The sequence below is a fragment of the Amblyomma mixtum genome, chromosome 4, assembly GCF_055824585.1.
Source record: "Amblyomma mixtum isolate Tamu chromosome 4, ASM5582458v1, whole genome shotgun sequence".
NCBI lineage: Eukaryota > Metazoa > Arthropoda > Arachnida > Ixodida > Ixodidae > Amblyomma > Amblyomma mixtum.
This window is the reverse complement of record NC_143015.1, coordinates 157,122,395-157,184,284: the sequence shown is the minus strand read 5'-3', so window position 1 is coordinate 157,184,284 and position 61,890 is coordinate 157,122,395. Positions and strand designations below refer to the sequence as shown.

The window sequence follows — 61,890 nt, the reverse complement described above, 5'->3', positions numbered from 1 at the left end:
CGGCAGCTTAGGCCCACTCGACCCGTGAAAGCTGATCACCGGGTTCCCATCTGGACAGTGCTACCTCCCACTGTTTAGGCATGGCATTGTATATGACTGGGACTACAGGGTGGTGTTGGCATCCCCATGTGGTGTGGTACAGTGTGGCTGTCTCTACGCACCATGGGCAAGCGAGCCTGTGTGTAGTGGGGCGTACCTTGTTTACAATAAGTAAGCATGGATATGTGTTTGTTTGGAGCTGTCTCCAACTTAGTCTGCTCTTTAGAGAGTTCGCAATGTGGTGGGGGATAGATCCTCCTTAGTCCCCTGAGTTGCTCTAGTATGTCGCCGTACGTCTGGTAATAATAATAATAATAATAATAATAATAATAATAATAATAATAATAATAATAATAATAATAATAATAATAATAATTATTATTATTATTATTATTATTATTATTATTATTATTTATTTGAAAAACGACATTGTACAAATACGAGCCTGCCCAAGCCAACAATGGGCTTTTGGGGCAGTGCTCGGCAGAATGGAGGAAGCCAGAGAACGGCACAGTCAATCAATACTGCACAAGAATCAGAATAAAACTAAGGAAGGGCAGTAAGAAAGGACAGGAAAATAAAGGAAAAAAAAGAAAAGAAACAAAATTACACATACAAATCAAAGATAGCAGATTTCACTTCTTTCCGAGTGCTGAAAGATAAAACATTATCTGGCAGGTCGTTCAACACGTCTGGTTAATAAAAGGCACGGACACGTTTATCATATCTTGTCCTTACTCTTGGCAAGGTAAAGCGGTCGCGTGGACGTAATGCTTTGGTGGGGACATACGGGAGGCAGAACTCATTGTTCCATATATACATAAGGATTACAGTTTCTTTGAATAATAGCCTGAACGACGGCATGTGCGAGTATGAAAAAAGACTGGAATTGTTAGTAAATGCACACCATACATCACAGCCCGAATTATAGATTTTAGTAAAGAATTAACTTTGTTGCGCCAAAACACTGAACAGAAATAAAAAGAACAGATTCCATATCGCAGCACACTGTACGCCGATGCATGTGCTATTGTTTTCCTTATGTAAATTGGGCATAGTGCTTTAATAGAATATAGCAGGCCGGCTATTTTGCGCAGCCTTTCACAAACGTTTTGAGTGTTCCAGGACATGTTAGAATCGAAATGGACACCGGGATGATTGACACTTGAGAGGTATGGCCGTCCCATCGGCCGTCGCTCGGTTACTATGTCGTCGAGCGATGGCGTCCGCTGCGTGGTTCCCGGCCAGGCCGGCGTGTCCCTGTGCCCCCATGATAGAATGTTCTTCTTCGCTTGAGCCACCATGGCTTAGAACGCGGAGGGCATTCCTGGCTATTCCGCTTCGCAGGAAATTCCGACAGGCAGTATGCGAGTCCAAGATGAATTCGCCTCTTCTGTGGGACTGCGAGAGCAATCGCAGTCTTCCTCTCTTTCAGCAAAGGTACGACCCCTCATGGTGACGCTGTCTAGCTCCTCGTGAGCGTAGCCGACTGCCGCTGCCACAATGGCTCCGTGTCTTGGGTAGCTGACTGCGTCTACAAAGATTATTCTTTTTCACCAGCGATGCGCTGTTCTATCGCCTGAGGCCTTCCTTCTCTTCTACCTGGGCGCAGTGGTTGTGGATGTATGTGACTATATAGATTGGGTAGGACTATGTGTGACGTCACGCGGTTGTGACGTCAGGGCCCTTTTGACCAATCCCGATTTTCTCGACACGCTGACGCCAACTACGACGGCTTTTTTCGTTCAATGGTACCCTTAACGCTGCTACGTTAAAAGGACTGAGCGAGAAATTGGCAGCGGCGATGATAAATCGAACAGGGGCACAACGAGCACCTTTCAGACTATCCTGCGGTAATAAGTAGAGGTGGTCTTAGTTTGCATGCACAATGGGTTACTGCCATTGCGAGGTGCAGAAGTTGTCGTATGAAAACGGAAACGGACATGAGATTTCACAGGTGAGTGCGTCAGGCAAAATATCGATATTTACAAAATTTGATGACATTCACGATTAGCAGACCAACAGGTGCAACTTGACCGGTTCAGCATCAGGTTTTTGAGTGCGACTACAGTCGAGGTTTTTGTTTCGGTCTCAATTGCAGAAGCGATTGTTCACTGTACCCGAATTCTTTCAGTTGTGTCGCGCTTGACTCGAAGTGAGCACATGGTGATGGTTAACGCATTACGCTACAATATTACAATGTGGGTAAAAAATAAGTGTGAAAACTTCCTTTAGTGCTTTATTTCAAACGTTTTTCCTTTTGTTATACGCCCGCTGTTCTCAGGGTTTGTCCCCAAATACACAGGGCGCAGTTAATTGGAGAGATATAAGAAAGGACTCATTTCAGCAATACGCACAGATAGGCTGACGACGGCGATGATGATGCGCTCGTCTACCTCGCATCGTGCACAGTTGCGCGACCAAATGTGATGCAGCTTTTTTCAAATCTGAATTCACTCAGAATGAACATTGTACTGATTTGTAATGCAAGGAAAGTGAGAATGGACATATATGCCACTATATATTTGTCTAATAACTTAATTTTTTTTATTATACCGGGAAGTACACGAAATAGCAGAATTCTATTACGGGTTGGAGAACGTATATTTCAGCTGAAAAAGTTTTATTTAAATGCGTATTCATGCACACTCCTGGTACTGTCTTCTGTGCTGGCACAAGCTGGAACATACTCACGCATTTGTCTGAGAACATGCCCTGATTTCCGGCTTCAGGGTTATAACTTTATTAAAATGGTCTATAGACAGTCTATAGACTTCTTATTGACTCCGTTGACTTGCTATAGATATTGCTTTTTGTCTATTTATATTCTATAGACTGTCTCTAGACAAAAATCTACTAAAAATGTATGGTCATAAATCTGTAGATTGTCTAGAGACTGTCTATGGCATTTGTATTGCCTGTAGACTGTTCTCTAGGATTTGTCTATAGACTTTATCGACAGAAGTCTATAGACACTCTATGAACTGTTTAAAACTCTTTTTGTAAAACAGCTATGAACGAGTTAAATTAAAACTGTCAGTCATTTCCACCGAGTCCACTCGTAGGGCCACAGTTCCTCCTCAAATGCCTATGGACGGCTTCTCTGCTATCCGGGACGCCAGTGCCCTCGCGTAGTCTGTCTGCAGGATCTTCCACAGGATGCGTTCGCAGTTCTCGGTCGTCTTCTGCACGAACACCTTGTCCACATCTTCGTTGACGAGCACTTGGGAAGGAGGACGCATGGTCATCTTGAGGCTCTCTATCGTGAACGCCTCCAACTTGCTCTTCCCTCCTGCGTTAGAAAAAAGTTAGCAGTGGCTTAGATCTGCTATGGCAGGATATACGTAGCGTGAGCAGTGACGTCACGTGGCTCTGCGCCGGCGGCAGCAGCGGCGAGCGCGCGCGGCGAAGCGATGGCGAGCGCCCGCGGCAAGGCGCGCCAGCTGTGCGCAGTGACGTCACTCGCTCCTCGCGCATGCGCAGTATGGTCGACGGAGGGAGCACGCGAAACGGCGAGACTGTGGCCAGTGTAGCTCACGCTACAAAAACGTCGAGGACGAGTTCTATGCTGCGCTTATGAGTGGACGCGAGAGCGTATGCTGTTTGGTGCGCCATCTGATGTTGATGTGACTTTTTAGGTTCTTTGACTGGTCATCTGCTTTCCATTCTGAGCAGACTGACGCCATTGAACGCATTTTTCATTTTTTTTTTCAATTGTTTAAAGTAATTATTTTATCAATTACACATCCTAAATTTCATTAATTGGCATAATCAAGCACTGTTTTTTTCATTCTGAGCATTTTGACACCTTTGAACCCCGCTTTGCTCTTTTTACTTTTTATTGTTTAATAAATTAAATATTTACAATGATTTCATTAACTAGTCATCGCCTATCACAAACCAGCCAATCAACAATCACTAAGATCACAAATTGCCTTGATATGATTTTTTCTAAGCGGCCTCGATTATTTGCGACGCGCGGTGCCGACTGCTACTACGCCGATGGCTTTTGGACCGAACGAGCTGCATACGCTATCGCATAAAAGTCCAGTTGTCAGACTGTTTTCCGCGCCCGGGGACAATAAGTGGGAGCAACTGCTCCAACATCCGATGCAGTCAAAAGCACACATCATAGCCAAAAATTGCGGTCAAAGGCATCTTTTAACGGAAAAGTGTTTATGAACTCAACTTCTTAAAACATTGTAAGATTTCACTATAACAATCGATACATCCGCAGATCCCCCGTCGGCAGCCTTGCATTTTTTGTTATTAACGTTTTTGCTGTCGTCAGAACCGTTCCCTATTGTTTTTCTATGGCAGTCTTAACTGCTCGATGCGAGCGATGGAAACACTACAAAAGAAAGATTTTGCTACATATCGGAAGTATGGACTATTACCTTCAATATTTCCTTATCAGCACCTTACAGTTTTTCATTATTCAAAATTTTTTTCCCCAAGAATGTTGAACATGGGTCACTACCCCTTGAGTAAGCATTCACGAGAAAGCATTTAGGAGCTTCGACTTGACTCCCGATATCTTGGAAATTTACATGCGGCCACACCAGCAATCCCGTGATGATTGCATTTTATATAGCTGCTTTTATTTAAACAAGAAGGGGTTAGAAGGTTTTTATACATATTTGGGCCAGTCAACCCTTTTACAAATTGTCTATAGATAGTCTATAGACTTCTTCTAGTCTCTGTTGCCTTTCTATGGATATTTCTTCATGTCTATTCATAGTATATGGACTGTCTCTAGAAAAAAGTCTATTAAAAGTGTATGGCCATAACTCTATATATTGTCTATAGACCGTTTATACCATTTGCATTGCCTACAGACTGTTTTCTAGGATTTGTCTATAGAGGGTTTGTAGGCTTTATATACAGAAGTCTATCGACAATCTATAGACTGTCTAAAAAATTTATGTAAGGGAAGGACGCCGCTACAACTTCATGCCGCACATTACTGTTTTTCTGATGACGGTGGAAATTAAATTGCGCACATAGGAAACAAAACAAGCAGATTCGTGGCCGACTCACCCCGCGGAAAGCTCATCTCTACGGTCGCGTAGCCAGCGTTGACAAACAGATCAGCCGTGGTTATCTTCTCACCACTGGGCCTGGAGGTCTTGACGAAACCGTAGCGGACCGTGAGCCCTGCGAAGCTTACTCTGCAGGCCATCCGTTGTCCGTAAGGGCTGTGGCAATCTCCTTGGCGCTGAACACGCCTTTGGAAGCGGTTCGCTGTGCCGTTGGAGAATTCGAACTGGACGTATTCCAGAAAGTCGTCAACCTGGAGCGGGAGAAGGCAGTAAAATATTTGATTTAGGTAAACGAAGTATGCTGGAATTTGTTCAAACTAGTCCTGACGGTGCGTACACAGCAGTGGTTACAGAGCAGGGTAGAATAAGGCCCTAGCACCAGGTGATGCATATTCTCATATATGCAGAAGGTCATTCTCTACTTTACATTCATAGATCCCTGGGAGTCCTCATGCCCCTCCTGGCGCAGTGGTGCAGCGGTTAAGCGATGCGCCACTGCCCTGCGATGGCAGGTGCTCCCTGCGGAGGTCCTTGTGCGAACCAGGTTGCTCTTCCTGAGCGTCTAAACATTAGTTTAATTAGTTTAACTGCCACCTGCCACGGTGGGCAGTTTGCTCACTATCCGGTGGGCAGGTTGTGATGACGCCGCAAGGTCACATGACCTAGGTGGCCCACCTGCCCCTTAGGTTGCTCTCTGGGGACAACCTGCCGCAGTCATCCTCGGGATTTTTCGCGCACAACGCCGACGCCTTTTTCTGGAGACCGGGGCCTTTTGCGCTATCGCGTTGTAACTGGGATGGTTCCGGAGCTTTATTAGGGTGTAAAGTCCGCTATCAGCGTTTTTGTAGCGAAAGCTACATTGGCCACGCACTTGCGATTTCGCTGTGGCGGTGCTCCGACGAGGCACAGAGGCCGACCTTGAGCCGTTGCCTAGCAACCGCCGCAGCTGGCGGACGCCGCGCGCTCGCCGCGCCATCTGGCTTGACGTCACACCGCGCGCCTCGCCACGGAGCCGCCGCCACCGTTTGGTATGACGTCACACCGCTTGCCTCGTCGCTGCGCTCGCCTCCGCTCGCTTTATGAGCTGTGTCGCAAGCTTTCCCTACGTATGTCCTGGCATAGCCGAGCTAAGCCAGTGCCAATTTTTTAGAAGTAGTTCACAAATATACCATTCATAATTCGTTACCACTTTGAACTTCGGCATTCGTAGGCCTGTTTAATATGTTTTGTGAAGGCACACACTCTCTCACAAATGGTTCCGATGCTATAAATTTTTTTGATATACCAGAGCACAGAACATAACGAACTAGACGAAAGAAGGAAGACTTGGGCGGCAGTGTTGAACTTGCAATTTTTATTTGATAACAAAAACCGAGGACAACAGACTAATAGAGAAAATTCAGCGGGCACTTTGGCTCTCTAAAGTGCTGCAAGGCGAAAGCGTTTCCTGGTGCACTGTTTTTTTTTTTATTTTCATATTTCACCTCTCTTATTTTATTTTTTATTCTTGTTTCTTTTATTTTTATGTTGTATTTCTCTTAATTTTTATTTATTTGTTTTATTTAATTTATGAAAGCCATGCATTCACTTGGTGTGCCTATATCAATACTCAAATCCTGAGCCTTCGTGGCGGAGTGGTAGCGTCTGCGCTTCAAATGCCAATGACCCTGGTTCGGTTCCCAGCCTCGACACAGCTTTTTTAAGTAGTAACGCCGAAACGCGGACATACTTGTTAACATCCCTTGGTCACGACAGTATGAGGCATTAAAGGCTTTCGCCTTAATATACTGACTCACGCAATCTTAGAAGTAGCCGTGGTACTATCGTTGAAAGACCGGTGAATAAGAAAAACCTTTAGTTTCATCGTCAGAAAAAACCTTACCCCTCTGTCGCAAGATTCCAGATTTTAGTCGTGCAATACAAGCTTTCTTACTGCCATGTTTCCTGGTTCATGAGACGCTCGTATTTTTTTTATGTTCTACAACTTTTTCTTTTTACATTACACTTCTCTTTTAACATAGTTTTCTCTTTTAGCTTTCTTGCGTAGTTTTCTTTGTCTTTGATCTTTTTGTAGCTTTTAGTTTTCAATATCATGACTTTTTGTGCATCGTTGCTTTTTTTACCGTGTTTTATTTCCTTCATCACGAGGTTTGGCTTTTTCTGCCTGTTGTGTCGTCAAAAGCGGCATTGGAGATTCTTTCAGGCTGGTGCCTTTTTCGTGCCTAGGCTTAACGTCCTTCTTACGATGTCTTAGTTTCAGTGCCTCTTGAAGCAATATTTTCATGCCAAATTGATCTTGGCTCACTTTCTTGGTCATGTGCCCTGATAGGAAACCATATAGTAATTATGTGGTCTTTATTTTTGTCAGAAAAGCCGCCGCGGTGGCTCAGTGGTTATGGTGCGTGGCTGCTGACCCGAAAGACGCGGGTTCGATCCCGGCCCCGGCGGTCGAATTTCGACGGAGACGAAATTCTAGAGGCCCGTGTACTGTGCGATGTCAGTGCACGTTAAAGAACCGCAGGTGGTCGAAATTTCCGGAGCCCTTCACTACGGCGTTCCTCATAGCCTGAATCGGTTTGGGACGTTAAACTCCTATAAACCATACACCATTTTTTTAGAAAAAAAAGTGGGAGTATCAGTGCTTCCGTCCGTGTCCTACCTCTTGTCTAGTCGAGGATGTACTTAGCTCCTGTTCATCAAAACAAAACTAGCCCAATAGCAAGTAATACATAAATGTTTTTTTTTATGGTTGTAGTAGCTTTATCTAGGTTACTCTGAGGCCCTACTGCGTCATTAAAGGCTAGTGTCATAACACCAGGTAACGACTTCGAGACGAGATGATATAAATTATCGCTTTCCACATGACTGAAGTCTAATGAATGTGACGTACCATTTCAAGTCTAGGAGCCTGTCAAAGAGAATGCGAATTCAAGCGTGCCAACAGAAATCTGCGATCTTTGTGTGCTTTTTGGAAGTTTACAGTTTACACTGTGATATCTATAAATAGCTAATCAATCACTAAGACAGTCGAACACTCACCAAGACGTCGACGTCGAGTCCAAAGTCCGGAATCGGGAGCGAGTCGTGAGGGTAACTTAGCAGTTGGTCATCCAAAAAGTAATTCGCTTGTGACTGTGCCGCCGACACTGCCTCTGCTCCTGAATATGCTGTGTAAAGTTAGGAATTAAGCGTTAGCGAAACCTGTCATCATCATCATCAGCCAGACTACACCCATTGCAGGACAAAGGCCTCTCCCATGTCATTAACCCTGTCTTTCGCCAATTGCAGCCACCGTATTCCTGCAAACTTCTTAATCTCATCCGCCCACCTAATTTTCTGCCGCCCCCAGCTACGCCTGCCTTCTCTTGCAATCCACTCCGTTACCCTTGAGGACCAGCGGTTATCTTGCTTTCGCATTGCACATGCCCTGCCCAAGCCCATTTCTTGCTCTTGATTTCTATTAATATGTCATTAACCCGCCTTTGTTCCCTCACCCACTCCTGTGCACTAAACTTATTTAACACCGGTCTTATTGTGATTTCTTTGTCATTCGCAAAAGATTTCTTTTTTTTTCTACACATCAGCATACATGGTCTGTTCTGAAAGTAGTAGGACTCAATTTTTTTAACAAAATTGATTCAAGAGAATAGTACAAACGATTACAATTTTTCAATGTAGCACCTTCCGCACTTACACGCTGCTGCAAATGAGTTTTACAGTTTTCGTTCGCCTCCAGGAAAGCCTGGACCGGAATGCTGTTTAGCTCCCTCGTCACGGCCTGTTGAACCACCTCTACCGATCCGTGATGTTTCCCCTCGAGCGTCGATTTTATTCTCGGGAATAGAAAAAAGTCTGGCGGGGCCAAGTCGAGGCTGTAGGGGGCTGAGGCAGCGTTGCCGCCTTGTGCTGGGCAAAAAAGCGGGGTCCTCATTCACATGATGAAGAAAATCCTACCGGTTGGCCTTTTCCTCCTCTGACAACACTCCCGGCACCAGCTTCGCGCGCGCTTTCCTCATGGATAAGTTTTCGGTCACGATCTCAAAAACTTGGGTTTCAGGAATGCTCATGTCATCAGCAATCATTCTGATACTCATTCTACGATCACTGTTAAGTAAATGTTTCACTCGCTACACATTTTCGTTGGTCTTGCTGGTCGAACGGCGTCTGGAGCGGTCGTCTTCCTCCACTCTTTCCTTACCTTCTCGGAAAAGATTGTGCCACTCAAAAAACACCTGACCTACCCATGGAAGCGTCACCGTAGGCCTCCTTAATCATGTTGTGAGTCTCTTTGCCCGTTTTACCAAGATTTACGCAAAATTTGATCGCGTATCGCTGATCCAGTAAACGCTCGACGATTCTGCGTGACGAGACGTTTCGACAGGGGTTCACAGTACAAGCGACCTCCTCTCTTCTACGGCCGAGAACCGACTGCCGATTTTCCCCAGCATTCCCAATATCCCCCTTCAACGATCCTGCACGCGCAGACCACCTCTCGTCCGCCCGTTCGCCCATGAAAAAACCAGTCCTACTACTTTCAGAACAGACCCTGTAAAATCAATGCTTGAGAACCGGGCCCGAAGGTAATGAAGAGGCACTGTATTGAAAGGCGTTTGTTCGTTTTTCGTTAATTATACAAAGGAGGCAGTTGCAACACCGCAGAGAAACAGGCTGAAACGAAGAGCATGAGCTAGAAAAGCGAACAGTGCTAGTCAGTGCTTCCTTGATTACAAATGTCTTTAGACCTTCTATAGACTTATAGATTATATTGCCTGCCTATGGATATTTACTTTTGTCTGTTTACAGATTACAGACTGTCTATAGGCAAAAGTCTACTAAAAGTGTATGGTCATAAATGTATAGACTGTCTATATGATTTTTATTGTATATAGTCTACAGGATTTGTCTATAGAAAGTCTATAGACTTTATTGGTAAAACTTTATTGATAGTACAGCCTTTGTCAAAAGTTTGGAGCCCAGTGGGTTTTCTTTTGAGCTACACTGTGTCGTTCCTAATGGATCTCTAGCGCTCCAAATTTCCTGGACATGAGAAGATTTCTGGTACTGCCTGCTGCAATAGGTAGGACTTCCATGAATGCTCCTGGAGTCCCAATATAAAGCTTGGAAGTGAACCCCCTGGGCTCTAAACTTTTGACATACACTGTACATAGATTGTCTAAATAAATCTCTTTACTCGTGTACTATGTGTTGTTTGTTTTGTCCTAATTGCTCAAATCACTGCATTAAAAAATAATTACTGTGTCATGTCCAATGAACGCTACAAGCAAAAAATTACTGGGAGAAGTAGAAATAAAACAAGAATTTTAAAAACACCCTGAATAAAGGAGCAGACACTGCCAAATGTCACTTACTTAGATATTGCACAGCTTTAGAAAAACAAACTCTTACGTACATTTTCAATTCCGATGGCTAAAAAAAATTTGCAGATCTTTTTTGTTTTTAATTGCACAAGAGAGTTCTTGCGGACACAAATTTTCAGCATTACGTGGCATTCCGCAGTGCACTGGCGAAGTGAAGTGCGTCGATTTTGGCGTGGACTGCACATCGGAAAGTTATGTGCTCTAGGGAAAGAGCGCGCTACAATCTTTCGTTTCAGTCTAACATCATCAAATTCCATAATTTAGTAAGCAAATTCTAACACAGGAGGCGCGACTTATATAGCACCCTTCGTATTACCAGCACACGTCTGTAGCTTGCCTTCTGATGGCCAGTGAAAAAAATTTGGCGAAATAACTTGCTCTGCATGAGTACATATCACAACTGGTAGAATGTTATATATAATACACTTTTTGTCGCTCACCGGACGTAGGCACAAACACTGCGCTATCCCTGGAATCTCTAATACCGACTTTTTGTACGAAATGCTCACTGCAACACGTCTGGGCATTGAATAAAATAAAAATAACTCACCTGCAAGGAGAAGGCAGAGCACAATAAATGTGCCACCCATGATTTCTGTTGAAGCAAGAGACAGGTGGAGATGCCAAGCTCAGAGAAATAAAGACTACACTCAGCTTCACGAGAGCCTCCTCGCTTTTTGAGAGAACAAAGCGTTAGTCTCACTCTCTTATTTCTGGCTTGCACGAGCTGCGGACGAGGTGGGACATAGACGGGCAGTGCAATACGTGGATAAGATATCGGGTCGTAAATACGCGTGCCCCCGACGTCTGGTTTTCCGGACACGTGTCGGGTGGGGTTTCCGAGCCAGGGTCACGTCGTATCTCTTCGAAAGCGTTTGCATGATGTGTTCGGAGAAAAATGGGTGAGGGGGGAGGAGGGGAGGAATGCTTGCCAGCAGCACGTGATGACAGGCCTTTGGCTTTTCCGCACGCGCGTAAGCAGAAACGTGATAGCGGTAACTGCAGAACACTGCAGTATGTAGTTAGAGCGCATGGAAGTATGTGTAAGCGTTTCAACGTTGGAATTACAGTACCGTTGCCAGCAGTCCGCTTCAACAAAGGAACCTGGTCGCAATAGTTGCCACTGCAAAACACGAAAAGAAAAGAACAAGAACATTTTAATCAGAGACAAGAATGCTCAGGTAAATCTCACGCGATCATGTTTTCATAAAGAGCTCTTGACATATGCATTCAGACAAAATACACCAAAAACATTTTTTCGCGAAACCAACGCATCTCAATTAGTGGTAAGCGACTTCATTGGATTCAGTGTTTTTAGCGGATGTAAAATATTTGAGTGTTTAGTAGAAATGTTGATTTCCTCCTCAATCGATCTGTACTTCGTCGTCATCATTCTCCGCACCATCAGCATCATCACTAAGCGCTCATCATTCATCATGAGCATGTTCAAATGACGTCATCGACCAGTGATAACGCTGAGTCCTGCCATTATTTCTCTCTCCTCGCCACCGTTTATGTTTTGTCTCTTAAAAGACGCATGTTCGGGCTGTTATTTTAACTTTGCACTTGGGGGTGCAATGCTCAATGCGAATTATGGTGAATAAAATGATTTTTTTTAAATGTTTCTTGAATAAACAGCGCGAACGAAGACGAGCACAAAAGACAAGAAAGTGGACGACACAGCGCTGTGCACAAAAGACAAGAAAATGGACGACACAGCGCTGTTCTTGTCTTTTGTGCTCGTCTTCGTTCGCGCTGTTTATTCAAGATGTTTAACCAACTAGCCCGCCAAAACGTGTTAACGCAACTTATTTTAAATGTTGGTGACAAACTAGACAAAGCGACCAACAACCTTACAGAACCTTCACTTTATACGCTAATAAATCGCTTCAACGAAGATTTAGGTCATGGCTTTGCGACATTCTTCACAAATAATGCCACGCCAACGACCCGCACACTGAGCTACAAAATTAAGGGGAAACATTATTTCGGTCATGTTCGTTTGTTCAAGTGCTGTCGCCGGTTCTTAGGGTGCTACTGATTGCGCTTCGCTTAGGAAAGTGCACCTGATCTAAAGCTTTATGATTACTTCGTCTTACGGTTGTTTTTCTCGGTTACTGTTCTCGCCGCTATCTTTTTTCTGAGTTAGGACTGGCGGTAGTTCTAGTTTTTGGCCTTTTGTGATTGCTATAGACTGTGTGAATGGAGAAAGGCAAGAAAATTTTCTGCGCACCCGCAATGATTACAATTCACAAAGAAGAAACAAACTGGAATTTGTGGACCCTATGAAAGGTGCATGCTGTGTGCATGTCTCACACGCATACAAAATGGCAAGATTGCACTCAGAATTACTAGGAATTTAATTACATCACTTTCACGCCGTTTAGACTACTACTTTTTTAGAAAATAGGAGTACAGAGTTGTACCAATGTCTTCTCAAAAAGGTCTAAAATATAATCAGTACACTTACCTCGGTATTTTGGAAGTATTAGATAACTTGTATTAGACCTGAAAGTTGCTTCAATAAGCATTATTGTGGCAGTTGACTGATAGAAAATACTGAGAAGCTCAACAATTTTTCACTTTGTTTTCCCCGCCGAGATGGATCTCGTCGAACTCTACAACAGCGCTTGCAAAAACTCAGAACACCAAGGAAGTCTATTAAAGAAGTGGAAAAACACACTGAATGGCTTGTTTGATTGTTCGGCAGTATTCCGCATACGAATATATGATGCTCTGGTGCATCGTTTTTTGTTTGCCGGCCACATGAAGCAAATTCGTTAGTGACTGCGACATTGCAACTAGCGTGGAATGCACAAGGACAGCGACAAAAGGAACCGACGGGACAGCACGCTAGCTGTCCCGTCGGTTCCTTTTGTCGCTGTCCTTGTGCTTTCCACGCTAGTTGCAATCTCGCAGTCACTAACGAATACACACCAACTAGCCCAGCTGTCTTCCATGATCATGAAGCAAATGGGCAAGGTGTCCCACTGCACTGCAAAGAGTTAAAAGCGTGCAACTGCACATCCATATTCTACTAGCCGTAGAGAATAAATTCACCAAGGTATTTCAGAGCACCTGTTGAAATACATCAAGTAAAGCTCCAGCTTTTGTCTTGTCATGAGCCTTATCTCTGGCACTAGGATATATTGCAGCATGCCGACTTTGCAACAGATGAAGGTTTGTGTCTCGGTAAATATCCTTAAAGGGTGTTCTCAACCCCAGCCGCACACTTAAATGGCCCAATATTGAAACTGTATTGGCAAATGTCGGTCCTGCAAAGGGCCACAGTCAAACCATCCATTTCCAATGTTGGGCTGTTTACTTGTACTGCTTGGGAAAGTGCACTCTGGAGGGCACTACCATCGTTCGTGACCGGTTTAGAGCTTGAATCAATATCTCGCTGAGGGCGAGATTTTACGTGAATCCGTGAATTTATTTTCAGTCAATTCAATTCTTGTACTGGGCTTATGGCCACTATCAATATTCATTCACTTGAAGGGCGAAGACGGAAATGCCACTTTTATTTCCTCTATTCCCTATTCAATCATTAATTAGAATTAGACCCACCTCTTAACTTATCTCGGATGCTCTGTTCATCTGACATACGTGACATTCACGGACGCACTAACACAAGACTTTGAGGAAAGTGACTGCTGTAAATTTTCGTTTTTTTTTTTCTGCGTAGAATATTGGATTGGAACCACCTTATAGCTTTTTCACAGTTGGCAATCTGTAGGTTAACATGTGTTTTGTTATTCTGTTCTGGATTCTAATTGTGTGCTTTTACTAAAACGCGTATATCCTGTTTGGACCCCGTTATGGTCTGTGGCATATATGTACGCAGTAAATAAATTAGATTACATAACACCTTATTGCTCTTATTAATGTACACTTTTTCCTTTATCTAACCTTGAGTCTCGATGTTTTTCAGTTGTATTGTTCAATTTATATCACTTGATGCCCATAACACAATTCTAAGTTACGTCTAATACTTCAGTACACTCTACCATCTACGTTGTATTTGCCTTTATGAATTCAGTTCAGCTGAAATGAGTTTTACTTTTTGTCTGTAACTACACGCCTAGACATGATGTAAACACACGAGCCGTGACATCGATCGTGCTTTATCTTTCATGACTCAGTAAGCCACATAAAGATCCAGTAGTAACGTAAGATGTTCGGCACACAGCGCACGAGAATGCACTCCTCGAACTCTCTTCACAAATGGCCGGCGCACTCAGTTAGAAAACAGAAAAAAAACTTAACGACGTCAGTATTGTCTCTATCGCGTATGACAGCATGTCAAGTATACAGCACTGTCGAAAAACAAGGGAGGAGCTTATCAATGAAAACACTGAAATCACTGCGGCGGCCCGCATTGGAGCAATGCGAAAGCAAAATTTCCACATACTATATCAACGTCCGTCGCTATTCTGACGTCCATGCACTGTATTGATGTCCATGGTTATTTTGACGTGCGAGTGTAATTTTTTCGCGTGTAATTAATTACAAGTTACAACTCATGAACCAAATTTTTACCACAGCAAAATCTCATCACGCACTATCCAACACAATCAAACGTTTGCACATATACCTTTATTGGAGGACACAATAGTGCGGAGAAGTTTTGATGACGCGACAAGCCATCCAATGCTTGCACATTAGTAACGATGGTCGATGAGGCTAGCAGGAACTGAGGTGACCATTGAGCTATCCGCCGATGGCAGACCCTGGGCTTATACTAGCCAGCATCTCGCGTATCAAGCCTGCGTACGAAATCGCGAGCGCTTCCCAGAGCGTCATCTCTACATTCTCGGTTGCCTTGGACGTGAAAACAACGTCGACGTCGGGATGAACAAGAACGTTGTCCATTTCTTTCATCGCCATCTTCAGCGAGTAGAGACGGAACGCAGTCAGTTGGGTCGGCCTGCCTGTTTGAGAAAAGCAGTTAAGGTGACAATTAAGCTCCTTCTTTAGGATACGACGCGTCAGCTTTAATGGTTGTTTGCTACCTTCATTTTTAATTAGTTCCTCTTTCTATTGTGTGGGGTTGCGTTGAATAGCACATAGTTAGCTAAGGCCATCATGCGCCAAGATATAGGAAAAGTTGGAGAATCTTTAGAGATATGAAAAATCACCGGTGGTGTAGAGGGCATAAAACGTTTGTACTACCTAGTAATAACAGAGGAAAAGAAATTTAGAAATGGCTAATGCTAAAGTAGGTCGGGTAGCCTCAGCGGCCATCCTTGGCTGTTCAGGGATCTCGAGGCTTCCAACCAATGAAATAGAGACCTCAGCTTTCTTCTCAGTTTCACTTATCAGCACATTCATTAGCATTCATCAGTAGGTATACTGGATCACGTGATACACCACAGGAAACGAAAGGTATCCCTTTAACCAACTGCCTCAATGGCTTAAGTGTGTCTTACTCGCAATCCAACGGTCATGGGTTCGGGTCCCAACTAACTATCCTAATTTACTTCTGACCACAGTTAACTTGAATTCTTTACTTGACATTTGACATTACACGACAATTACATAACATTTACATGACGTTTGAGTTATGCTACGACCTCGTAATCAAAATTTAACTCTGTGTCTAATCATATTCATTCCACAGTTCAATGTGTGACTACACGACACTCTCGACCAATAGGAATTGACAGACATGTCAACGCTAACAACTATGGCGGTTTGTATATTCTGATCGCAAACTTGACGCGGTCGCTTAAGAAATAAAAGAGGCAGCATCGCTATTGTCGACCTTAGTGCTTGTATGGTATCTTCCACTTCTGTTTGCCAGCAATTCTTCCCTCTATATGAGCTTAGCGATATTTCTAATTTCAGTAACTCGGCGTGTTTCCTAACTTGTACGCTGAAGTGTGCGAGAGTCGTGAAATATATTAATCCTGAGAACGAGCACACGAAACAAGCTTCAAAGATGTACAGACTAATTGTTGAGAAGTCTGACATGCTAGATGCATGCGCGCGTGCTTACATGTATACATTAATGCAAAGTAGGTCTTGCCTCGTGTAGCGGAGATCTCCATCTCTCCGAGACCTTCTCGAACAAAGAACTGCAGGGGACGGCCTTCGCCGCCAGGCACCATGGTCTCGAGGTCGTACCTCGCCATCAGACCGGCGAACGAGAGATTGCAGGTGATGGTGACGGTGCCGGCGGACCACTCCTTACGGCAGTCGCCCTGTCGTTGCACGCGTCGACGAAACCGCCAGGCCGTGCCGTTCACCAGCCCGAAAGGGAAGACATGAAGCACCGTGTCGTTGAGGACGTCCACCTCAAAGCCCACGTCTTGCAGAGGGAATGAGTCGCGTGGAACGAAATCCAGAAGGTTGTCGACAAAGAAGTTCTGCGATGGGTTCGTACACTCCCCGCCATCTGTTGACAAGAAAGCAAACGAGAATTTCTGTTGTTGGTTCTGCGGCGTCGACATTGGTGTAACCATGCTGATGAGCATGAAATGAAGTCACCAAGACGTCACTGCAACACGCAACGCGTGGCTTCAAGAGTTACTACAGAGTGACGTCTCGCGGCCTCTGCCTGAGAAGACCAATATAATAAGAAGCCGTGTTGTATATTACCACCACGAAAGCTGTCGCTGAATATCGCTTTACGCAGTGGTAACCGTCGTCTGAGTTTTTCTCATGATCAAATCATACGTTATGTTCAAAGTTAACGAAGCTTTACATGCATATGATCATTACACAGAAACCCGTTTAAACGTAAATTGCGTAGAACACAAGTGCGGCTCCCGGCTATTAGCGGGCATTGGGCTAATTTTAACTTCAGATATCAATAACATGCATCGATAGTTTCTGTATAGTTGATGGCAAAAAGTATCGAAGTGCCTCCTTTTAACCCAACTATGTAGATTAATGTAAGCGGCAGTAAATCAGTGCCAATTCTATAAGTACCTCCTTCTACGCAGCTCTGTCACAAAAGAACATTGTCGCTGTCCTCCTAGTAATCAGAGTGGCGAACGTAACGACAGTACCTACAGAAAACACTTTTCTTTGAGGCCGCCTGCTTTCGATTTTTCTGTTATGTGAAATCCTATGACGGATCATTTTCTATTCGGCGAGCATAAGCTGAATTGAAATTAACCGCACTGTTTAGCCTTTTACTCTTGAAACTATACGGAAGTTTTTCGCACTAACGAACAAAGGCCGTACTTACAAAACATCACAACCAGCGTTGAAACTATGAGCAGCATCTTGTTGAGCCTGCAAAAACAAGAGAAAAAGCTCAGGCAGCCCGCACTTTGTGGTAACTCGTCTTTTAAACCAATTTCGTTAGCTTAAGCGTCTGTAGATCCTGACAAAGCCTCTGCAAAACGTGCTCATGCGCTTAAGTAGTGTACAGGTGCGGCCAGAATAATACGGAGCACAGGAAGGGTCGCGGAGCAGCGGAAACGTGCTTATGCGCGCTGCCTAGCAGTGGCGACAGGAACTATCTTATTTTGGACGCGGCGAGATGGCGCCGGTAGCACGGACCCACTTTTTCCGCAGGCCTGTCAACATCACAGCATATAGCATGCAATCCCTTGCTCTATAAGCGACTGCTACTCTGCTGACAGCGCCATGCGCTTCGTTGCCCCTTTTCTCGCATCGAGGAGCGGCGCCCGCAGTAAACGGGCGCAAGACGGCCGTTTTGGCACTGCGTGTTATCTCGGCCCTTCAGTCCGCGCGGCCACCGCTTTGCAGTTTAGTCGATGCGCGACACCGAGGCTGAAGTGAGCACGCCTGGATGAAGGCAGCACCTGGCGGTGTTGCCCGAACCAGCTCAGCATCTTTCGAACAGTGATAACGGCAGGGTTGCAGCAAAGAGGGGGGCTCGGCAGCAGGCACTCTCGCTGCGCGCGGATAGCCAGGGGTGTCTTTGTTGTGCTGATAGGTGGCGCTTAGATGCAGTTTCTACTAGCTTGGCCGCCTTTCGCGTGCTCCGTATTATTCTGGCCGCACCTGTACAATGCAGTGCTTAAAGTTAGAAGGGTCGGCGCGGTACCTCAGAACCCCCACCAGTATTAACAAGTGATTTCAGATCCCCCGTGCAACAATGTAGAGACTGCATGAATGCAGATCAGGCAATCATTGTTTATTGTTGTTGTCAGTGGTGGTCGGAATATTTCTTCTCTATCGTTTTGAAAATTTCACTGTGATTTTTAACGAGAATCCTTAGCATGTTTTCTTAATTTTTCTGAAACCAGAAGCGGTGAAAAATAAAAAGTCGCCAACACTACACAAATGCTGGAAGAAAAAAAAAGGGGGGGGGGGGGGGGGAGGGGGGACTCGTGCCCTCACATCACGACTCAGTCCATAGGTGGCCACTCAGTTCCAAGGCAACGCAACAACGCCCCACTGGCATACGGGCAGAGGCACCACACTGGCTCACTGGCACCACACAACAAGCTCACTGGAAGAGCACAGTGACTGTTGTGCTCTAACTACCTTAACCTAGAAGATAAGCGTTCTGTACTTGTCTTCTTGGCCGCTTTCTTTGGCATTCACTACTTCCTTAATATGCCAAAAACGCTATAACGAGAATCGCGATTCGTCGTGCTGTCACGCGAATAGCCCAATAAGACAAATTTCTCGCACTCACCTTCCTGTTCCACGACTGTGAAACAAACACTCAGTGCCTATATCGCTGACATCCGCCATCGTTTTGGCTCAGAACGTGGGAGCAGATAAAGCAGGGTGGTTTGTAGATAACGGATCTGGCCCCGTTATCATCCGCGAGCCCAATGAAGCCGCCAACAAGAGCTGTCTGTCTGAAAGTGGCTGACGCTAACGGTCTGGGGTTTCCCTACGGAGTAGAACTGTTTGATAAGGAGTCCGAGCACTGTTTACTGATATGTAAATGAAAGCTGGCGGTATATGATTAAAGATACAGTTGCTGTGAACGCACGTGGCGGGACACAGGGTGCGTACTTGTCAGCAGTGACGCGCGTAGCACCCTTTGGACATGAGTAAAAACAAGATCCCGTTCTTTACGACTGTTTCATTGTTCACTGGAAAGAGCACGTGCGGGATACGGCCAGGTCACGGAAGGCAGCGCGATTATCTGCTAAATAACACTCCAACCAATTATGAATCGTGATTCGCTGCCGACTACAAGCGGTGGATTGTGATTTCATATCACAGCAGCCTTTCCAGCCACACTGTTGGGCGAACCAGTACGACTGGTTGCAAATACCGTCCTTCGTTTATATTTTCTTACTCAAACCCTGTGCGGCCTCCTCCTGCCCCGCACCCCCCACCCCCCAGAAGCTCCTTGCTTTTAATAAATGTTCAAACACATTCATCATGTAATTAAAGATGGAAAAGATAGAAAGAAGAGAAAAAAGGTAGACAGAAGATAGAAAGAAGGTCGTAAGGAATAGAAAGAACAAACGAAAGTTACAAAAACATAAAAACGTGTGCATCCATGGCGTAAATTGGCTGTCTCTATTATTTGTATTTGGTATGCTCTGCATATACCACGAAATCTCCTTTACTCTTGCTCGCTTAATTCAAACTTCCGGTTTACTCAAACTGAATCTTTGGTTCCGTCAACAACGCGTGCGTCAAGGGGAGCCGGGATGGGATCTTTTTAATTTTAACTGCACGTAATTCGAACAAATTTTCGGTCTCCTTCGAATTCCAGTTATCGAGATTCGTCTCTACGTAGATATCACAATTATATATGTCTAGTGTGCGACATGTCTCGACATTAATGCTTGTAGAGTTATCATGAATTCTCTCACCTGTTTGTAAGTATTTTCCGCGCAGGGACAATATTCATATGAAAAGACTGCACGCAACTGATTCTACTCTTTATAATCATGGTAACGCCGCCCTTTGGTGACGAGCCTTCGTTACAAGACGAAAGAACGAGCATACTAGCTTGCACTCGGACATTTACACTCACACCCACGTGTGGATCGTAGTCATTATATATACTTGCAGTTTGTGCGGCTCTTTGCAGAGGACTGCCTTATATGCCGACTGCCCAGGTGGCCCAGGTAATCGGCCCAATATTAGAAACCTATTGGCAAATGCTGGCCCTACAAAGGACAAGTGTGAAGCCATACATTTTCAGTACTGGGCTGACTATCTGTGCTGCTGCGGATTAGTCAGTAGTCAACTTCTGCTGTGACAATCTGCAGCCCAGATCCGAGTAGACGAACTTTAAAAGAAGGCGAGAAGCCTATTTTTTACCTGACTGATTTGCGCGCTGGCGGAAAATTTCCTCTCTATCCCATTACGATTCCTTTTCAGATTCCCTTCTTCTTATTTCTACTTCGCATTTTAATGCTATAGTGTTAGGTGTGCCATGACGGTGAGAACTGTTCGGCGTAGGCGTCGATGTGTGAAGCCTCCACCAGATGGCAGATGGAAGGTGGCGTTTAGAGGCACTTCCCGCTCTTCACCTGTCACCTGCTATAACAGCGGCTAGAACACAACACTGACTCTAATGACATAGCAGCGATAGCATCTTGGTAAGGACACTTCAGTGCTATGTGAGGGTTGTTGGGTTCTAGTGATGATAGTGGCTTCGTGAAGTTACAAGTAGCTGTAATACAACTCGTGCCCCAGGCTGCATAACGACAGCACAAATTAGGGGATAGTATAGAGAAGAATTTCTCCGCATCAATCTAATTGATCGGCCATCAGTTTTTTTTTCATGGCGTGTGGAGTTCACTACGAAGAAAAATAAGAAAAAGGAGGGTTGGCTTGTTCCGAAAAATAACGTCAATATCACATCGACTAATATTTAAACGAAAAAAAAACAGGCATAAATAAGGAAAGAACCTATGGCTGCATGGGCACGAGTGCCCAACTTGAGGCGTCAGGGCTTCAGATTCCGCCACTGCTTTGTGAGTTCGGTTTAAGATATTAGTACAGGGTTGTTCGCCCTGACGCACACGGTCTCTGAAAAGGCGGCTAGAAAACGGCTAGCAAACAGCAAGAAACGGATACTGCACACATTCTATGAGTGACTGCGTAGAAAGTAGCGTTTCTTGCCTAACGGTATTCTCGGCATCTCGTACGGAATGTGACCGTTTCTTTTCACCCCGAAGTAAAAAAAAAAAATCGGAACCTAAAGTTTATGCGAGAAATTTATGCTACCTGTTTACACGTCATCACTCAGCGAGTCGAACACAAAATACTTGCCACAGCAACGAGTTTTCATTTCTTTCTTTAACATTCAAAAGCGCACGAAGCTGGGGGGTTTTACTGAGCACCGTTTTTTTCCCAACGTGTTCGCGGATTCATGCACTGCAACAGTCAGCTCTAGTTGCAAACACGCACAACAGCGCACATAAGGAGAAAGGAGATAACAAGCAAAAAAACAAAACAAACAACTAAAGGAATGACAACGCCAACATCCCCAGCACGTGCGGATATTCTGCGCTATCAGCAGTCTACCGCTACTCACTTATATCCGTGTTCAAGGTAAGCGCATTCAGTTGCCGCGTGGAAAGGGCGGGTGACTGGTGTTCACACAAAGGCTCGCGCAGATAAAGTCCTCGACATTGAGTTACCCCTCGAGATAGACGCTGATTCGTACTCCGTTCTCCTATCGGCGGACATTAGGGCCAGGCCCGTGACGTCACTGTCTCTTTACGCGCCACGCGCGGTAGCGGCATGAATACGAACTAACATTCGAGAGAACGCCTTGCACTTTCGGTTTCACAAAGGCGGCCCATCGGGACCCATCGCTGTAAGGTAAGTTGGTCTCCTGTGCCAAACTTTTACTACTAATATCTTCGGTGCATGTCTGAAAAGACAAGAAAAGGGGTCATGGAAAAAACGTCCTTAGCAGGCCTAGTTTTAGGTTTCTGATAGTCTGGCATGTGCTACTAAACCCAAAGCTCGGTTTGTACTTTCTCCACCACCATAAATATCTGCCACGCGGTTAGTGACCGTGCTCTGTCGACGTTAATTTCACAGTGTGCAGATAAGACTATTAGTAAGGTAAACAGGATCAGAAAAATTTTGATATTTTTTTAATTAATTACTTTAGCGCAGTGAGAAGAGGTGAGCGGCGTGCAGCACTGACCTTTACTGCAATTCGGCCTTCCGCTCAGCTCAAATGTCGCATACGTCGGTCATCTGCTTCCGTTGCAAAGATAGCGAAAATTCCCCTTGTAAGCAATGGCTTTTGCTGCCGAAGCGTTCACGGCCTACGCGGAAATTCGGTACGGGGGACGTAGAATGTAGCCGATTCTCCAACGTGAGTAATAAAGATATCCTTTCGTAATTATTCAATAATGTGCTGCCTTATTCTTAAGTATAAAGCCCTAAGAGATTCTCTTCTGACTAATGTGGTGTGGCTCGTTATGCATGGCTAGAATTCCAATCAATAATCCTAAATTGAGAAGCGCCGCTCTGAAATTTGCGATTTCCACGAATGCTACAAGCCCGCCCCCCCCCCCCCCCCCCCCCCCCCCGAACCCCTCCTCCCTTTCTTGTACATGGCTCAGAAGCGAACCTTTTGAGCGCTTTGCTTTTGGCAGAGGCTGTGCTTACATATATTTTTGCCAGCGTAGTACAGCGGTGATCTCCGTGTGTGCACGGTATGAAAAGTGGAACTCAACGGACGAAGTCCCCTCTGTACAGTAGTCTTCACGCCCAAGCTTGCAGCTAAAGCATAGTTGTAATCAAATTTATTGGCATAAAGTTTTCTTCAAGCATGGCGTCAAATACAGCACAATCAAGCTCGATTCGTTCTTTTCAGAACTCAGACGATGCTGCTTCCAGTCGTAGCGGCCGTTGTTCTCATCTTTCGTAAGTCTTTAATTGTTTCCAAAGAAAAGTTCACTGGTACATCTCATTGCATTACGTGTTGTCAACGCGATAGCATTAGAAACTGTTCATTCTTTGGCTGGAAGTGATGCCACTTCCGGTCTTGTGACGTCCGGTCCGGTCCAGCGGCGTAACTTTCCTCCAGTGAATAAGAATTGCCCGGTTTGTCGGCATCACTTCCCTCCAGCCAATGAGCGAATTCTCTGACCGACTACACGTTTTTTTTCTCGATGAGGCCTTTAATGCTATGGCATTTAAAAAAAATCACGGGACATTTACCATTGTTGTAAGGCGAATTTCTGCGACAGTTGGAGTGGGGTGAAATGCATTCTCAGGAGGGAAGTTGTAACTACGGGCAGCAGTGCAGGATTCCTGATTGGCATCACGGGCAAACTCTAGTAAATGCCGCTTGAAGTGACGAGTGACGTCATTGTTAGACATTGTTACGGGAGTCGTCCAATGTGGGGAAGAATTGCAGTAAGGGAGTAATTACTAGCATCTGTTTTCTCTTCTTAAACATGCAACTTAAAGCTCTGGAGCTGATGTGAACATTCTTTTAACGCGTTCCTGTCTTCCCTTCTTCCGACAGACGGGGCGCAATGCGGTCAGTCGTCGCTCAACTACTTCATGGACAACTTGCTGCGTACCGCCCCTAAAGACGCCTTCCCTCTTCGAGACGCCGACTTCGAAGTGGACGTGCAGAACGACACCGTTCTCGAGTTCTACCCTTTCCAGCTTGTCAATGGCTCGGCTATGCGGTTTCGCCGCCGAGTCCAGCGTCTCGGAGACTGTCGCACGACGCGCTCTGGTGGCGCCAACGTAATCACCTGTCCCCTGTCTTTTGCTGGACTGACGGCGTCCTACATAGTCGAATCCGAGACGCCAAGTGTCGCTAGTCGGCGCGTGCATTTCTTCGTCTACGAGGGACAAGGACAGATGGAAGTTGCTGCGACACCCGGTGAGCTTGGTTGAGGCACACGAAGTTTGGGGTTCGTTACAGTGTCATACTTTATTATGCAAGGACTATTCATATATTATGAAGCTAGAAAAGGAGATACGGTGGCTGCAGCTGGCAAAGGACAGGGCTAATTGAAGGGACATGGGAGAGGCCTTTGCCCTGCAGTTGGCGTAGTCAGGCTCATGATGATGGTGATTATGATAAGTACGATAAGTACTATATATTGACGTCATATACTGGAATAAGAAGGTCATATAGTACTCCAAGTACTCCAGGGATATCGATTCTCTATATACGCAGTTATAGGCCGACCCAAATGCATGTCTATCTGCTCACTAACGCTAGAGAAAAATACACAATAGCAAAATAGAAACTAGCTAAATGTGGGTGACGGAACAAACGCGGGTTAATGGCATCCTAGTCGAAATCAAGAGGAAGAAATGGGCTTGGGCACGGCATGCAATGCGAAGGCAAGATATCCGGTGGTCCTTAAGGATAACGGAGTGGATTCCAAGAGAAGGCAAAGGTCATAGGGGGCGGATGAGATTAAGAAGTTTGCGGGGATACGGTGGCCGCAGCTGGCGAAGGACAGGGTTAACTGGAGAGACATTGGAGAGGTCTTTGCCCTGCAGTGGGCGTAGTCAGGCTGATGATGATGATGATGAAATGTTTAAGATATCCGTGGGTCAAAACTCCCACAGGCCAAACATGCGTTCAGGTAGCTGATGATATTGCGAAGTTAGCTGAGAACAGTAACGTGACTGCAGACGTGTCCACTCCATTTATTAGCATCCATTATTCAGCATCATTCCGCATCCAACAAAAGAAATACCGGAACAAGAACAAAAACGCTGTGGCAAGCAGGTTGACTAGGTTATAGCCCCTTTATTGTCTTGCAGCGCTGAGGTACTCATACATACACTAAATACAATATATTTGAATATTAGGTACATATTGTATTTACAGTCGTGCAACAAATACAAGAAAAGAAGCGACTTAAGCAAGAACATTCAAAACTTGCCTAATACAGGTTCACATGTTATGAAACACAAACACAGGTATAACAGATGTTGAGAAATGTAGTTCTGATATGAAGAAGCCATTGTACTGAGATACGTACAGTTATATGCAATATTCCAAGACACAAATGAGTGACACAAAAACGAAGCATATTGCATCAAAAAGAATATTTAACAACAATTGGTTTGCAATCTTGTTGCACAAATTTCTCAGTACAGCCGCACATAACGTCTTCTTCGGCATCCCTGTAAGAGAGTTAAGGTGATTAAAGTAATAAGGATATTTCTATTATTAAGGGCCTGGTGTTTCATTTTCATGAAACTGATCTATTTGTGATTTGAGCAATGGAGTCTATTTTCAGTTAGCTCTCCATGGGTGCTTGCTTATTAACGGTCACATTTAAAGAATTATACACTTCACAAAACAAAAACTAGGTACTGTATTTGAATCAGGAAGTAAAAAGCTTGTGACATCGACAAGTATTCCTTACGTGATGATGAAATAAACGCCACAGTTGTATTAAACATCGTCGTCGCAAAAATTGCTGGCGTCACGAAGCATTCTTCTCCCAAAATGAAAGCTCCGTATTCCAAGATATTTTTCTTATCATCTGATTCATGAGAAATTTGGCAGGGTATTGTGTGACTAAAGCATGCTAATTTGCTGTTTTAATTCACATTTACGCAAAGTACAAAAATTTTTGAAAGCATGGGCAAACAATGAAGGGAAATGTGTCGCAGTGAGATTCGATATGTCGCGAGAAGCTATTAACCAGCTATTACTTCGTTACAAGTAGTGATGTTGCCTTTGTTCTTCTTAAACAGGGAGGCGGACGCAGATGACTGCCTTTGGCCTGCAGTTCTTGAACGTGACGATGCAGAAGATGGGAAGCGTTCTGGTTCATCCCGATGTCGACGAAATCTTCGCGAAGAAAGCATCCGAGAATGTGGAACGAACATTGTGGGAGGCGCTCGTGGACTCCTACGCTGCCATGATGCGGGGAGTTGTGGGGGGCATACGAACACCCCCCGTGATATCGTAAAAAGCCGCTTTACGCTTTCTTAGTTTCCCTCTCCTGATTTTCAGAGCCCGAGTTGATTTCGATGTGTCGCTTTAATAATGCAGATCAAACCATAGGCATACGACACTGCCCTCGTGTGAGGATGTTCCACAATTACGACATGAAGCGATGTGAAAGAATTGCATTTCTTGAGGCAGCATTAGATCCTACTTATGGTACTGTAGCACAATGCCCGATTATGTTACTTAAGTTTTAACTCAAATGCCTTCGTTTTAGAAACATGTCTAATGTGAAGAGCTGCGATCATACCCGAGGTTTTTCTTTTTCTTTTGGTTGTGTCTGAAGTAGATGTATTGAGTCTGAGATGATTTCGTGCCATGAATGAAGAAGAAGTGAAAGAAATGAATTATTATTGACCTCGTATTATTTCGATCATGATTGAAGCAGAAATAAAAGAAATAAATTATTAATTACCTCTTGCGTTTCTTGTTGATTAGTACTGTTTGCGGGCTTTTTTTACTACGCCTATTTCGGTTTCATATCGTTGCTTAGGCCGCAGTAATTACATCGGCTGTTACCTCGCGAACACTTAGTGTACCTTCTTTTTTCTGAGCTAGCTGTTTGGCATATCCCGAGGTCTGTACTTCAGCTTCTTTCTCATAAATAAGTAAATACGTTAAGCTAAACGTAAAAATTACAATTATTCCTTTTTTTTTTCAAGTAAACAAAGCGAAGATGGGGCCCTTGGCCACATAGCCCACAACGACCAATGATTGCAAAGAAGCCTCAGTCCGTTAGCCGACATATGGTTAACAAGACTTCTCCCCTCCGACGAAGAGTACTTTTGCCGAAACGTTGGTTGAAGGACTGACGCTTACATCCCTCCATTGTTCATTATTCAAATTCAAATTCAAATTCTTTATTTCTGCCTTGTAAAGATACAGACAGCGGAGGCGCAGAAAAAAGCTGAGAGACAGCTTGACTAAGCCGCAGCCCCCTTTCGCTTGGCAGCAGCTTGACAGCAAGGCTTTTAATACAAAAGGCAGTTGCAAAGCGTGATAACAAGTATACAGTAATGAGCAGGTACAAGAGAAAACGAAAGAACATTATACAAAATTGACACAATATTCACATTGGGTAGACACAGTAATGGCAGCAAAGAAAAAAAAAGAGAAAGAGAAAAAAAAAGTACAAGACAAAAAATCCTACATGCTAGCATACAAAGCACGCAAAGACCTGTTTGACGAACTGAAAAGGTCAAAATTATTATATATATACGCGACAGCATTATGTGCTGTCCTTTCGTATGTTACTCGAATCGACATTAACGCCGATATAACTATACTCTCCTTTCTCTCGTAAATCTTCGCGGCAATTTGCTGGCCAGATTACAGTCCAGATTGTCAATAAAGAGTTGCGCTTCAGGAACGTCACATAACTTTCGGACTTAACGAAGGTACACACGAGAAAGGCTTAGTGTAATACAGCTGCGTGATGTGTTTCTCCTTTTTCTGTTTTTAACGGAGGAGGAGGAGGAAAGAATAAGAGGAAAGGCAGGGAGGTTAACCATTTCTTACGGGCTACGGGGGGAAATTCGGGGGACACTTAATCTCAGCCTTAAGAGTAAAGGTATGACGTGATTGAGTTAATGGTTGCCTTCAGTGGCTTGGGGTCCTCTTTGCATATAACTTCGCTGGCACAGACACTGTCGGACAAGACACATAAGGCCTCATTTTAGCCATGTCGAATGGACGTACCTCGATGGCCTACGAGTAGCGTGTATGACTCGGGATCCAAGGGGTGCGGGTTCGGTTCCTATCCCACCCCAATTTTCTTTTCAGTGTATTTACATTTGATTTACATTCTTACATGTCAGAATAACGTTGTAGTCAAGTTACGACCTTCTATTCACAGTTTATGGGATGTTTTAATCACTTTTCAAATCCGCTGCTTCCCGTGTGATGTCGTGTGACGTCACTACGTTTTCGACCAATCCTCATTTTCTGGCGACCTTAACTCTGTCCCTTAATACCACACTTTCTACTCCTTGTTTCGAAGAAAGTTACAAATCATTTTGCATTATCGTCATCGAACTCGGGAAAACACGTGTAGCTAAGCAGAGAACACCTGTAATATACGCATGCGCATCAGAAACCTCAGTTTAATCGCCCGTGTATGCAGCATCATACTCACGTCCCATGACAACAAATACAGCAATGGGGTGGGACACTCACAGAGACAAAAATTTTATTGCGTTGTCAATTTGAACCATGAAAATTCTACAGACCGTTGCTACGGTGCTACACACCGTTGCAAACCGTTGCTACACACCGTTACTACACTCCTTTTCCTCGAAAAATATAAATATGGCTTTTAAAATTTAGTTTACAAAGCTACTCTGAACTTGACGCGTTCGTGTCATACTGACAAAAGTACCGTCGTTACTGAACATATCGCTCAATATAAGATAATAATTCCCTGCGTACACAACTAAAACAAAAATACATCCTGCCTTTTTCGTTTCTCTTGGGCCGCTAGAAATTTTTGATAGCGCTTAGCAGGCTTCCGCCAGCCGCGCGTCTGTCTGAGCGCTTCTATCGCTGGATGTCGTCGTTTTCTGCTTCCCTTCTCTCGCACTACGTTCACCGTGCAACAAAATCCCCATTCCACAGTCTCGGAGGGAAGTACCGTCGGTTTTCCGTTCGGTGGTTGTCTGTCACAAAACCGGTGTCGTAGCCGTAGTCCTGGCATATTTGTGTGCACACATCTAGAAAGCTAACCACGTTTGTGGATGACGCTTTCCCTCGGCAAATATAACGGTGAATAGAAACGCTTAAATGTGCCGCTGCCATGGTTTCGCACGAGAGCACCCCTTGGTGGTTGGGTGCCATCTTGAAGAAGTGCCAGCCCAACTCCTAAGACCAGCACTTTAAAAACGTATAAAGCTTAGCTGGAAAACAATGCAAGCCGACCGCAATGACCATGGTATATGAAGTTGCCTCTTATCGTTTACAGCGTTACGTGCTTCAGGGAAGTATACGGGCTGGAGACGTCATTAACGGCTGTAACCAAATATTTTGGCACGCCAAAATGCCATGGTGTCACGCTATAACCAACAACAAAGGGTCGCTCCCAGCCAGATACTCGCCTTAAGCCATACTCGAAGTTTGCTTTGCAGTTTCGTAACCACCAGGAATAAGGGTTCCGAAACATCAAATCTTGCCGTGGGGCTTCAAATCATCGTTGACGCTCCTCTGATCGTTGACTCACCTCCGATCCAGCCATCCGTCTTCCGGTTGACTATCGATGCCAAAATTACAGCCTCCGCGAACACTTCAATCCTCCGCAGACCGGAAGTTTTGTTTGACGATAGTAACAGTCCTAATGGCAGGCACGCAGGTTATCAGCATCTAAAGAGCGGTAAACTGCGAAGCATATATTTCTTATTTGTCTGTGAACATTCTAGGTTTCTTTTTATGCTTTCAAAGCACAGCGCTTATGTACAGTGAACATTCGTCTTATAAAAGCTCTAGAGCCATTCAGTTACCCAACGCCCTCTTCAAAACACTCTTCCTTAACAACGCGTCTAATACCTGGTGGACTATTGATCAACTGAACTGCCGAGGCCCTATCGAGTACGCTTTCTTAGATTCGAGGAAATAAAGAACAAGCTTGGGATATAGAGAGGTGCTTCCGTTCTTGTGTGACACAGACCTGGACACCCGTCTCTGAAGTACGCCTATCTTTTAAGCCGACTATTTGTATGAAGGCTGTCTACACTTGACCTTCGGCATACCGTTCACTGTGACCTACGAGCATCCCCTCTTATCTTCGACCTCTCTCTCTCTCTAGCTGTCTTTCTCCTTCTCTCAAGTTTTTCTACTATGGCCGAACCACTGCACCCTTTCTCAATTGAAATATTCATTCTCTCCTTCCTGGCCGAAGTCCGCCTCTTGGGTAGTTTCTGTATGCAACGCACATCCATGCATTTCGCCAAAAATTCTCCCTGGTTTTACTCGTGAAAGGATACAAGCAACGCCGAATCTGCCAAGGTGGTGACTGGACAATAAGTTCGAATGATAAAGCTGTTTTCTGCCTGTCTCTACAAGTAATACCCTCAAACTAATCCTCTAAGCCTCTAATCCTTTGCTGCTAAGACAATTGAGTGGCATCTTTGCTGGCGGCTTAGACTTTGTTCACAAACGGCGCAAGCAGCGTAATGACGGACAAAGGCGTACCCTCGTCCCTTGACAACAGTTGAGAAACGTCCACATATCCGGAAAAAAAGAAGAACCACTTTTAGCCCCTGTGTCTGTCCGGTGCTTCACGTTTTTTGTGTCCGCCTGTATGGCGCTTATTCGTGAAAAAACTCTTCCCCAGCTCTTCTTTTTCCCGTGTTTCGCAGAAAGCAAAAGCGCAACCGGGGTTATTACCCCGGGACTGCTTGTTCACGCGTGGTAACGCGGCAGGAAATGCACTCTGTCTGTGACTAAATCGCTGCGTGCTGCGTGGAGGGACCGTGGACCGCAGAAACCCTAGAAGCCGAAATAAAACGTTTCGTGACTGAGAGCATTCTATAGAAGAGAATGCGCTTTCATGAATGCCTGTAAACAGTGTCCGGACGCCGTGTCCAACATTTAAACCTGTTTTGTCCTCAGGCACCCTCAAAGAAAGAAGGTGATTTTGTATCCTACTCCGCTTTACATATTATTCCTTAGCAGCAAGGCGTCTACGATTGTGCACGCGACTTCTGAGATTTTCTTTTCGAAGCTTCTAGGGGCGTCTTCAAGACGTCCGTGATGCCGGCTACATTTTAAATCCCCAGCTGGACACTATGGTTGAGCCGTTTCGAGCTTAGATAAAAGGATCTCTGTTTCTTTAAAATAGAAAGAAAGATGGACACCACGAACATATACCCAGACATTCTGTACAAGCACATTTTTCCATAAGAAGTTATTTTTAATGCATTTTTTGTGTATCATAACATTACACAATGATAATCAATATACTCGTAGGTCTGCAATAGGCATGCTTGCCTTCTTTTTTTGCTATTGACGTTTTTTCTATCTTCAAATACGTTCCGCATTAGTTTCCTATGGCAGTCTTAACTACTCGGTGCGAGCGATGGAAACACTATAAAAGAAAGATTTTGCTACGAATCCGAAGAATAGATCATTACCTTCAATATTTCTGAAACGGTACCTTAAAATATTGCACAGTTGCCTTGCAAGTAAAATCGATGTCGAATAATCCTGGACTAGTTTACGGTGCGCCTATAGGAAGCGCTGTCTGGTTCTGTAACTTTTCCCTTCTCTCACAGAGTGAAACGCTTTGCTAAAGGCTACTGTAGGCTCGTTTTTGTTGAGGAAACAGCTTTGGATGAATAATAAAATATTTAATTGGACACAACTGGGTTCTTTCTTTGTAAAATATGGCCGTGATTCCGTGAGCGTGGATGTGTCCAACGTGTGTGAATTTTTTAAATTTTAAGGCATTCGTGATCAATTTTTGAAATAGGGGGTTCTGAATATACTTGCAAAAATTTTCAAATTTTCTTCCGTAGTAGAACGTAACGTGTGCCTTAAATGGTTGTAATTATCACACCATGAAATACATTTCATAATAAACGCCAGTTAAAACTCCGCATTTTTTACAGTTCTTCTCCTTGGTAGCGTGCATCTATCTTGCTCATCTCTTACGTCAAGCGCACCAAACCTGCGGCATTTTTGGAGAACACGCTCTTTCCTTTAACCACACATTTTTTTTTCCACGAGCTCCGTGATACATCTCGTCCTATTAAAATGGGAGTCACGGCGCTAGACACACGCACGAGAAGAGGTTTAAGTGTGTGTTCTGACGCTGGGAAGTGCAATTCTCTCCCTCCAGGCGGCGTCGTCTGTGACAAACAGAAAAGACCAGTTGTCTTGTTTTCTTTTTCTTATTTTTTTTCTCAAGTCTTCCTCATGTCTTCTCGAGGACTCGTGACCTTGGCGATGTCTTCTAAGAAAGTTGTAAGGTTGTATGGGCCGCTTACGCTTGTAATAAAAGGACGAAGCCTGGTATCTTGGCGCATGAGCCGAGCGAACGTCTCATTCCAGCCTGCGCGGTTGTTCCTTGAGGCCCTTCAGGCATAGCGAGAAGAGCTGCAGTCGCAGAAGCAGCACCCCGGACATCTTTTCGAGGTGAGTCGGCGTGTTTCTGAAGCAAATCTGAAGATATAGATGGCGCGATATGTCCGGAGACCAGCGAGTGGTGTCCGAATAGAAGACACATTTACTAATGTGATACCTTAGCCACCGATATTTGTTTAACCAGAATTTAACAGAAAATAAAAAAGAAACAAAGAGAAAAACAAATAATCCCATAAAATACCAAAATAATTCACGATTTCGTTACTGCTTTTAAATGTAGAGGCGGCACATTTTTAATTCATGAATTATAGGTTATCAGTGCCCCTCAAAAGTAATCTGTATATTGGGTTTATCTTGCCAGTACTCACTCATGGGCCAGAAACTTGGATGTTAACGAAAAAGGCTTGAAATTAAAATGATCACAACGCAGAGAGCTATGGCAAAGAGATTATTGTAATCAATCAACTACAACGACTCAGCCGTGAGTAAAGGAAAATAGAAAAATAGAAAAATTGTCAAACCTCTGGAGAGACGAAGACGAAGCCACGAAGCTAGAGGAATAAGGAAATTGGCTTGGTTTATTGGGTTTAACGTCCCAAAACTACTCAGGCTACGAGGAACCCCGTAGTGAAGGGCTCCGGAAATGTCGACCATTTGGGGTTCTTTAACGTGCACTGACATCGCACAGTACACGGGCTTCTAGAATTCCTCCACCATCTATATTCGACCGCCGCGTCCGGGATCGAACCCACGTCTTTCGGGTCAGCAGCCGAACACCATAACCACTGAGTCACCGCGGCGGCTTGAATAAGGAAATTAAAGAGGCGACAAAACAGCGGCGGGTGGCTTCGAGAGAATGCAGAGAGGTAATAAAGGATGCGCAGCTTTCTCAAGGTAAAATACGAGAAATGGAAATCTTATTCACAAACGACTATCTTGCTGACTGATCGCTGTATGGCTGCAACTCACGACGCAACTAAAAGTGGACCAAGGAAATTCTGGAACCGTCTAAGCTTTCTGGGTAAAAATAATCAGCGAAAGCAGAAACTGATTCAAGATACTGGCGAAAACTCTTTAGAGGGGCACGACACTCCTGAGATACATTACTTCTGTTCTAGCTGAGCCATTTAAATGATCGTAGAGTAAAAACTCCCGGGTTTAATGTATGCGGACGATGTTGGACTATCAGCTAATCGACTGGAATATTTACAGATTCTTCTAAGTACTTCTTTAGAAGGAGGTGCTCTGAGCATCAACTTTGGCGCCATTACGTTCGGCTTTATATAGGTGTTTGCCTCTCCGAGTTTCATTTTTCAAAAATTTATCTCAGAACGCCACTTTCATTTTTCCGGCGAATGTTATCTTGTACATAAGAATTTTCGGTTTCTATCGTTGAAGTATATGATGTCCCTGTGCGGTGAAAAGTGAAGTACAGCTTACATTAACTCTTTTTTTAAGCAGCTGCTCATGTAACAGTATATACGACATCATTGATGTCATAAAGCTGCCTTGCAGAAGAAAGTCGTACAGTCGTAACAAAAAGTAAACATGCCGAAGTTAAATGACTGGGCCGTGAGACAAAAGCGTACGTGGTTGTTCAGTTCTAAAACTTCATTGTCACATTCTTGTTGCACTCTGCGTTGAACGAGAGCCCCCTATGCTCCTCGTGCTGAGGTAGCGACGGAACTCCCGAGGCTTAACCTTTTCAGAAACCAGAGCACGACGCGCACCTCCGTGCCGTTTATGCGTGGCTCCGCATTGACGGTTCCTTGCTACGGTTTCAAACGTTTTCAGCCAGTGTCCTTGCATGCAGTGGAAAAATCTACTTAACGAATTGACGCCTCAAGTCGGTGGGGGGTGAGGGGGATTGGAAGATAGGCGGGTCAAAAGCAGGGCGGTGACGTAAGCATGCAAATTCAGTATTAAAAATTGGTCAAACCAAACAGCCAATACAACTTTACATTAAAAGAAGAACGGGGAATTAATAGGTAAAAATTGGGGGGCACTTAGGCGCCGTTTTTAAGGGCAAGACGTGACGGCGGTTCCTCTTGCCAGCGCAGACACGGACACTGTTCCCACTTTCGCAGTTACAATCATTATGCGAAGGACTAGACGACATACATATAAAGTCTCGCTTTAACCAAGCCGTACGAACCTGCACGGCCGTTCGAGCGGGTGGCGCCGCGATATTAATTCGGAAAACACGATTCCATCGCTATTGTTGACTATGAGTTAGCAGAAGGTGGCCGCTTCTGTATAGTGTACATCCTTGGAGGAAGCTTGTACGTCTCGTCTCCGTCTATGCCCGTAACAAGGCAGCGACTCAAGCAGAACTGTTTGATTCACTCCGACCTTTTTCACTCGTCCCCGGGACTGCATTCTTCGGGGGCGATTTCAATAGTCTCATGAGCGCTAGTGACCGTGCAGGTCGTGGGGGAGGAGCGGGCATCTCGGTCCGAACGATGAAGAATGTCCATCACGATTGGGACGTAGCCGATGTGGCGCTGAGGGGTTCGTGGTCACCCGGCACACCGCAAGCGGCAAACTTAATCGGCCAAATTTTGAAAATGTATTGGCAAAGCCCGGTCCTACAATTGGGACCAGAGTGATGCCATCCATTTCCAATACTGGGCCAATTACCTGGGCTGATTGGGACGTTACAGTAGGTGGTGAGGCGTATCTCATACTCTAAACGCTAATTAGTAAAATGGAGTAAGCTTTCCTCTAGCGCACTCTCTTTTGAAGCGAAAACTTCACTACGGGACTTCGGGCTTCAATCACGGACCGTGTAAACTTGACCTTCAGCTGATGTAGAGGTTAGACCGTGAAAAAGAGAAAAAGAAATGGAATCAATATCCATGTCTGCCAGTCGAACCCAAGGCTGCACCAACAGATCTTCTTTAAGGGCCGCTCAGCAAGACCACTAGGCTATCGCCGCGTTTTTTTCTTTAATGCATGGAAGAACTTCCGTAAAAAGGGGGAAAACTTCAAGGAAACTGGTTCGCGTCTGAAGTTACCGGGCTGCTTAATAGGTAGTCCTAACTCAACACTGCATCCCCATCAAAACATCAAAATTCAGGGCGGCACACACATGCATCTAGGCACGGCAGCCAGCTTGGAGGTTCTTCGCGTGCAGCATATACACTCCTCACCAAAGCACACTGTTCATGAAACACAGATTTGGACGATCTTGGTGGCTCGGCGTGTCTGTCCATCATACGGCTTTTCCAAAGATTGAATAGTCCCATCAACACAAACAGGTCATAAGGCACAACACAGTTTTTGCCAACAGGCAGAAATCTAATAGTGTATGGTGTAATTTCAATGTCCTTCTTAAGAGTTCGTTGTAGTATGTCCCAAAAGAACATGGCACCACGGCACAGGATGAAGCAATGATCAATTGTCTCAGGCACGTTACACAGACGGCAATTCACATTCCAGGGTACAAACATCCCCTTGTCATTAAGAAATGTCTTGACAGGCAGCGTCGCTGAGTGTAGTTTGAAAAAGAACGTTTAAGCGGCTGCCTGAACGCACATCCGCCTAACACGCTTTAGAAAACTGATGTCCAAAGACCCCAGATAAGGCTGCCGATACAATGGTGTAGGGAACAAAGACTCAGTGAGAGCCTGAGTCATCTGTTTTCTCGAGAGGCTATAGAGGTAATCTAAAGAGAAGCGCACAGTGAGGAAATTGAAAGTGTCAGCAACCTCCTTAAGGATTCCCAATAAAGTCCCCTGACGAGCCTGCACAGTCGGTGCGAATAAGTCCAACACGCCTCGTGTTAAACTGCACCACGCTGCGCATTGCGGGGCGTCGTCTTCGTCAACTTCCATCAGCTCCGTCCCGCGTCACTGCCTGCTCACCGTCGTCTTGCACGTAGCACAAATCCGTGCTTTCGCTCCGATTCCAGTGTAGTAAACATTCCCTGTAGTTTCTATAAAAGGGAGTTCGGTAGAGGATAGTTTACTCCGTTTTTACTCCCACACAGGTGTACTCCTGTTTAGAGTGTATGCTCATGTGAACGGAATCTATCTGTCGGGAAAATGCCTAGCGCAAGTGACTGGAAATGCTGTCACCCCGTATTCTTATTTTGCGCAGTTAAAGCTTCCACACGTACAATGCGTGTGGAAGATTCCAGCAAGAAGCGCTGGATTACAATTTCAAAGATGCTGTCAAACAAGGAATTCGTATAAAACGTGAGACAGGCAATAGGGCGTTTAACTTCAGGGCCTCTAAGTGCCGTTGCGTGGGAGCCCTTCAAAGAAAAATTAGATCAGTTCTCACAACAATCTGGGCAACACGAACCAGGAGAAAGCAAAGGTGTGGTGGCATATGATCACTCCCTGTGAGCTCGCAGAGGCTGACGAGCAGCAGCCAGGCGAGTTTCTAGAAGACATAAAAACTACATAAAAATTGGAGGAGACACTTAAGCTCCGCTTGAACGGTATGACGCGCGTAGCGTTAATGGGTAAATGCCTATATATGAGGAATTGGTTATTATATACTTTACATTCATAGGTCCCTGGGAGTCCTCATATCACTCCTGGCGCAGTGGTGCAGCGGCGCTGCAACTGATGTGGCTCGTGTGATCCAGGTTGCTCTTCCCGAGCAACCTGTCGTGACCAGTCATTAATTTAACTGCCATCCTCGACGGTGGGCAGTTTATTCATAATCTGGCGGGCAGGTTGCGATGACGTCACAAGGTCACGTGCCCTATGTGGCTAACCTAGGTTGCTTCTCTTGATATTTTTCCTGGATTTTTCGCTCGCGGTCAACGATTCCGACGACGACGCCGGATTTTCTGCAATATGAGCTCCTTAAAGCTATCGCACTAAAATCCTTAAAATGAGGGCCGTCAGGTTCTCGGGCTTTGTTTCTGGAGCGTTTTTTTTTTAATTGTGTTTCAGATGTCTTCCGTGCTGGTTGGAGGATTAATCAGGTCCCGAATCTCTGAGGGCACTTGCAGAAGGTAGTCAGTTATTGCTGCTGGTATGGAGTTTTGTTAATTTCGTAGCGTAAGGCCAGCATAATAATCAAAGAAATTCCGGCAGCCTCCCCTTCGCATCCATTGGAGGCGCCCCAGCGCGAGAGATGCCGTTCTGTTTTACGTACAGCAGGCTTCCGGTTTGAAGGCGCGAAAGGCCTTAGATGGTTGGACCTCGTACTGAACTCGCTTTTCTCGACTGCAGACCAGAACGCCCAAAGAGCGCTCCTCGACGTCATCGTGGAGTTATTTTAACACGATATCGTTAACGAGCCCGTGTCGCAGAAAATCCGGCGTCATCGTTGCTGTCGTTTACCGCGAGCGAATAGTTAATGAAATATCACGGGAAATCCACGAACCAACTTAGGATGTAGGTGATTACCCAGATCACGTGAGCTTATGGCATCGTCGAAACCTGGCCACAGGATTGTGAGGAAACTGCGCATCATGGCAGGTGACATTTTAGGTTTAGTCGCGAGAGGTTGCTGGAACGACGTACTTGGATCGCACAAGGCCCACCTCTGGGAGCACCTTCCATCGCAGGGCAGTGGCGCATCGCTTATCCGCTGAACCACTGTGCCAGGAGGGGTATGAGGGCTCCCAGGGATCTACGAATGTAAAGGAAAGAATGACCGTATCTGCGAAGCGACACTAAAGAGTATCCCAAGCCCCTGGAGGGACCTTTTAACGCTATCACATCATACCCTTAAGGCGGAGATTAAGTTTCCCAGAAATTTTTATGTTAAATGACCATGTACACTACCAAGCAGCACAGGTAATCGGCCCATTATTGAAAATTGATGTTTTCACTCTGGTCTTATGCAGGACCGGCCTTTACCAATATTTTTCCAATATTGGGCCGATTAGCTGTGCTGCTAGGGCCAGATACGTGGTCACCTAGGCAGCAGGAGAGGAGATTATGCATGTTATTCGGGTGATCTTCGAATATAATCAAAAAGCGAAAGAACTAATAGACCGTGAAGAAGACCACCTGGGCAGAATCCGTAGGTTTGTATGAAAGACCTGTGGGGAAACATTTCCGCACTGGTTGGACTCAACCCAAGCAGCACAGGTAATAGGCCCAGTATCAGAAATGCATTGGCATAGGCCAGTCCAACAAAGGCCCAGAGTGAAACCATCCATTTTCAATATTGGTCCGATTAAATGAGCTGCTTTGGAATGTCTGGTGTGTATATACGCAATACATTTCCGTTTGCAGGTGAAGGGGTCAAGCTTTCCACCATGCCTTCCGAGAAGACCGCTCAGGCATTTGTCCATCGGCGCTCGTCCGCCGCGGCCAAGCTTGTACTTCTGATCGCGCTCTTGGGGTGTCTGACCATGGCCCGGGGAACCTGCACCGGATCTTCCTGCAACTTTTGGTGCCGAAGACAGGGTCTCGGTTGGGGCATTTGCAAGCCTCGCAGCTTCTACAGTCCCGGGTACACGATGTGCACATGCTCAGGTCCCCCGGCGTACGTCGATACGAGTCCCATCTTTTCGTACGACTACGGCCAATCTTTTCGGAAGCCACAACCGCCGATGCCACAACCGCCGATGCCGCAACAAAGACCGCAGGCTCCATGGTACTGAGGACAACGACGATGGCGGGAAAACGAAGGCGCATTGCACCTCACGAATGAAGTGAAGACGTGAGAATAAACGGATTGCCACCTTGCTGATAAGACCGAAATTTTGTAGCGAGAGCTACACTACGTCAGCCGATTCGCGAGGTCAGCATGGCTCCGCGCTGAGCCGTGGCACAACGCTCCGCCAGCTGTGCGCATGTGCGGGGTGACGTCAGATCACGCAGCTGGTGCGCTTAAGGGGAGTATAGGCGCCAAATTTAAGTTGCGTGCTTCCTTCCAAGTGATGCTTTAGCCCTTAATATAGAGGGCGTTTCACCCAAGATTTTACGCAATTTCTAAAAATAGGCTTTTTGAGTCAGAAGACCGCTTTCTTCGGCATAGCATTGTCAGCGGTGTAGTACATCAGAACGCAACTAAGACGGGCTAACAAGCAAGCTGAATAACTAATAGTCGATAGTTAATTTTCCAACTTTTACTGTTAGGCTCTTTGATTATTGAGAGGCGTGTAGCCTACCGTAAGTAATATTCATATCAGTATTTAGTATTTCAAAAGCGCGTTTACCCTCGGCACTGTGGCCCAACAAATTTAGGCTTTATCGCGCCGAAGCTGATATGAATGTTACTTACGGTGGGCTATACGCAATAGTTATTAAAGAGCCTGACAGCAACAGTTAAAAGTTTTACTTATGGTGGACTTCTATATAATTAAAGAGCCTAACAGTAATAGTTCAGATTTTAACTATTGAATACTAATTAACCGCCCTGCTAGTTAGCATGGCTTTCCTATATTCTGATGTACTACCCCGCTAACAATGATATGCCGAAAACAACAACGAAAAACCGATTTTTAAAAGTTGCGCAAAGTCTTAGGTGAAACACCCTGTGTATAGTTCACCTCATGGTTTTCGACAGCAACCACTAAATAATTTCCAATTGAATTTCTTGATGCTTTCTCGGTTTCATACCAAACGATGGCTGTGACGTGTAGTTGGCGTTTAGGTCACCTGAGCCGCAAAAAAACTTATAATATAGCCACTCATAAGTATTTTTAATTTACTACAACACTAAAGCCATCCTGCTTCAATAGCTGGAATGAAAATAAACTGCGTATCAGAAGTTATATCACCATATTCTTCATGCCTCACCGACTACACGGTAAAAAATTCAGGGGACACTGTCTAAAGTGGATAGAGGCGGAAGCGTTTTCCGCACCACCTTCGCTGTTTCTGTGGCACTGGTGGCGTCACATGTAATTGAGTACTAATTACTAAGTGATGACAAATCACTAATTAATGGTTAATTACTGATTAATGCCTGAATACTAATTAACTGCTAATTAATGACGCTTAAGCTTCGCCTTTAGGAGTGGAACGCGACAGCGCGTTGTAGCGCTGCCAGGGAGACCACGGAACGCCACCATCCGTTCGGCGCGATGCCTTGCCCTTTGAACGCAACGCTTTTTGAGGAAATTAAATGGCGCAGTAATTCTCTGTCATCTCGGTGGACACCTGAACCGCACCGTAGAGGAAGAGAGGAAGTGGGAGTGAAAGAATATAGATAAAGAGGAGCCGTAATGAAGAAAATGAAAATTGTAGTTGAGGAAAGGAAATTACGCAGTAACTGTGTCACAAAATTTAGGGGGGCACTTTTTTGACCTAAAGTGGGGTCACTGATGTGTGGTTAAGATGTTAAGCTTCGCCCCTAAGAGTGGAACGCGACAGCGTCTTGCAACGCTGCCAAGGAGAACGCCATCGCCCATTCGGTTCTACGCCTCGCTCGCCGGTAAATTGGTTTTTGAGGAAAGGAAATGTATCTGTCTCTCATTTGTCGGTGGACACCTACACCTCGCCGGAAGGGAATGGAGGAGGATGAGAGTGAGTGAAGACAGCGTATTCACTAGACGCGCCTTTGTTCATTCCAAATCATCGAGCTGGCATGGCGGAGTGGATAGCATGCTCGTCTCTCACGCCGAAGACCGGGGTTCGATTCCTGAGCTCGAGCAATTTCTTAATCGGTTTTATTTATTTTAATGGCCTGACTAGTAAAGCTAATTAGGCTAAGTGGGTAATTAAGCAATTAACTAAGCTCAGTCCCACTTACTTGGAGCATCACTATACGATCCCTTCAATTGGTTGCATGGTTACTAGCCAAAGTACAATTGGCCCCGTTTGAAATTCGCGCACTGGGACTTCACGACCGTTTCCACCAATTGAAAAGCGTGACATTTTCTGTCGACAACTGCTGCTTACAACGATGAGACATTAAAGGCTTCCGCCTTAATAACCACTGATTAAGGAGGGGGATTTCCAGCAACACTCTATGGTTGCTTGAGGATTAAAGTGGAGTGTTGGGTAAGAAGACAGGAAGTAAAGGAGAATGAATGACATGATGATCCCTCTAGCTGACCGGTTTAACCGATGCATCAGTTTCGCTCGTCCTACATTAACTCAACCAGTGGGTTTCGACGATAGGTCTCGTGCGGACTCAACATTAACAATGGACGCTAAAAACGAATACTGCAAATACATTCTACTCAAAAATACTGAAATAAATAGAAGAGAAATCAGCTACCATTTCTAATACACATAGATACAATGCGCTCCTCGCTCGATCGAGTGACACAGAGCATATGCACGGCCAAAGGGTCGGCAATAATTGCTCCCTTTTCCCTTTTGATCGTGGTGTACGGCTTCACAGGGGCATAAAATTAATCGATTGATTAATTAAACATTGATTTGTGCACTGTGTACCGTACTAGCACCACGCTTCATGCTACATACTTAGGTATACAATCAGTTCTATCTACCTGCCTTATATTCTTTGTTTGTCAGCCGCCGCGGTGGCTCAGTGGCTATGGTGCTCGGCTGCTGGCCCGAAAGACGCGTGTTCGATCCCGGCCGCGGCGGCTGAATTTCGTTGGAGGAGAAATTCGAGGCCCGTGTACTGTGCGATGTCAGTGCACGTTAAAGAACCCCAGGTGGTCGAAATTTCCGGAGCCCTCCACTACGGCGTCTCTCATAGCCTTAGTCGCTTTGGGACGTTAAACCCCATAAACCAACCAACCTTTGTTTGTCACGTTCTCAGTGTCTTCACGCAGCGTCTTATTGATCCACTCCCTATTTCTACGTCATTTTCCATCCCCACACATTCTTGTCTGGAACAAACCTAATCTATACCACTCCACGTGGAAGTCCTTGAACACCTCCGGCAACCGCCTACACCGCTACCTCCTCATGGGAAGCTGCTCTGTTCAGCTCTCGCCTGTGCGGTCAGCAGCGGCTACTGGCGTGGGCCGGATGTCAGAAGCTGCCGGTCTTCTGGAGTGAGGACTCCGCCCACGAGGACCAGTCCCCCAGTCAGCATCCTTCCTTCCACTGAAATAAAAGTTCTTCAAAAACATCACCCTCATGGCCAGTATCGCTTTCAACAACGCAGTAGACAGAGGACAGGGTTGTGGGAATTCTTGACAGCACATAAAGAAGAATGGATGGCAGGGAAGCCTTAGTTTTAGAGTCAATATTTCGACCAGGGCACCCGTCTACACCTAATATGAGGCGACGACAAGACCTCTGGCCACATGCAATCTTCGGTGGCTTAATCAATTTTGTGTTTGCTGTTTTGATAGCGTTTGTAGTGCTCTCGCGCATGTGCGCCCTGTTCTGATGTTGGCGATCCACAAAGTAAAAAATTTTCAATTGTGTTTCCAGCGTTGTCCTGTGTACTTCTCCTCCTTGTGAAGTGCGTTCTTTCTGCTGGTTTTCTACTTACCATGCACCAAGTGGCCCAACAAGCTACGCTTCTTCAATACTCTGGTCAAAACGTTCGTTCCTTCCCTTCGTTCGCTGTGTGCTTGCAGCAAAAGAGGTCTCATTCCAGAGATTCCATTTATATCAAGCAATTAGGGTGGTTTACAGTCAATGACCTTCATTAGGCTCGGTTAATTTCGTTCGCTTCATTGGGCAGATGGGCAATTCGCATCCCTACTCTGACAAACAAAAAATCACTCTCCTCAGAGCTGCCAGGCTCACATAATTTTCACAACTTTAGCGGGATAGACACGGTCGACCGAATCGGGGTCTTGTTTGTGGCCCAACATTTATGTCATACGATCAGTATCGCCCGATTGGCAGTGGCATGAAGGGGCGATGGCCGTACCTTCGGGTCTAAAGCAAATTCCGCGCTCAAAACCTGCTTGCAGGCACTCAAAATGACAAAACTTAAGCACGCACATGAAGTCTGCAGTAGGCTCAGCGAGCAGCAAAGACGCTTGGAGCGCTATGATCGCAACAACCACGATCGCCATGGTCGCAGACTTGGGTACGGAGACGAGATGTCGGCCTTTGGCCATCCTCGACGGCAGCATCTGTCCTCTTTCTTGCTGCCTCCTCCTTTCAAAGGTTTTGTTGCCAAGTTTTTTTTCTGACCTCACGGAAACCTGCGGAACAGAAAGAATAGGCTCAATAGCAGCCCGCATATACTCCCAACTAGTGTGGGATATTCTAGCCTTGATTTTTAATATATTTTAGGTACTACCCAAGCAGCAAGCAGCAATCGAGAATGTTTTGATTTTTCAATCCTTCGCATACTCTACTTTGCTCAAGCTCTCATCTTCTCCCGGCACCGCACACATCGGCTCGTGTAGATCACATGCAGAAGATTAAACCTATTTTCGCTCGGACAGAACGATTCAAATACTCACCTTTGGTCTTGTCTATCGAGGAGTGGAATGCGCTTCCTTCTAGCATTGCGACTATCGCTGAAACATCATCATTTCAAACAGCTCTTTGGTCCTATTTAGAAAATTCTAACATATGTTGATGTGCGTTCTTCTTCTTATTTTTTTATCACTGTGTGATTCACTTCTTATTTTGCTTTTTTTTTTTCTTCGTTGCTCCAGTGTGTGTGTGTCGGCCGTAACGTTCCGCAAAATGTTAGATGCTGTGTTTAGCAACTTTCGAAGCCGGGATTTTTCTTGATTTTTTTGCGGGGTTTGCTACATGTACATTTTTTCAAATACCTCATCCTAGCCCTTTTTTTTTCTTTTTCTTATTAACTTGTACCTGCCTTCTTAACTTGTTTACTTCTCATTTCAGCCGTTTGTATTCTGTGTTGTATATCTGTTGTTTTCTTTGATGAATCCCCCCCCCCCATGTGATGCCCGCATTGGGCCTTTAGGGTATTGAAATAAATAAATAAAATAAAATAAATACAGAGCCAACTAATGTATTGCATAGAGTCATGGGGTAACACGTATCCTACATATCTCGAACCTCTAATCCGATTAGAGAAGAGAGCGGTAAAAATTATTACTTCTTCAAAATTATCTGACTCTAGTAAACCGCTCTTTAAGTCAGCCCGTATTCTGCCTTTTCACTCCCTATTCACTTTAAAGGTAGCGCAGACAATTCACCAAATCTTACAAATTAATGACCCACTTCCACATAGCATATTTATAAGACCTAAAAGGGAAACTAGGGCGGCTAGTGCCAAAAATTTCAACTTACCAGTGTGTCGCAATAGTAACGGACAAAGACTAATAGAATTCAGTGGAGTTTTGATTTGGAATGGTATACCTGACGATATTAAACTGAAAAGAAACATTGTGCAATCTTTGAAAACGTTCCTGATGAATACGTGAAGTTATGGTGTATTGTTTTTCATTTTGTGAGGATGTGTGTATTGTGTACGCTTGCTTTTGTTTATCTCTAAATTGTTGAGAATGCGACTTTTACTTTATGAACGCAATGTCTCGTCTTCACGTGCCGGATTTAAAATGTACAATGTTGGGATGGACCCGAAACTAGCCTCTGGCTTGGCTATGGGTCATAGCCACGCCAGAGGCTTGGCTATGACCCATATCTCGAACCTCTAATCGGATTAGAGGTTCGAGATATGTAGGATACGTGTTACCCCATGACTCTATGACCCTTGTAAATGGATTTTCGTTTGAAATAAAAAAATGGCTAGAAAACAAAAATATTGGGTATGGCTGGTTTCACTCTGGTCATCTGTAGGGACACCATTTGCCAATACATTTGGAATATCGGCCCAATATTGGAAATTGATGGGTTGCGCTCCGGTTATATGTAGGGCCGGCATTTGCCAATGCATCTCCAATATTAATTGGGTCGATTAGCCGTGCTGCTGGGGTACTTGGAATTGTCGCCTTGAAGAGGCTTAACCATTTCAAGCGACATGTACAGCCGGCCAAGTCTTTGGTGGGCGTTCGTGACGGCCGTGTTTTCCGTATTCCTGGAGCTTGAGAAGGAGCAAACTTGCAAAAATATTAAATCTAAGCACAGGCTCACTAAGCGCGTGCTTGATGTTTCGCTTTCCGCAAGTCTGCTTCGTCGTAAAGCGCAGGAGCATAGAAAAAGAGGCCGTCGCACACGCTAGCTGAAGATGTGGCCGGCTATAGAGAAATTTACACATTGCGAGTTACCAGCTTTTTCTCGGAATGTAGGCAACACTGATTTCTTTGATCCAAACCAATTCAGCGCTCTTTACATCGAAATGGCTTTGAATTCATTACAACAAAGTTATACTGCTTTCTTAATTTGTGGGGGGGGGGGGGGGGGGGGGGCTTCGTCGAAGACTGGCACTAACAAACTTTGCCTCTGTTGAATGTGGAGATAGCGTCCTTTCCTTCACGCTACGCTTTATGGCCATTGATCTGAAGCTGGCAAAATTTTGAGCACAGTCTCATTTCAGAGTGATGTCAGCCAAGTGCGATTTCTAATCTTGTTTATTGATGCATGCTTTTCGACTTCTCACAAGTGGGCGACAGTCGTTCCCGGTAATGCTGATTGCTTCGATGCATTGTTCGTCTTGTTCCTCGTTTACACATCTAACACTTCTAAACTTCAGTCAGCAATATAGAGTGTGTAAAATTGTTCAATACCGATATTACTTTTTAAAAGCCGTCGCAGATTCCTGTGCAGGTGAAGTGTGCGGCAGGGCGGGAATTATTTCCGCGTAAGAGTGCAATAAAAAAAAGATTAAATAAGTGGGATTACCTGATCCCACTTTTTAATCTTTAAGTTCAGGGCAGGGCACATCGTTATATTGCGAAATTGAAGGCCTTCAACATCATAGAGGAGCCCAGTTAATGAAATCTTTAATAGGCATCACGACTGAATACTGAACCCCTGAAATGGTCTTGATAACTCGCTAGGTTGGCTTTGCCGCATTTCAGCTATAAAAACAGGCCTTCCCTGCGCATCGTATCATCACGGTAATCACAGAAACATCTTCTAAGACACAAAGTACGTTAACTGCGCAAGCGTTTTATTGAAATGACACTGTTTCATCAATGCGCAGCTTGGGAAAGCCAACGAAGAGTTGTCATAAGCGCTTTTAGTCACCGCTAAAGGCTGCATGGCTTCTAAAGCTTAGCTACAGCGGAATATTTGAATCGTTGAGGTGTGCGAAGGATGCGGACATCTGCAGAGAAATCACATCTCGTTGGTGATAAGGTGATCACTTAATGTTATCGCATGACTGACCTGTCATTACAAAATTTCAAATTGATCGCTTCGGAGTGCAAGCAGAGACCACCACCGCGTAATACACAGTAAGTGTAATTGTTTATCAATATTAAGGCCCTTTTTAGTCAAGCTTTGTGCGCTATGAATTGCACGGAATCGCCCGATTTATATTTCTGTGTAAGAACCGGTTGCCTGACTGCTTTTTTTTCAGTTTAGATTTAGGTGAATGTTGTTTCAATTTAATTAAGCATTCTTTCCACATTCATAGCAGGTGTTACCGGAAAGACTTTCAAAAATTTGTAAAATAGGCTTTTTGGGGTAAAAATATCGCTTTTGCGGCATAGAATTACCAGTATTGCCAGACAACGGAAAGCCGGTGAACTGTCTTAAATAGTAAACTGGTTAACTAACTTCTGATAACTAACTTTTTAACTATCGCAGATAGGCAACTGGTTGCAATTAGAGATTTGTAGCCGGTCTTTAATAATAGCTTATCAGTTTTTAGAATTTCGAAACCGCGATTACTTACGTGCACTCGGGGGGGGGGGGGGGGGGGGAGTGCATTGCTTGCAAGCTTTCCTAAGCGCGTGTATTTTCGCACGATGCCGCCAAATTTTGTCGAACCACAACGGCGAGGGTAATCGCGTTTTTTAAATTCTAAAAACTGTAAAGGCTATTACTAACGACCGGCTACAGGTCTCTAATTGCAACCAGTTGCCTGTGATACTTAATAAGTTAGTTAACAGTAACTAGTTGACCAGCTTTCTAAAAGACGATTCATCACTTTTCCGGTGTCCGCCAACACTGGTAATTCTACGCCATAAAAGCTATATCTTTACCCCAAAAGCCGTATTTGTGAAAATTTTTTAAAGTGTTCGCTGAAATATCCGTTATATGCGACATGAGGTGTTGATCAACTCACCGTCTTGAGAAGATAGAACGGGTCTTGCGCTTGCTGCTACATAAACCTGCTTCGAGAGGGGACTGCGTAGAGCGCTGAATCCTACTTTAAGTCGACTACTCATCCTTTTTTTTTTTTCTCAGATATCGCTCGTTCTTCTCACCTTCCTTTACATTCGTACTCTTCGCTGATTGATTGAATTAAAAAATAGCTTTTCATGTAGAGCCTATCCTTTGGCCATTCAGCTAACATACGTCACACTTTTCCTTTCTCGCTTTCATTTCCTGATATTCCTGGTAAAGTTTACGCAAATGTCCGCAAAACGGTTTGATACGGGAGCGTTTAAAAAAATAAATTTCTACGGCACTCCGCGCGTGGGCAAGGATTTAGAGGCACTCTGAATATATTTCGAAAGCAAGTGTGAATAAAACGCCCGCTAATTTCTTGGATTTCTGAATTCACTATACAGGTATTACCTTTTCAAAACTACAGTAGTTGGGGAAATCTTGGGGCCTATACAGTTCACAGCTATCTCCGAGCCATTCTACCTTTCTGGCGTGAGCATGATTTCATTTTATGCTCTAGAAAAAGAAAGACGGCATTTTAAGCAAAGCCTCTCTGCTCGCGGTCTCTTATATGTGCTGGATGTTCAGAGAAACACCACTTGAACCGGGCTTTATACATACCGGAGCACTCGAGGAATTACGGCGACAGGTCGGAGAGCGTGTTTCCAGTCGTGCAAGGAAAAATGACGCATATGTTTGGAAGCAGCAGAACGAACTTAATTTTTTTTTTTTCCGGTGAGCACAAAATGATTGCGGCAGTTGAATTAAGCGGCTTACATATTCGTTTTTTGAAGCAGACGAGCAGAGTGTACTGGCGGATTGATTCTAAAACAACGTACGGTCTGTGAGCAACTGACGGCTGGAAGGGGGATGATGTAAAGGCTTTCCATATGTGGCAGACACTTCGGCTAAAACGCTGTGTGTACCCCTGTCAAGCGCGAAAGTTCAGTGCAATTGCGGAGAGTGTCACTCACTTGAAGTGCACTTTGTAAAACCTAAACGTCGCAAGTGGAGTGTCACTCGCAGAAGACTGCGCTCCGGTTGGAGAGCGTTCAGGGAACGCACTCAGACAGCTGAGTGCGTAATCTCGACAGCAGCGACTTTGAAGGCACAATAGGTGTGGTGCATAAAAAGTACTCACGCGTTTATTTACATACTGTATACTATACTATACTATACTATACTATACTATACTATACTATACTATACTGTACTATACTGTACTATACTGTACTATACTATACTATACTATACTATACTATACTATACTATACTATACTATACTATACTATACTATACTATACTACACTATACTATACTATACTATACTATACTATACTGCACTATAATATACTCTACTATACTATACTGTACTATACTATACTATACTATACTATACTATACTATACTATACTATACTATACTATACTATACTATAGTCCATGGTAGAGAGAGGGTGCGGTAGATGGTCCTTGGCGATCACAAAATGAACAAGGGAGGGGAAAACCTCAGGTTGCTAGAGCCAACGTTTCGACAAGGGGACTTGTCTACGTCTGGGCAAAGCGTTCATCATCGGCAGGGATTAAATAGGGCCTTCGCTCCGAGGAGGAAGGCCCCGGGGGTGGGGAAGGAAAGTGGTGTGGGAGGGGATGCGTGTCAGGAAGGGGAGGGAGGTGAATCATGGTTCGTTAGGCTGCAATAGTGGAACAACTTATATCCGGAGGGTGTATAATGAACAAAAGGCTTTGAAGGGGCTGCGACGGGGGAAGGGGATGAGGCGCTGGGTGAACCTGCAAAACTCAGATAAAAGGATTAGTCAGCGTGGTACAGGGAAATGAGAACAAGGAAAAAAAAAAAAGGCTGGCACTGGAAGGAGAAAGGAAGGGGGAATTTCCAAGGAAGGACAAAGCAGGGGGGGGGGGGGGGGGGGAAATGGCTCGTGTTCAGAGAAAGCCAAAAAGTGGGGGCGGAGGGGGTAACAGGAGTGTCATGGTTTCCGAGAACTGGTAGCAGGGGATTAGGAGAAAAAAAAAAGGTGAACAAAGGGAGGGTGTGACAAGGCCGGAAATGGGGTGGAAGATATGACGTGGGAAGGGTGCAAGGAGGGACAGTATACTTATGTGAGGTTCTAGGAAATAGTCTGACCACGTGCAAGACATTTGTTAATTTAAAATTATGCTGACCCTGGAATGTACCTGAGAGATTCCAGGTTTCCTCTGGACATGTTGATCCCTGTTGGTTGCAGTGTTTTAAATTTGTGGATTAGGAATGCTTCTCTGTATTTTCTGTCCCTAGTCGATTTGAAGCCTGACTGAAGAATGAACAATTTGAGTTCGTCGAATTTGTGATGGCGTTGATTAAAATGGGTCGACACTGCTTTCTGTTCATTCCGTGTTGTGTCAGCCCGGTGCCCGTTTAATCTGGCACTCATTGTTTGTCCGGTTTCTCCGATATATTGTTTCTGGCAGTAGGAGCACTGGAGCATGTAGATAATATTGGACGATGTGCAGTCAAAACTGGTCTTTATATCCAAACTGAAATCGCTTGCCGTACTTTTATCCGTAGTGTCCCTTTGTAAATGTTTGCATGTCTTGCATCTAGGTCGAGAGCATGAAGTTACGGTCGGTGGTGGTTTCTTACCGAGCCTAGCATGCACCAGGATGTCCCTCAGGTTTGTGTTGCGTCTGTATGTTACCCTTGGTGCGTCGGGAAATATTTTCTTGAGACGGTCGTTACCAGTTAAAATGGGGTGGTATTTCCGCAGGATATTGTTTATGTTCGGAAGCGCGTTTGAGTATTTCGTTATAAGTGCAGGAGGTCGTTGACTGTTAGCTTTTGTTCGTTTTTTAAGAACTACATCTCGTTTCAAAGTGGTTGCTCGTTGGAACGCATTATTAAGGGTTGTCTGTGGATGGTTTCTGGTGATTAGTGTGTTTTTTAGCGAGTGGAGGTGTTTCAGGTAGTCATCGTCGTCGCTACATATTCTTCTTAGTCTCGTTGCCTGTCCTACGAATATACCTTGTTTGCAGTGTCTTGGATGATGGCTAGTGAAATCTAAGTATTGTTGTCGGTCAGTAGGCTTCCTGTAAAGTGTGGTTTTGAGCTTGCTATTTTCTAAATGGACAGTGGTGTCAAGGAAATTGACTTGCGTTTTCGAGGAGTTGAAGGTGAATTTAATGCTGGAGTGGAATGAATTGAAATGTGTGACGAATGCCTTCAGGGTCTCAGCCCCATGCTCCCATATCATGAAAATATCGTCTATGTACCGCAGGTATATGAGTGTTTTTTTTAGAAATGAATTTAGAAGTTTAGATTCTAGTAGCCCCATAAAAATGTTCGCGTAGGTGGGTGCGAAGGGAGTGCCCATGCTTGTTCCAAATACTTGAAGGTAGTAAGAAGAATTGAATTCAAAGTAGTTGAGTGTTAGTACCAATTCAAGTAGCGTGAGGTACACTTCAGTTTCGTGCGGGTGAGGACTTTGAGTTAGAATTTTTAAGAGTGCGTCGATACCTTCATTAATGGGAATATTTGTGTACAAAGCGGCGACGTCAAGTGTGACAAGTATGCTATCTGCTGGGATAATGGAAGCGTCATTCAGAGACTCTATTATGCGGAGAAAGTGCGGTGTATCCTCGACAAAGGAAGGGAGGTGGGTGGGAATACCTGCAAGATAGTTGTTCAGGAAAATTGATAAGTTCTCTGTGGGCGTGTTATTGTTTGAAACGATAGGTCTGCCGGGGATATCTGCGGTAAACAAGTCTTCTGCGGATACCTTATGGATTTTGGGAAGTAGGTAAAAGCGTCCTGCCTGTTTGTTTAGCGGATTTAAGAAGTGGTAATCGGACTGCGTGATTAGTTCTCTTGATAGTAAGTTTGCCAGTTTGTTCAGAATCAATTTGCAGAACTCTGAAGTGGGATCTGAATCTAATTTCTTATAATGACAAGGGTTGTTAAGTTGCCTAAAAGCTTCTTTTTTGTATTTTTCGGCTGGCAGGATAACTATGCTACCTCCTTTGTCTGCAGGTTTAATGACTATATCGGTTCTAGAAGCTAAGTGGTTCAGAGTAGCCTGTTCCGTTGGGGTAACGTTTCTACGTTTTCGAGCTTACTTTGTTTGGTCTATAATTTCTTTCGAGACAGATTTAATGTACAAGTCTAATTCTGGACTCTGCTGCGCTTCCGGCGTCCACGTGCTTTCGGCTTTGAGAGGGATGGGATTAAGGCTGGTTACTGCAGTAGGGTGAGCACGTGTTGACCACGTGTTACAGGAAAGAGCTAGGTTAGTAATTGGGGTGTTTGCTTTTTCGGCAAAGAATTCCTTAATTCGCAATCTGCGCGCAAATTCTGTGAGGTCTCTGTGAAGTTCATACTCGTTAAAATTATTGTTAGTTGGACAAAATGTAAGGCCATGCTTCAGAATCCGTTTGTCGCTATCACTTAGGGATTTGGAAATATCGACAATGTTGCTGTCAGTGTTCTGCGGCGGAAAATGCGTATCTTTTGTCTGTATCGAAATTGGAGGGCGGTTGTTAAACTGTCCAGATGTATTCGTATCTAGCGGAAATTTATCTCTAATTTGTTTATGCTGTTGTTTATCGTGCAGCTTGCGTTCCTTTCTGGCTACAAAATCTGCTAGTGCCTGGCTTTCGCCCGAATTTAGTTCTATCTTACTAAGTTGATCATCGAGGGAATTTAACTGCTCTTGACAATGTTCTTTTAAAATAGCTATGAATGAAAGGGATGTGTCATTTGAAACCTTTTCCCATCGAGCGAGGAGTTCAGGCCTGAGCACACCGAGGGAGCACCTAACATTAACTCGAAGTCCTTTGGGTATTGTCCTGTGCTGCGAGTAGGATTTGTAAGTGTGTAGGTGGAATCGGTAGTTAGTTTGTTTAGTGGCTAGTTTTCTGGCGACCAGGAAAATTCGTCTTTTGGGTTCGGGGCGATTGGTGCTGCCAGATGTGAGTCATCTGCGCTTGTGCCGAGTGGACCTCTTGACGGGTGTTGTGTGTTGAGGGGACTTCTGTTTGGGGGTGGTATCGGTGTCGAGGTCCGCGTCGGTGACAATCTGGGTGCTAGTGTGCGTCACTAATCGCTTAGGTGTCTGTGTGAAGTGGTCGCTTTGTTGTTTAGTGGCTACTTTCGGTGTGATTCCTACGTGCTGTTCCGCTGGTGTGGGATCCACGGTTACCGTCTGTGTGCCAGCGTCGCGAGTCTCTGGAGTGAACTGTGTGGAGGTGTCCTGGGTCCTAGCGGGGGCAGGCTGTGTTCGTTCAGGGGTGTTGTCTCTTTTGTGGGTGGTCTGTTGTTGAGTGTTGGCCAGAGTGGGAGAGGGAGCATGAGTGGGCTGTAGCGTCCGCCTAAATGTGTTTCTCAGCCGGTACTTTATGTTGTCTGCCATTACTTGGACGCCAAAAAAATTAGGGTGAAGTCCATCTCTGGCCAGGAGTGCCTCGGGGTCATGATGGATCTGAGCGTGGTGGATGATTTCAACGTCTTTTTGGTAATGTTTCATGTCCAGCAAAAAATTGTTGAGCTTAAACGAGTCCTGTGCGTGAGCTGCGAGTTGGCGGAATTGTGGCATGTGTCTGTGGTGCAAGTTGACTACCCTAGGAAGCACGGTTGTCACGTGCAGTTTCGTGTTTGGTCTGTTGGCATGGACCTCGTGTACCAGTGTATTCATGGCCTCAATAGTCTGTTCCGCACTGCTGTGTTTCAGGTCATTAGTCCCGCAGTGAATGACGAAGTGCGTGATGTTCTGTGGTGCAGCGGCTATCAGTTTCCTTCTGTCATTGGTTTTGGCGCCGCTCTGAAAACTAATGTATGGTGCATGTTCTCCGGGAGAAAAGTGATTGTGGATGTGCTTGTATTGACTATCACCTATCAACGCTACATGTGCCAATGAAAGAAGGGGGAGAGGGGAAAGAGAGGGGGAGAGGGGGAGGGGGAGAGAGTATACTATACTATACTATACTATACTATACTATACTATACTATACTATACTATACTATACTATACTATACTATACTATACTATACTATACTATACTATGCCATACCATACTATACACTGTCACACTGTTTAAAACAAAATATTACTTCGTTATAGTTACAAGCGAAGCAACACAACGAAGGAACGCGATCAGATGCAACGCTGCTGCAAGCCGCCATCTTGTTTGTTGTCAAAATTCTGGCTAGTCTTGGCTGGTCTTCGCTTTTCTTCTACAGGGTCCAACACTAGCCAAGCCAAGCACGAAACCTCGTCTTCCCGGCATTCCCGAGGTGGATGAAATGCTCTTTAAGGAACTCGCATAGAAGGTGGCGCCACTCTTTCCGCTAGGTAAAAAATTACGAGGAACTTTAGCGGCTAAAGTTGTGAAAGGCGAAAGCCTGAGTGCTGGATTCTGCTACGCGATTGTTCACTGCTCATTTTGTTGGTGCATTAATTAACTGCCAATTAATGACGCTTAAGCTTCGCCTTTAGGAGTGGAATGCGACAGCGTGTTGTAGCGCTGCTACGGAGTCCAAGGAACGCCACCACCCCATCGGCGCGATGCGTTGCCCTTTGAACGCAACGCTTTTTGAGGAAAGGAAATGGGGCTGTAATTCTCTGTCATCTCGGTGGACACCTGAGCCGCACCGTACAGGAAGGGAGGTAGTGTGAGTGAAAGAAGAAAGATTGGCCGTAATGAAGAAAATGAAAATTGTATTTGAGGAAAGGAAATTACGCAGTAACTGTCTCACATATCTCAGTAGACACACTAGTGTGGTGTTGACACTAGTCGAAAATTGTATTTGAGGAAAGGAAATTGCGCAGTAACCGCCTCACATATTTCGGTGGACACCCGTCAAAATTCGCGCGCGCTGACGTCACGACAATTTGGACCAATCTGAAACGCGGACAAATACGCCTTGCTCGTCGGTAAATTGGTTTTTGAGGAAAGGAAATGTATCTGTGTCTCATATCTCGGTGGAAGCTTAAACCTCGCAGTAACGGGAAGGGAGGAAGATGGGAGTGAACGAAGACACCGTATTCACTAGACGCACCTTTGTTCATTCCAAACCATCGAGCTGGCATGGCGGAGTGGTAGCGTGCTCGACTCGCACTCCGGATACCTGGGTACGATTCCCAAGCTAGGCAGATTTCCTACTCGGTTTTATTTATCTGGTCTGACTAGAAAGGTTGATGAGACTAATTGGTTCAGTAAGCAATTAACTAAACTCAGTCCAAGTTACTTGGAGCATCACTATGCGATCCCTTTAATTGGTTGCATGGTTAGTAGCCTAAGTATAATTGGCCCCGTTTGAAATTCGCGCATAGTGACGTCACGACCGTTTCGACCAATTGAAAAGCGTGACATTTCTGTCGACAGCTCCTGCTTACAACGATGAGGCATTAAAGGCTTCCGCCTTAATATTTAGAAACTATGCCGCACAGAAGTTGGCAGAGACCCTTCACTACATCGCAGAAATCAAACGCACAAACGTCTTAACTACTCAAATAATGAGAAAGTTTGAACGCAAACATTTTTTATCGGAACATCTGCTGCAGACGTTAAGAGTCAGTGTGACGTCAAAATATTTTTTTTGTTATAGCGACGGTGTGGAGCGGTCAATTCTGCATCATATCAGCAATGCCAACGTAGTCATTTTCAGGGAGGTACTTCAAGCATTGGTCGGCGCGAATACCAAAAGAGCTCAGATCAGCGCGGCGATTACTTACCTTAAACTGAGAAAGAGGGCCAGAAATTCTTCTGTGATTACGCTTTCTTATTAATGAGCGTTATTAGCGCAAATGTTTCGGACTTTTACAATTTACTATTTTTCGTTTTGCGATTAAATGAATAGTCTCCAATATCTCCGCACTGCGCCCTCAGAGGTCTCCTCACTGACGGTGGCATAGCCTGACCGGTCTCACTACGTTACTAGTCCCTAGCTTGACGTGACGGAACTGGTCACGTGACTGTGACGTCACAGCTACATGAGCCATGATGGTCACGTGGTGAGTTACGACAACGCATGCGCGAATTCCGACGCTCACTCCATGAATGAGCCACTAGAAGCGTCGCTGAAATACGACAGAGCCGATCCCAAAATACAACAAAAATTTCTGTCATCCTGTCGTTACGATAGAATTTCTGTAGTATTGCGAAGTTGTCCCTTGTTGCGACAGAACTGGGTATGGCGTTCGGACCGGAGGCTGCTCAATACTACGGAAAATCCTGCTGTTAAAGCAAGATTTTCTGATGTAGGTCCTAAAATACGACACGAAAATTTTGTTGTGACAATAGAAAATTTTCTGTTGTTTTTTAACACCAGCTCAGCAGGCTGCGCGATTGCCCGAGACACAAATAAAAAAAGCTCAGATCGCTACTTAACAGAGCACAGATTGTTGTTTGCCGAAGACAATAAACAAAGAAATAATGCAAATATGAGTATTTAACATTCGGCGAGGCCATTTTTTTAAGATGCCGTCGGGAACTGGCACAAGCCTCTATACCTCACCACTGCCCTCCCCATTATGATGAATGCACCCCCTTTGCCAACAGTAACCTAGCAACAGGTTTTTGCTTCTCAACCTCATAACGGAGCCTTCAAGGCACCCCTAAAGACCGAACGGTGCCATAATGTAAGGACATGGTCTCACCTTTCTTTACACAGAATCAGGGCTTAAAGGGACATTGAGGAGAAATTGAAGTTGACTTGTATCGACAGAATACCAGCTCCTGATTACAAAAACGCCACTCATACTTTCAACAAAGCTCTTGTAACGTAGAAAAGAGCAAGAACCAAAATACAGGTATCGCCGCCACAGGCCAAACTCGCAAGTACAAGCGTGATGACGTCATAGGAGAAAATAGTGTTGCTAGAACCAATGGTTCTAGCAACACTAAGTCACGAGAAGTCACGAATCACTGAGGCGCAGCCAATGCATGCGCAAATCTCCTTGACGTCGCCAGACGGCGCCACGTACCCGGCAGCTACGCGGGCGCCTGCAGCATCGGGACCAATCACCGCCTGCTCACCGGCAGCAGGCGGGCTCCCGGTACTCCGCTAACGGTAACAAGGTACAAGGTATGCTAAAGGTGTCTATTTGCGAGAACTTCGTTGACGACTTCGAGAATGGGATCCATCGTAACGCTGGAAAAACGCCGCTGCAAACGTCGGTGCAAAGCGACGGTAGCGACGGCCGCAATAGCCGATAGATGCCTTCAACGTGCGGCCGGCGGTAGCTTTCTTGTCGGCTGCTGCTAGGCCACTCTGCTGGCCGGCAGAAATCACAGAGTCTGCGTTACGTCATGTGCACGTCATGTTTCACGTCACTTAGTCCTGTGTCGTCATAAGGGAATCCGAAGTTTGAATCAGAGCGGAGGGAAAAACTTTTTCAACTTCTAATCCAAATTTCTTAGAAATAAATGCATCTTTCGCTGCCGGCCAAGTGGCAACAAAGCCGTGAAATGCCGAACTATCGGATTTTTCTTTAAAAAATATTTATAGAGCTCTCCTCCCTGTCCCTTTAAGGGCTGCCATGAGTGCTTCGCTACGCGGCTAAGAAACAAACCACATGTGCCGGGTTACTTTTGGCAAAGACGCTACCTGAAAAAAACATGGTCTGAAATCTAAACAAATTTTACGATAGCTCATCCCAGTTCTCAGTGTTCACAGGTTCTGTGGGCCGGAGAAAGAGCGTGCCCTAAATCAGGTCATTGCAACACACGTCCATTTTAACTGTTTTCAGCGCATTCGTGAGATTCGCGGATGACGATCGAAATATGAGCAACAAGTGGAAGATACTACGTCGCGGCGAAAATTTCTTTGAAGCAGCGTCGGCTCAAACGCTAAAATTACGCGTTTGTTATATTGAAATCTGCTCGCCGCGTCGTAACTTTTCTCAATACGGCGAGAACTACAGCCTTATTGTTTCCGTGCTCCTCTTGGTCGGGTCTGCTTTGTGATCGTGCACAATGCTTCACTGCCAGATGGTAGAATCGTGAAAGACACTTCGTGAAACCGCCGTGGCGGTTTGCAGCTGGTACTTCTGGGTTTCCTAGCATTTCAAGAAGAAAAAATGTATATATTGCTCTTTAATCAAACGAAGAAGCACAGGAACATGCACTGGCCTTCAGGGTTTGACTTTTTATATCAAGATAACTCCATCTAAAAAATTTTTATGGTTTTGTAAATCTTCCGATTCGTTTCGTACACGGTGACTGAAAACGAAGTCTCGTGTTCATCTCAGCTCTGTTGAGCTAGATATGGCAAATTATGACAGTACCACCAAGTAAGTTTTCCTTGTCATCTACTTTACGAAATACCCACAAAACCAGAGTACTCCAAAACCTGCAAATGTTTTCAGAGTGCTTACTGACCGTAACCCCTCTTTAAATCTATGTTGATGGCCGCTGTCATAAGATTGAAGGTAATGGCCACTACGCAGCTATTGCTGTTGCTGCTTCTACACGGTTAATATGAGTAGTGGCCTGAAATGTTTGCAAACTTTTTTAAAGAGGCGGATAGTTTACAAACATTTCGGGCCATTACTCATATTATCTGTGTAGAAGCAGCCATTGCAATAGCTGAGTGGTGGCCACTGCCTTCAATCTTACGAGAATGGCCACTCCTAGCTGGGTCTACTTAAATTGGTCTACTCGATTTCACATGATCACTCACCGTATAGAAAAACTTGTGGCGTACGTGTACAGAATGATCCTTCACGAAATGAACGTCCCCATGCCACGAAAACGTTAGAGTGCTTTTCTGCCATGTTTACTACAAAGTTGTCGATTGTATGCCTATAACCGTTATTCTAGAATACTGAACAATTCATGGAGACGAAAAATGGTATATGTAAATGAGCGCCTAAAATTAGGAAAACAGCATTTTCGTGAAGTTTAAACAATCACACGAATGCTGCCATGTGATCCACTCCCACCAGGTTCCTTGACAGCTTTTCAACACTAACCAGCGGCGATTTTATTTAACTCACAACTAGTTAAAGAGACGCAGAGGAACTAGGTTCAAATTTAAATGCTATCGAAAATAGATTTTATGAATCGTTCTGGCTATGTCAGTGTTTCGGCACTAAACCAAACCTGACAAAATTGCATTTCAAAATAGACCTTTTTTTCCCTCTATTACATTCAAATTAGCCACATCTAGAGCAAAAAGAGCTCAGCGAGCACCTTTTGAATGAGAATAGCAGTTTAGTTTTGACTAAGGGATACGCGTTGGAAAAATTTTGTTAACGTCGCCACTGTTTTCTAGCTAAATTCGTCTGGTGATGGCGACATCTGGTTTTTAGGAGGGCTTTCTCTATTTCATAAAATTTTCGTTTCTGTTGAAAGCAGCCTCATAGAAATATATAACGCTGTAACCAGTCAATAGAAGCCCCTTCAGTTGGTCCTCAGTGTCCTATAACCACTTCTTTATAGCTCTCTAATTCATAATGTTCCTAAAAGCTCTAATTTGTGCTTGTTGGTTGAGATTGATTTGAACGTCACGCTCAAGAACAACCGAGTCATCAGATTGAGAGGCTTCGCTTACTCGGTAGTACTTGTATCTTGTGCAGTTCTCATTGCAGGCACAAAACAAAAGGTTTTCGGAACACTTGAGCCACGAAGAAGATTATTTTCCTCGCAACCTAGATGCACTGCCTGTAATTCAGGGATTCACTGCGCTGCAGGTCGCGCAAGAAAACGCAGAACACGCCCTTGAGTTCGTTGTTGAATGTTTGGCTTCCAGGAAATTAAGCTGTACTCTAGCTTACGTGTTCCGAAAGCTCCCGTGGGTACGTGCGTAATGTCCTTTTTGTATTCTCTTAGCCCACTGCAGCATGTGATTGACACACGCTACCTTAATGCGCTTCTCGCAATAATGATTCCATTACATCTTTCAGGTAGTACGGAGGCGGTTCTCACCGTTAAACCGGAAAACTGAAGAATGCTTAAAGAGACCCCACTAGGGCAGAAGTTCCAAATGCTTGGGTGACTTCTGTATCCGCTGCCACAGTGATGACCTATATGGAACGTCTCAAGCTCCCGGACTCTACTGTCGCGCCGTTCATCCTGCGAGCCCTGATAATGGCGGCGCCTTTGGTTGCAGCGTTGGTGAGCGTGGTGTTCGCGGCCAGAGAGCCTGGAGGCTGCAACGAACTCTTCTGCCGCAATCTCTGCCTCACCTGGGGCCACGAGACGGGCGTCTGCCTCGCCTTCTGGCCCTACCGGGACCAGAAGAGGTGCCACTGCTCGGACGTGTGGTTCCGTCCTCCGAAACGAGGTGGCGCCACCAAACGGCGCAAGCCACTGTTACCGCTGCGCAGGGTCTAAATCTCTACCCAATGGGCATTGAAACTCTCTTGGACGTCCTGCGGATGTTCAGGATGTCAGCAGGACGTCCTAGCTCTTTGTGCAAAGCACTCAGCCGGAGTTCTTGGGCGTCCTGAACAATTAACCACTGCCAAAATGGGGCTTGGACATAAAAGAAATGAAGCAGCCAAGTCGAAAAGTGACGGAACCGTCTCGAAAATGCGCAGAATGCTTTGTAGTTTTGTCGTAAAGACAGATTTTTCGGTTGTTTTGTAGTATATTTTTGTAGTACCGTAGCTTTTTCTGTAGTATTTTTTGGCAGTAACTACAAAAAATTCCGTTATTACTTCAAAAATTACTGTTGTTACAAGAGTTTCGTCAAAAATAATACTGAAGTCGTGTTGTGTTTTTCTACTGGGAGACCTCTTGAAACTTGCCTAGTGAAAATTTAGCGACAGAAACTGCACGTTTCTATTATGATGATGATGGTGATGTTTTAAGGCGACAGGCACTGCCCGTCTGTAATCCTACTGACTCTTCAACGCTTTCTCTTCCTCACTTACAAGTCGAACAACACGACTGAATCGTGTCAAAAAATACGGCAAAATGTTTTATTGCTTGATCGTATCGACAGATTTTTCTATTGTTCAGTGGTATTTTCAGTAGTAACCACACAAAATTTTGTTGTTACAACGAGTTCATAAGCAAAAACATTACAGAAAATTTTCTTGTCGCGACAGAAAATTTTCTGTCGTGTTTTCCGACTGGGAACTTCATTGACAATAATAAATTGCTCCGTAGCGATACAGCCTTGAAACCCCGGAGGCGACTAGAAGACCTCATATGCGCCACTTTCTTTTACTTGGGAAGCGTACATGGACATCATGCAAGCGCTGTAAAAAAACGAGAAAAGCAGCGCAGACAATTGGGAAGCCCGTCAGAGATGAAGAGGTTAGGAAGAAGGGTTTGTCACGGGGTCTTATGAGCGTAGACCTCTATAGTTTACGTGTCTATTTCATGCTCACTCGGTATTATAATGATTCAATAATTACGTTCAGGACGACAAGGAAACAGCAATCATTGCTTCTTTAAGTGACTCCGCACTGTCAAGGAGCTGTTTCTTTTAACAGCAGTTCGAATCGTTTCCAACGCCTCCCAAAATGCCCATGCCTCGTTGCCAGCACCAAGAAACACACTTCTTCCGTGTTAAGACTTCCGAAGGGACCATTTCAATGCTCGTTTTAGGTTGGGTCAGGCTTCGGAACTACAAAAAATTCAGGGGCACTTTGACTGTCTAAAGTGCGTAGAGGCGAAAGCGTTTTCCGCACCACTTTGACTGCTTCTGTGGCACTGGTGGCGTCACATATAATTGAGTACTAATTACTAAATGATGACAAATCACTAATTAATGGTTAATTACTGGTTAATGCCTGAATACTAATTAAATGCTAATTAATGACGCTTAAGCTTCGCCTTTAGGAGTGGAACGCGACAGCGTGTTGTAGCGCTGCCAGGGAGTCCACGGAACACCACCACCCGTTCGGCGCGATGCCTTGCCGTTTGAATGCAACGCTTTTTTAGGAAAGGAAATGGCGCACTCTGTCATCTCGGTGGACACCTGAACCGCACAGTGAAAGAAGAAAGACAAAGATGGCCCGTAATGAAGAAAATGAAAATTGTATTTGAGGAAAGGAAATTACGCAGTAACTGTCTCGCATATCTTGGTGGACACCCGTCAAAATTCAGGGGGGGGGGAGGGCACTTTTTTTGACCTAAAGTGCGGTCACTGATGTGTGGTTAAGATGTTAAGCTTCGCCTCTGAGTGTGGAACGCGACAGCGTCTTGCAACGCTGCCAGGGAGTCCATAGAACGCCATCGCCCATTCGGTTCTACGCCTCGCTCGTCGGTAAATTGGTTTTTGAGGAAAGGAAATGTGTCTGTCTCTCATATCTCGGTGGACACCTAAACCTCGCCGGAAGGGAAGGGAGGAAGATGGCAGTGAGCGAAGACACCGTATTCACTAGACGCGCCTTTGTTCATTCCAAACCGTCGAGCTGGCATGGCGGAGTGGATAGCATGCTCGTTTCGCACGCCGAAGACCGGGGTTCGATTCCCGAGCTCGACCAATTTCCTACTCGATTTTATTTACTTATATGG

General features: G+C 44.9%; 4 protein-coding genes across 4 annotated transcripts; 2 read left to right on the top strand and 2 right to left on the bottom strand.

Annotated features, from left to right (window-relative positions):
- Window positions 1-2,561: 2,561 nt before the first annotated feature.
- On the bottom strand, window positions 2,562-11,214 carry LOC149348924 (uncharacterized). The gene is made up of 4 exons (XM_089585949.1): window positions 11,010-11,214; window positions 8,121-8,248; window positions 5,080-5,332; window positions 2,562-3,331 (listed from the first exon to the last, which is right to left on the bottom strand). Exons 1-4 carry the CDS (start codon window positions 11,047-11,049, stop codon window positions 3,120-3,122), a joined length of 633 nt encoding a protein of 210 aa, XP_089442075.1. The 5' UTR covers window positions 11,050-11,214; the 3' UTR covers window positions 2,562-3,119.
- A 3,825-nt stretch (window positions 11,215-15,039) lies between these two features.
- LOC149348923 (uncharacterized) lies at window positions 15,040-16,929 on the bottom strand. The gene is made up of 2 exons (XM_089585948.1): window positions 16,491-16,929; window positions 15,040-15,393 (listed from the first exon to the last, which is right to left on the bottom strand). Exons 1-2 carry the CDS (start codon window positions 16,924-16,926, stop codon window positions 15,173-15,175), a joined length of 657 nt encoding a protein of 218 aa, XP_089442074.1. The 5' UTR covers window positions 16,927-16,929; the 3' UTR covers window positions 15,040-15,172.
- Window positions 16,930-21,949: 5,020 nt separating this feature from the next.
- LOC149348922 (uncharacterized) lies at window positions 21,950-26,470 on the top strand. The gene is made up of 4 exons (XM_089585947.1): window positions 21,950-22,192; window positions 23,205-23,254; window positions 23,862-24,230; window positions 26,075-26,470. Exons 2-4 carry the CDS (start codon window positions 23,215-23,217, stop codon window positions 26,290-26,292), a joined length of 627 nt encoding a protein of 208 aa, XP_089442073.1. The 5' UTR covers window positions 21,950-22,192; window positions 23,205-23,214; the 3' UTR covers window positions 26,293-26,470.
- Window positions 26,471-59,442: 32,972 nt separating this feature from the next.
- LOC149348921 (uncharacterized) lies at window positions 59,443-59,754 on the top strand. Its single transcript, XM_089585946.1, has one exon. The coding sequence runs from the start codon at window positions 59,449-59,451 to the stop codon at window positions 59,752-59,754; it is 306 nt and encodes a 101-aa protein (XP_089442072.1). The 5' UTR covers window positions 59,443-59,448.
- Window positions 59,755-61,890: the final 2,136 nt, after the last annotated feature.

Excerpts from the sequence above, each read along its gene's own strand:
- LOC149348923 (XM_089585948.1), bottom strand. The coding sequence starts at position 16,926 with ATGGTTACACCAATGTCGACGCCGCAGAACCAACAACAGAAATTCTCG. Across the intron at positions 15,394-16,490 it reads GGAGATCTCCGCTACACGAG|GCAGGCCGACCCAACTGACT; the intron begins GCAAGACCTACT and ends TTTCTCAAACAG.
- LOC149348924 (XM_089585949.1), bottom strand. The coding sequence starts at position 11,049 with ATGGGTGGCACATTTATTGTGCTCTGCCTTCTCCTTGCAG. Across the intron at positions 8,249-11,009 it reads GCTCTGCCTTCTCCTTGCAG|CATATTCAGGAGCAGAGGCA; the intron begins GTGAGTTATTTT and ends AACTTTACACAG. Across the intron at positions 5,333-8,120 it reads GACTCGACGTCGACGTCTTG|GTTGACGACTTTCTGGAATA; the intron begins GTGAGTGTTCGA and ends CTCCCGCTCCAG.
- LOC149348921 (XM_089585946.1), top strand. The coding sequence starts at position 59,449 with ATGGAACGTCTCAAGCTCCCGGACTCTACTGTCGCGCCGTTCATCCTG.
- LOC149348922 (XM_089585947.1), top strand. The coding sequence starts at position 23,215 with ATGCTGCTTCCAGTCGTAGCGGCCGTTGTTCTCATCTTTC. Across the intron at positions 23,255-23,861 it reads GGCCGTTGTTCTCATCTTTC|ACGGGGCGCAATGCGGTCAG; the intron begins GTAAGTCTTTAA and ends TTCTTCCGACAG. Across the intron at positions 24,231-26,074 it reads GGAAGTTGCTGCGACACCCG|GGAGGCGGACGCAGATGACT; the intron begins GTGAGCTTGGTT and ends CTTCTTAAACAG.